This window comes from Myxine glutinosa, chromosome 6 (assembly GCF_964187855.1).
Source record: "Myxine glutinosa chromosome 6, kmMyxGlut1.1, whole genome shotgun sequence".
In the NCBI taxonomy this organism is placed as follows: domain Eukaryota; kingdom Metazoa; phylum Chordata; class Myxini; order Myxiniformes; family Myxinidae; genus Myxine; species Myxine glutinosa.
In genome coordinates, this window is record NC_136266.1 from 168,813,387 (window position 1) to 168,885,475 (window position 72,089).

Here is a 72,089-nt window from a genome sequence, read left to right on the forward strand (position 1 = left end):
TTGAAAAACCACTTTTCGCACTTGTGTTAGTTTTGAAAAACCACTTTTCGCACTTGTGTTGGTGCAGGAAACCACTTTTGCACTTGTATTAGTGTGGAAAATACACTTTTCGCACTTGTGTTAGTGTTGAAAAACCACTTTTCGCACTTGTGTTAGTGTTGAAAAACCACTTTTCGCACTTGTGTTGGTGCAGGAAACCACTTTTGCACTTGTATTAGTGTGGAAAAACCACTTTTCACACTTGTGTTAGTGTTGAAAAACCACTTTTCGCACTTGTGTTAGTGTTGAAAAACCACTTTTCGCACTTGTGTTAGTGTTGAAAAACCACTTTTCGCACTTGTGATAGTGTTGAAAAACCACTTTTCGCACTTGTGTTGGTACAGGAAACCACTTTTGCACTTGTATTAGTGTGGAAAAACCACTTTTCGCACTTGTGTTAGTGTTGACAAACCACTTTTCGCACTTGTGTTAGTGTTGAAAAACCACTTTTCGCACTTGTGTTAGTGTTGAAAAACCACTTTTCGCACTTGTGTTAGTGTTGAAAAACCACTTTTCTCACTTGTGTTGGTGCAGGAAACCACTTTTGCACTTGTATTAGTGTGGAAAAATCACTTTTCGCACTTGTGTTAGTGTTGAAAAACCACTTTTCGCACTTGTGTTAGTGTTGAAAAACCACTTTTTGCACTTGTGTTAGTGTTGAAAAACCACTTTTGGCACTTGTGTTTGTGCAGGAAACCACTTTTGCACTTGTATTAGTGTGGAAAAACCACTATTTGCACTTGTGATAGTGTTGAAAAACCACTTTCCGCACTTGTGTTAGTGTTGAAGAACCACTTTTCGCACTTGTTGGTGCAGGAAACCACTTTTGCACTTGTATTAGTGTGGAAAAACCACTATTTGCACTTGTGATAGTGTTGAAAAACCACTTTCCGCACTTGTGTTAGTGTTGAAGAACCACTTTTCGCACTTGTTGGTGCAGGAAACCACTTTTGCACTTGTATTATTGTGGCAAAACCACTTTTCGCACTTGTGATAGTGTTGAAAAACCACTTTTCGCATTTGTGTTAGTGTTGAAAAACCACTTTTCGCACTTGTGTTAGTGTTGAAAAACCACATTGCGCAGTTGTGTTGGTGCAGGAAACCACTTTTGCACTTGTATTAGTGTGGAAAATACACTTTTCGCACTTGTGTTAGTGTTGAAAAACCACTTTTCACACTTGTGCTAGTGTTGAAAAACCACTTTCCGCACTTGTGTTAGTGTTGAAAAACCACTTTTTGCACTTGTGTTGGTGCAGGAAACCACTTTTGCACTTGTATTAGTGTGGAAAAAACCCTTTTTGCACTTGTGATAGTGTTGAAAAACAACTTTTAGCACTTGTGTTAGTGTTGAAAAACAACTTTTCACACTTGTGCTAGTGTTGAAAAACCACTTTTCGCACTTGTGTTAGTGTTGAAAAACCACTTTTCGCACTTGTGTTGGTGCAGGAAACCACTTTTGCACTTGTATTAGTGTGGAAAAAACACTTTTTGCACTTGTGATAGTGTTGAAAAACCACTTTAGCACTTGTGTTAGTGTCGAAAAACACTTTTCGCACTTGTGTTGGTGCAGGAAACCACTTTTGCACTTGTATTAGTGTGGAAAAAACACTTTTTGCACTTGTGATAGTGTTGAAAAACCACTTTTCGCACTTGTGTTAGTGTTGAAAAACCACTTTTCACACTTGTGCTAGTGTTGAAAAACCACTTTTCGCACTTCTGTTAGTGTTGAAAAACCACTTTTCGCACTTGTGTTGGTGCAGGAAAACACTTTTGCACTTGTATTGGTGTGGAAAAACCACTTTTTCCACTTGTGTTAGTGTGGAAAAACCACTTTTCGCACTTGTGTTAGTGTTGAAAAACCACTTTTTGCACTTGTGTTGGTGCAGGAAACCACTTTTGCACTTGTATTAGTGTGGAAAAAACACTTTTTGCACTTGTGATAGTGTTGAAAAACCACTTTTCGCACTTGTGTTAGTGTTGAAAAACCACTTTTTGCACTTGTGTTAGTGTTGAAAAACCACTTTTTGCACTGTGTTCGTGCAGGAAACCACTTTTTGCACTTGTGTTAGTGTTGAAAAACCACTTTTCGCACTTGTGTTAGTGTTGAAAAACCACTTTTCGCACTTGTGTTGGTGCAGGAAACCACTTTTGCACTTGTATTAGTGTGGAAAAAACACTATTTGCACTTGTGATAGTGTTGAAAAACCACTTTTCGCACTTGTGTTAGTGTTGAAAAACCACTTTTCGCACTTGCGTTAGTGTTGAAAAACCACTTTTCGCACTTGTGTTAGTGTTGAAAAACCACTTTTCGCACTTGTGTTAGTGTTGAAAAACCACTTTTCGCACTTGTGTTGGTGCAGGAAACCACTTTTGCACTTGTATTAGTGTGGAAAATACACTTTTCGCACTTGTGATAGTGTTGAAAAACCACTTTTCGCACTTGTGTTAGTGTTGAAAAACCACTTTTCGCACTTGTGTTGGTGCAGGAAACCACTTTTGCACTTGTATTAGTGTGGAAAAACCACTTTTCGCACTTGTGTTAGTGTTGAAAAACCACTTTTCGCACTTGTGTTAGTGTTGAAAAACCACTTTTCGCACATGTGTTAGTGTTGAAAAACCACTTTTCGCACTTGTGATAGTGTTGAAAAACCACTTTTCGCACTTGTGTTGGTGCAGGAAACCACTTTTGCACTTGTATGAGTGTGGAAAAACCACTTTTCGCACTTGTGTTAGTGTTGACAAACCACTTTTCGCACTTGTGTTAGTGTTGAAAAACCACTTTTCGCACCTGTGTTAGTGTTGAAAAACCACTTTTCGCACTTGTGTTGGTGCAGGAAACCACTTTTGCACTTGTGTTAGTGTTGAAAAACCACTTTTCGCACTTGTGTTAGTGTTGAAAAAACACTTTTCGCACTTGTGTTAGTGTTGAAAAACCACTTTTCGCACTTGTGTTAGTGTTGAAAAACCACTTTTCGCACTTGTGTTAGTGTTGAAAAAACACTTTTCGCACTTGTGTTAGTGTTGAAAAACCACTTTTGCACTTGTGTTAGTGTTGAAAAACCACTTTGCGCACTTGTGTTAGTGTTGAAAAAACACTTTTCGCACTTGTGTTAGTGTTGAAAAACCACTTTTCGCACTTGTGTTAGTGTTGAAAAACCACTTTTCGCACTTGTGTTAGTGTTGAAAAACCACTTTTCGCACTTGTGTTAGTGTTGAAAAACCACTTTTCGCACTTGTGTTAGTGTTGAAAAACCACTTTTCGCATTTGTGTTGGTGCAGGAAACCACTTTTGCACTTGTATTAGTGTGGAAAATACACTTTTCGCACTTGTGTTAGTGTTGAAAAACCACTTTTCGCACTTGTGTTAGTGTTGAAAAACCACTTTTCACACTTGTGTTGGTGCAGGAAACCACTTTTGCACTTGTATTAGTGTGGAAAAATCACTTTTCGCACTTGTGTTAGTGTTGAAAAACCACTTTTCGCACTTGTGTTAGTGTTGAAAAACCACTTTTGCACTTGTATTAGTGTGGAAAAAACACTTTTGGCTCTTGTGTTAGTGTTGAAAAACCACTTTTCGCACTTGTGTTAGTGTTGAAAAACCACTTTTCGCACTTGTGTTAGTGTTGAAAAACCACTTTTCGCACTTGTATTAGTGTGGAAAAAACACTTTTCGCACTTGTGTTTGTGCAGGAAACCACTTTTGCACTTGTATTAGTGTGGAAAAAACACTTTTTGCTCTTGTGTTAGTGTTGAAAAACCACTTTTCGCACTTGTGTTAGTGTTGAAAAACCACTTTTCGCACTTGTATTAGTGTGGAAAAAACACTTTTTGCACTTGTGATAGTGTTGAAAAACCACTTTTCGCACTTGTGTTGGTGCAGGAAACCACTTTTGCACTTGTGTTGGTGTGGAAAAACCACTTTTCGCACTTGTGTTAGTGTTGAAAAACCACTTTTCGCACTTGTGTTGGTGCAGGAAACCACTTTTGCACTTGTGATAGTGTTGAAAAACCACTTTTCACACTTGTGTTAGTGTTGAAAAACCACTTTTCGCACTTGTGTTGGTGCAGGAAACCACTTTTGCACTTGTATTAGTGTGGAAAAAACACTTTTCGCACTTGTGTTAGTGTTGAAAAACCACTTTTCGCACTTGTGTTAGTGTTGAAAAACCACTTTTCGCACTTGTGTTGGTGCAGGAAACCACTTTTGCACTTGTATTAGTGTGGAAAAAACACTATTTGCACTTGTGATAGTGTTGAAAAACCAGTTTTCGCACTTGTGTTAGTGTTGAAAAAACACTTTTCGCACTTGTATTAGTGTTGAAAAACCACTTTTCGCACTTGTGTTAGTGTTGAAAAACCACTTTTCGCACTTGTGTTAGTGTTGAAAAACCACTTTTCGCATTTGTGTTGGTGCAGGAAACCACTTTGCACTTGTATTAGTGTGGAAAAAACACTTTTGCACTTGTATAAGTGTGGAAAAACCACTTTTCGCACTTGTGTTAGTGTTGAAAAACCACTTTTAGCACTTGTGTTAGTGTTGAAAAACCACTTTTCGCACTTGTGTTGGTGCAGGAAACCACTTATGCACTTGTGTTGGTGCAGGAAACCACTTTTGCACTTGTATTAGTGTGGAAAAAACACTTTTTGCACTTGTGATAGTGTTGAAAATCCACTTTTCGCACTTGTGTTAGTGTTGAAAAACCACTTTTCGCACTTGTGTTGGTGCAGGAAACCACTTTTGCACTTGTATAAGTGTGGAAAAACCACTTTTCGCACTTGTTAGTGTTGAAAAACCACTTTTCGCACTTGTGTTGGTGCAGGAAACCACTTTTGCACTTGTATTTGTGTGGAAAAACAACTTTTCGCACTTGTGTTAGTGTTGAAAAACCACTTTTCGCACTTGTGTTGGTGCAGGAAACCACTTTTGCACTTGTATTAGTGTGGAAAAAACACTATTTGCACGTGTGATAGTGTTGAAAAACCACTTTTCGCACTTGTGTTAGTGTTGAAAAACCACTTTTCGCACTTGTGTTAGTGTTGAAAAACCACTTTTCGCACTTGTATTAGTGTGGAAAAAACACTTTTTGCACTTGTGATAGTGCTGAAAAACCACTTTTGGCACTTGTGTTGGTGCAGGAAACCACTTTTGCACTTGTATTAGTGTGGAAAAACCACTTTTCGCACTTGTATTAGTGTGGAAAAAACACTTTTCGCACTTGTGTTGTTGTTGAAAAACCACTTTTCTCACTTGTGTTAGTGTTGAAAAACCACTTTTCGCATTTGTGTTGTGCAGGAAAGCACTTTTGCATTTGTATTAGTGTGGAAAAAACACTTTTTGTCCATGTGATAGTGTTGAAAAACCACTTTTCGCACTTGTTAGTGTTGAAAAACCACTTTTCGCACTTGTGTTGGTGCAGGAAAGCACTTTTCGCACTTGTGTTGGTGCAGGAAACCACTTTTGCACTTGTATTAGTGTGCAAAAAACACTTTTGCACTTGTGTTGGTGCAGGAAACCACTTTTCGCACTTGTGTTAGTGTTGAAAAACCACTTTTCGCACTTGTGTTAGTGTTGAAAAACCACTTTTCGCACTTGTGTTAGTGTTGAAAAACCACTTTTGGCACTTGTGTTTGTGCAGGAAACCACTTTTGCACTTGTATTAGTGTGGAAAAAACACTTTTTGCACTTGTGATAGTGTTGAAAAACCACTTTTCGCACTTGTGTTAGTGTTGAAAAACCACTTTTCGCACTTGTGTTGGTGCAGGAAACCACTTTTGCACTTGTATTAGTGTGGAAAAACCACTATTTGCACTTGTGATAGTGTTGAAAAACCACTTTCCGCACTTGTGTTAGTGTTGAAGAACCACTTTTCGCACTTGTTGGTGCAGGAAACCACTTTTGCACTTGTATTATTGTGGCAAAACCACTTTTCGCACTTGTGATAGTGTTGAAAAACCACTTTTCGCATTTGTGTTAGTGTTGAAAAACCACTTTTCGCACTTGTGTTAGTGTTGAAAAACCACATTGCGCAGTTGTGTTGGTGCAGGAAACCACTTTTGCACTTGTATTAGTGTGGAAAAACCACTTTTCGCACTCGTGTTAGTGTTGAAAAACCACTTTTCACACTTGTGCTAGTGTTGAAAAACCACTTTCCGCACTTGTGTTAGTGTTGAAAAACCACTTTTGGCACTTGTGTTGGTGCAGGAAACCACTTTTGCACTTGTATTAGTGTGGAAAAAACCCTTTTTGCACTTGTGATAGTGTTGAAAAACAACTTTTCGCACTTGTGTTAGTGTTGAAAAACAACTTTTCACACTTTTGCTAGTGTTGAAAAACTACTTTTCGCACTTGTGTTAGTGTTGAAAAACCACTTTTCGCACTTGTGTTGGTGCAGGAAACCACTTTTGCACTTGTATTAGTGTGGAAAAAACACTTTTTGCACTTGTGATAGTGTTGAAAAACCACTTTTAGCACTTGTGTTAGTGTCGAAAAACCACTTTTCGCACTTGTGTTGGTGCAGGAAACCACTTTTGCACTTGTATTAGTGTGGAAAAAAACACTTTTTGCACTTGTGATAGTGTTGAAAAACCACTTTTCGCACTTGTGTTAGTGTTGAAAAACCACTTTTCACACTTGTGCTAGTGTTGAAAAACCACTTTTCGCACTTGTGTTAGTGTTGAAAAACCATTTTTCGCACTTGTGTTGGTGCAGGAAAACACTTTTGCACTTGTATTAGTGTGGAAAAACCACTTTTTGCACTTGTGTTAGTGTGGAAAAACCACTTTTCGCACTTGTGTTAGTGTTGAAAAACCACTTTTTGCACTTGTGTTGGTGCAGGAAACCACTTTTGCACTTGTATTAGTGTGGAAAAAACACTTTTTGCACTTGTGATAGTGTTGAAAAACCACTTTTCGCACTTGTGTTAGTGTTGAAAAACCACTTTTTGCACTTGTGTTAGTGTTGAAAAACCACTTTTTGCACTGTGTTGGTGGAGGAAACCACTTTTTGCACTTGTGTTAGTGTTGAAAAACCACTTTTCGCACTTGTGTTAGTGTTGAAAAACCACTTTTCGCACTTGTGTTGGTGCAGGAAACCACTTTTGCACTTGTATTAGTGTGGAAAAAACACTATTTGCACTTGTGATAGTGTTGAAAAACCACTTTTCGCACTTGTGTTAGTGTTGAAAAACCACTTTTCGCACTTGTGTTAGTGTTGAAAAACCACTTTTCGCACTTGTATTAGTGTTGAAAAACCACTTTTCGCACTTGTGTTAGTGTTGAAAAACCACTTTTCGCACTTGCGTTAGTGTTGAAAAACCACTTTTCGCACTTGTGTTAGTGTTGAAAAACCACTTTTCGCACTTGTGTTAGTGTTGAAAAACCACTTTTCGCACTTGTGTTGGTGCAGGAAACCACTTTTGCACTTGTATTAGTGTGGAAAATACAATTTTCGCACTTGTGTTAGTGTTGAAAACCACTTTTCGCACTTGTGTTGGTGCAGGAAACCACTTTTGCACTTGTATTAGTGTGGAAAAATCACTTTTCGCACTTGTGTTAGTGTTGAAAAACCACATTTCGCACTTGTGTTAGTGTTGAAAAACCACTTTTCGCACTTGTGTTAGTGTTGAAAAACCACTTTTTGCACTTGTATTAGTGTTGAAAAACCACTTTTCGCACTTGTGTTAGTGTTGAAAAACCACTTTTCGCACTTGTGTTGGTGCAGGAAACCACTTTTGCACTTGTATTAGTGTGGAAAATACACTTTTCGCACTTGTGATAGTGTTGAAAAACCACTTTTCGCACTTGTGTTAGTGTTGAAAAACCACTTTTCGCACTTGTGTTGGTGCAGGAAACCACTTTTGCACTTGTATTAGTGTGGAAAAACCACTTTTCGCACTTGTGTTAGTGTTGACAAACCACTTTTCGCACTTGTGTTAGTGTTGAAAAACCACTTTTCGCACTTGTGTTAGTGTTGAAAAACCACTTTTCGCACCTATGTTAGTGTTGAAAAACCACTTTTCGCACTTGTGTTGGTGCAGGAAACCACTTTTGCACTTGTGTTAGTGTTGAAAAACCACTTTTCGCACTTGTGTTAGTGTTGAAAAAACACTTTTCGCACTTGTGTTAGTGTTGAAAAACCACTTTTCGCACTTGTGTTAGTGTTGAAAAACCACTTTTCGCACTTGTGTTAGTGTTGAAAAACCACTTTTCGCACTTGTGTTAGTGTTGAAAAACCACTTTTCGCATTTGTGTTGGTGCAGGAAACCACTTTTGCACTTGTATTAGTGTGGAAAATACACTTTTCGCACTTGTGTTAGTGTTGAAAAACCACTTTTCGCACTTGTGTTAGTGTTGAAAAACCACTTTTCGCACTTGTGTTGGTGCAGGAAACCACTTTTGCACTTGTATTAGTGTGGAAAAATCACTTTTCGCACTTGTGTTAGTGTTGAAAAACCACTTTTCGCACTTGTGTTAGTGTTGAAAAACCACTTTTGCACTTGTATTAGTGTGGAAAAAACACTTTTCGCTCTTGTGTTAGTGTTGAAAAACCACTTTTCGCACTTGTGTTAGTGTTGAAAAACCACTTTTCGCACTTGTGTTAGTGTTGAAAAACCACTTTTCGCACTTGTATTAGTGTGGAAAAAACACTTTTCGCACTTGTGTTTGTGCAGGAAACCACTTTTGCACTTGTATTAGTGTGGAAAAAACACTTTTTGCTCTTGTGATAGTGTTGAAAAACCACTTTTCTCACTTGTGTTAGTGTTGAAAAACCACTTTTCGCACTTGTGTTAGTGTTGAAAAACCACTTTTCGCACTTGTGTTAGTGTTGAAAAACAACTTTTCGCACTTGTGTTAGTGTTGAAAAACCACTTTTCGCACTTGTGTTAGTGTTGAAAAACCACTTTTCGCACTTGTGTTAGTGTTGAAAAACCACTTTTCGCACTTGTGTTGGTGCAGGAAACCACTTTTGCACTTGTATTAGTGTGGAAAATACACTTTTCGCACTTGTGATAGTGTTGAAAAACCACTTTTCGCACTTGTGTTAGTGTTGAAAAACCACTTTTCACACTTGTGCTAGTGTTGAAAAACCACTTTTCGCACTTGTGTTAGTGTTGAAAAACCACTTTTCGCACTTGTGTTGGTGCAGGAAAACACTTTTGCACTTGTATTAGTGTGGAAAAACCACTTTTTGCACTTGTGTTAGTGTGGAAAAACCACTTTTCGCACTTGTGTTAGTGTTGAAAAACCACTTTTTGCACTTGTGTTGGTGCAGGAAACCACTTTTGCACTTGTATTAGTGTGGAAAAAACACTTTTTGCACTTGTGATAGTGTTGAAAAACCACTTTTCGCACTTGTGTTAGTGTTGAAAAACCACTTTTTGCACTTGTGTTAGTGTTGAAAAACCACTTTTTGCACTGTGTTGGTGCAGGAAACCACTTTTTGCACTTGTGTTAGTGTTGAAAAACCACTTTTCGCACTTGTGTTAGTGTTGAAAAACCACTTTTCGCACTTGTGTTGGTGCAGGAAACCACTTTTGCACTTGTATTAGTGTGGAAAAAACACTATTTGCACTTGTGATAGTGTTGAAAAACCACTTTTCGCACTTGTGTTAGTGTTGAAAAACCACTTTTCGCACTTGTGTTAGTGTTGAAAAACCACTTTTCGCACTTGTATTAGTGTTGAAAAACCACTTTTCGCACTTGTGTTAGTGTTGAAAAACCACTTTTCGCACTTGCGTTAGTGTTGAAAAACCACTTTTCGCACTTGTGTTAGTGTTGAAAAACCACTTTTCGCACTTGTGTTAGTGCTGAAAAACCACTTTTCGCACTTGTGTTGGTGCAGGAAACCACTTTTGCACTTGTATTAGTGTGGAAAATACACTTTTCGCACTTGTGTTAGTGTTGAAAACCACTTTTCGCACTTGTGTTGGTGCAGGAAACCACTTTTGCACTTGTATTAGTGTGGAAAAAATCACTTTTCGCACTTGTGTTAGTGTTGAAAAAACCACATTTCGCACTTGTGTTAGTGTTGAAAAAACCACTTTTCGCACTTGTGTTAGTGTTGAAAAACCACTTTTTGCACTTGTATTAGTGTTGAAAAACCACTTTTCGCACTTGTGTTAGTGTTGAAAAACCACTTTTCGCACTTGTGTTGGTGCAGGAAACCACTTTTGCACTTGTATTAGTGTGGAAAATACACTTTTCGCACTTGTGATAGTGTTGAAAAACCACTTTTCGCACTAGTGTTAGTGTTGAAAAACCACTTTTCGCACTTGTGTTGGTGCAGGAAACCACTTTTGCACTTGTATTAGTGTGGAAAAAACCACTTTTCGCACTTGTGTTTAGTGTTGAAAAACCACTTTTCGCACTTGTGATAGTGTTGAAAAAACCACTTTTCGCACTTGTGTTGGTGCAGGAAACCACTTTTGCACTTGTATTAGTGTGGAAAAAACCACTTTTCGCACTTGTGTTAGTGTTGACAAACCACTTTTCGCACTTGTGTTAGTGTTGAAAAACCACTTTTCGCACTTGTGTTAGTGTTGAAAAACCACTTTTCGCACCTGTGTTAGTGTTGAAAAAACCACTTTTCGCACTCGTGTTGGTGCAGGAAACCACTTTTGCACTTGTGTTAGTGTTGAAAAACCACTTTTCGCACTTGTGTTAGTGTTGAAAAAACACTTTTCGCACTTGTGTTAGTGTTGAAAAACCACTTTTCGCACTTGTGTTAGTGTTGAAAAACCACTTTTCGCACTTGTGTTAGTGTTGAAAAACCACTTTTCGCACTTGTGTTAGTGTTGAAAAACCACTTTTCGCATTTGTGTTGGTGCAGGAAACCACTTTTGCACTTGTATTAGTGTGGAAAATACACTTTTCGCACTTGTGTTAGTGTTGAAAAACCACTTTTCGCACTTGTGTTAGTGTTGAAAAACCACTTTTCGCACTTGTGTTGGTGCAGGAAACCACTTTTGCACTTGTATTAGTGTGGAAAAATCACTTTTCGCACTTGTGTTAGTGTTGAAAAAACCACTTTTCGCACTTGTGTTAGTGTTGAAAAAACCACTTTTGCACTTGTATTAGTGTGGAAAAAACACTTTTCGCTCTTGTGTTAGTGTTGAAAAAACCACTTTTCGCACTTGTGTTAGTGTTGAAAAACCACTTTTCGCACTTGTGTTAGTGTTGAAAAACCACTTTTCGCACTTGTATTAGTGTGGAAAAAAACACTTTTCGCACTTGTGTTTGTGCAGGAAACCACTTTTGCACTTGTATTAGTGTGGAAAAAACACTTTTTGCTCTTGTGATAGTGTTGAAAAACCACTTTTCGCACTTGTGTTAGTGTTGAAAAACCACTTTTCGCACTTGTGTTAGTGTTGAAAAACCACTTTTCGCACTTGTGTTAGTGTTGAAAAACAACTTTTCGCACTTGTGTTAGTGTTGAAAAACCACTTTTCGCACTTGTGTTAGTGTTGAAAAACCACTTTTCGCACTTGTGTTAGTGTTGAAAAACCACTTTTCGCACTTGTGTTGGTGCAGGAAACCACTTTTGCACTTGTATTAGTGTGGAAAATACACTTTTCGCACTTGTGTTAGTGTTGAAAAACCACTTTTCGCACTTGTGTTGGTGCAGGAAACCACTTTTGCACTTGTATTAGTGTGGAAAAATCACTTTTCGCACTTGTGTTAGTGTTGAAAAACCACTTTTCGCACTTGTGTTAGTGTTGAAAAACCACTTTTCGCACTTGTGTTAGTGTTGAAAAACCACTTTTTGCACTTGTATTAGTGTTGAAAAACCACTTTTCGCACTTGTGTTAGTGTTGAAAAACCAATTTTCGCACTTGTGTTGGTGCAGGAAACCACTTTTGCACTTGTATTAGTGTGGAAAATACACTTTTCGCACTTGTGTTAGTGTTGAAAAACCACTTTTCGCACTTGTGTTAGTGTTGAAAAACCACTTTTCGCACTTGTGTTGGTGCAGGAAACCACTTTTGCACTTGTATTAGTGTGGAAAAACCACTTTTCGCACTTGTGTTAGTGTTGAAAAACCACTTTTCACACTTGTGCTAGTGTTGAAAAACCACTTTCCGCACTTGTGTTAGTGTTGAAAAACCACTTTTCGCACTTGTGTTGGTGCAGGAAACCACTTTTGCACTTGTATTAGTGTGGAAAATACACTTTTCGCACTTGTGTTAGTGTTGAAAAACCACTTTTCGCACTTGTGTTAGTGTTGAAAAACCACTTTTCGCACTTGTGTTGGTGCAGGAAACCACTTTTGCACTTGTATTAGTGTGGTAAAACCACTTTTCGCACTTGTGTTAGTGTTGAAAAACCACTTTTTGCACTTGTATTAGTGTTGAAAAACCACTTTTCGCACTTGTGTTAGTGTTGAAAAACCACTTTTCGCACTTGTGTTGGTGCAGGAAACCACTTTTGCACTTGTATTAGTGTGGAAAATACACTTTTCGCACTTGTGTTAGTGTTGAAAAACCACTTTTCGCACTTGTGTTAGTGTTGAAAAACCACTTTTCACACTTGTGCTAGTGTTGAAAAACCACTTTTCGCACTTGTGTTGGTGCAGGAAACCACTTTTGCACTTGTATTAGTGTGGAAAAACCACTTTTCGCACTTGTGTTAGTGTTGAAAAACCACTTTTCACACTTGTGCTAGTGTTGAAAAACCACTTTCCGCACTTGTGTTAGTGTTGAAAAACCACTTTTCGCACTTGTCTTGGTGCAGGAAACCACTTTTGCACTTGTATTAGTGTGGAAAAAACCCTTTTTGCACTTGTGATAGTGTTGAAAAACAACTTTTCGCACTTGTGTTAGTGTTGAAAAAACACTTTTCACACTTGTGCTAGTGTTGAAAAACCACTTTTCGCACTTGTGTTAGTGTTGAAAAACCACTTTTCGCACTTGTGTTGGTGCAGGAAACCACTTTTGCACTTGTATTAGTGTGGAAAAAACACTTTTTGCACTTGTGATAGTGTTGAAAAACCACTTTTAGCACTTGTGTTAGTGTTGAAAAACCACTTTTCGCACTTGTGTTGGTGCAGGAAACCACTTTTGCACTTGTATTAGTGTGGAAAAAACACTTTTTGCACTTGTGATAGTGTTGAAAAACCACTGTTCGCACTTGTGTTAGTGTTGAAAAACCACTTTTCACACTTGTGCTAGTGTTGAAAAACCACTTTTCGCACTTGTGTAGTGTTGAAAAACCACTTTTCGCACTTGTGTTGGTGCAGGAAAACACTTTTGCACTTGTATTAGTGTGGAAAAACCACTTTTCGCACTTGTGTTAGTGTTGAAAAACCACTTTTCGCACTTGTGTTAGTGTTGAAAAACCACTTTTCGCACTTGTGTTAGTGTTGAAAAACCACGTTTTCGCACTTGTGTTGGTGCAGGAAACCACTTTTGCACTTGTATTAGTGTGGAAAAACCATTTTTTGCACTTGTGTTAGTGTGGAAAAACCACTTTTCGCACTTGTGTTAGTGTTGAAAAACCACTTTTTGCACCTGTGTTGGTGCAGGAAACCACTTTTGCACTTGTATTAGTGTGGAAAAAACACTTTTTGCACTTGTGATAGTGTTGAAAAACCACTTTTCGCACTTGTGTTAGTGTTGAAAAACCACTTTTCGCACTTGTATTAGTGTGGAAAAAACACTTTTCGCACTTGTGTTTGTGCAGGAAACCACTTTTGCACTTGTATTAGTGTGGAAAAAACACTTTTTGCTCTTGTGATAGTATTGAAAAACCACTTTTCGCACTTGTGTTAGTGTTGAAAAACCACTTTTCGCACTTGTGTTAGTGTTGAAAAACCACTTTTCGCACTTGTGTTAGTGTTGAAAAACAACTTTTCGCACTTGTGTTAGTGTTGAAAAACCACTTTTCGCACTTGTGTTAGTGTTGAAAAACCACTTTTCGCACTTGTGTTAGTGTTGAAAAACCACTTTTCGCACTTGTGTTGGTGCAGGAAACCACTTTTGCACTTGTATTAGTGTGGAAAATACACTTTTCGCACTTGTGTTAGTGTTGAAAAACCACTTTTCGCACTTGTGTTGGTGCAGGAAACCACTTTTGCACTTGTATTAGTGTGGAAAAATCACTTTTCGCACTTGTGTTAGTGTTGAAAAACCACTTTTCGCACTTGTGTTAGTGTTGAAAAACCACTTTTCGCACTTGTGTTAGTGTTGAAAAACCACTTTTTGCACTTGTATTAGTGTTGAAAAACCACTTTTCGCACTTGTGTTAGTGTTGAAAAACCAATTTTCGCACTTGTGTTGGTGCAGGAAACCACTTTTGCACTTGTATTAGTGTGGAAAATACACTTTTCGCACTTGTGTTAGTGTTGAAAAACCACTTTTCGCACTTGTGTTAGTGTTGAAAAACCACTTTTCGCACTTGTGTTGGTGCAGGAAACCACTTTTGCACTTGTATTAGTGTGGAAAAACCACTTTTCGCACTTGTGTTAGTGTTGAAAAACCACTTTTCACACTTGTGCTAGTGTTGAAAAACCACTTTCCGCACTTGTGTTAGTGTTGAAAAACCACTTTTCGCACTTGTGTTGGTGCAGGAAACCACTTTTGCACTTGTATTAGTGTGGAAAATACACTTTTCGCACTTGTGTTAGTGTTGAAAAACCACTTTTCGCACTTGTGTTAGTGTTGAAAAACCACTTTTCGCACTTGTGTTGGTGCAGGAAACCACTTTTGCACTTGTATTAGTGTGGTAAAACCACTTTTCGCACTTGTGTTAGTGTTGAAAAACCACTTTTTGCACTTGTATTAGTGTTGAAAAACCACTTTTCGCACTTGTGTTAGTGTTGAAAAACCACTTTTCGCACTTGTGTTGGTGCAGGAAACCACTTTTGCACTTGTATTAGTGTGGAAAATACACTTTTCGCACTTGTGTTAGTGTTGAAAAACCACTTTTCGCACTTGTGTTAGTGTTGAAAAACCACTTTTCACACTTGTGCTAGTGTTGAAAAACCACTTTTCGCACTTGTGTTGGTGCAGGAAACCACTTTTGCACTTGTATTAGTGTGGAAAAACCACTTTTCGCACTTGTGTTAGTGTTGAAAAACCACTTTTCACACTTGTGCTAGTGTTGAAAAACCACTTTCCGCACTTGTGTTAGTGTTGAAAAACCACTTTTCGCACTTGTCTTGGTGCAGGAAACCACTTTTGCACTTGTATTAGTGTGGAAAAAACCCTTTTTGCACTTGTGATAGTGTTGAAAAACAACTTTTCGCACTTGTGTTAGTGTTGAAAAAACACTTTTCACACTTGTGCTAGTGTTGAAAAACCACTTTTCGCACTTGTGTTAGTGTTGAAAAACCACTTTTCGCACTTGTGTTGGTGCAGGAAACCACTTTTGCACTTGTATTAGTGTGGAAAAAACACTTTTTGCACTTGTGATAGTGTTGAAAAACCACTTTTAGCACTTGTGTTAGTGTTGAAAAACCACTTTTCGCACTTGTGTTGGTGCAGGAAACCACTTTTGCACTTGTATTAGTGTGGAAAAAACACTTTTTGCACTTGTGATAGTGTTGAAAAACCACTGTTCGCACTTGTGTTAGTGTTGAAAAACCACTTTTCACACTTGTGCTAGTGTTGAAAAACCACTTTTCGCACTTGTGTAGTGTTGAAAAACCACTTTTCGTACTTGTGTTGGTGCAGGAAAACACTTTTGCACTTGTATTAGTGTGGAAAAACCACTTTTCGCACTTGTGTTAGTGTTGAAAAACCACTTTTCGCACTTGTGTTAGTGTTGAAAAACCGCTTTTCGCACTTGTGTTAGTGTTGAAAAACCACGTTTTCGCACTTGTGTTGGTGCAGGAAACCACTTTTGCACTTGTATTAGTGTGGAAAAACCATTTTTTGCACTTGTGTTAGTGTGGAAAAACCACTTTTCGCACTTGTGTTAGTGTTGAAAAACCACTTTTTGCACTTGTGTTGGTGCAGGAAACCACTTTTGCACTTGTATTAGTGTGGAAAAAACACTTTTTGCACTTGTGATAGTGTTGAAAAACCACTTTTCGCACTTGTGTTAGTGTTGAAAAACCACTTTTTGCACTTGTGTTAGTGTTGAAAAACCACTTTTTCCACTTGTGTTGGTGCAGGAAACCACTTTTTGCACTTGTGTTAGTGTTGAAAAACCACTTTTCGCACTTGTGTTAGTGTTGAAAAACCACTTTTCGCACTTGTGTTGGTGCAGGAAACCACTTTTGCACTTGTATTAGTGTGGAAAAAACACTATTTGCACTTGTGATAGTGTTGAAAAACCACTTTTCGCACTTGTGTTAGTGTTGAAAAACCACTTTTCGCACTTGTGTTAGTGTTGAAAAACCACTTTTCGCACTTGTGTTAGTGTTGAAAAACCACTTTTCGCACTTGTGTTAGTGTTGAAAAACCACTTTTCGCACTTGTGTTGGTGCAGGAAACCACTTTTGCACTTGTATTAGTGTGGAAAATACACTTTTCGCACTTGTGTTAGTGTTGAAAACCACTTTTCGCACTTGTGTTGGTGCAGGAAACCACTTTTGCACTTGTATTAGTGTGGAAAAATCACTTTTCGCACTTGTGTTAGTGTTGAAAAACCACTTTTCGCACTTGTGTTAGTGTTGAAAAACCACTTTTCGCACTTGTGTTAGTGTTGAAAAACCACTTTTTGCACTTGTATTAGTGTTGAAAAACCACTTTTCGCACTTGTGTTAGTTTTGAAAAACCACTTTTCGCACTTGTGTTGGTGCAGGAAACCACTTTTGCACTTGTATTAGTGTGGAAAATACACTTTTCGCACTTGTGTTAGTGTTGAAAAACCACTTTTCGCACTTGTGTTAGTGTTGAAAAACCACTTTTCGCACTTGTGTTGGTGCAGGAAACCACTTTTGCACTTGTATTAGTGTGGAAAAACCACTTTTCGCACTTGTGTTAGTGTTGAAAAACCACTTTTCGCACTTGTGTTAGTGTTGAAAAACCACTTTTCGCACTTGTGTTAGTGTTGAAAAACCACTTTTCGCACTTGTGATAGTGTTGAAAAACCACTTTTCGCACTTGTGTTGGTACAGGAAACCACTTTTGCACTTGTATTAGTGTGGAAAAACCACTTTTCGCACTTGTGTTAGTGTTGACAAACCACTTTTCGCACTTGTGTTAGTGTTGAAAAACCACTTTTCGCACTTGTGTTAGTGTTGAAAAACCACTTTTCGCACTTGTGTTAGTGTTGAAAAACCACTTTTCTCACTTGTGTTGGTGCAGGAAACCACTTTTGCACTTGTATTAGTGTGGAAAAATCACTTTTCGCACTTGTGTTAGTGTTGAAAAACCACTTTTCGCACTTGTGTTAGTGTTGAAAAACCACTTTTTGCACTTGTGTTAGTGTTGAAAAACCACTTTTGGCACTTGTGTTTGTGCAGGAAACCACTTTTGCACTTGTATTAGTGTGGAAAAACCACTATTTGCACTTGTGATAGTGTTGAAAAACCACTTTCCGCACTTGTGTTAGTGTTGAAGAACCACTTTTCACACTTGTTGGTGCAGGAAACCACTTTTGCACTTGTATTAGTGTGGAAAAACCACTATTTGCACTTGTGATAGTGTTGAAAAACCACTTTCCGCACTTGTGTTAGTGTTGAAGAACCACTTTTCGCACTTGTTGGTGCAGGAAACCACTTTTGCACTTGTATTATTGTGGCAAAACCACTTTTCGCACTTGTGATAGTGTTGAAAAACCACTTTTCGCATTTGTGTTAGTGTTGAAAAACCACTTTTCGCACTTGTGTTAGTGTTGAAAAACCACATTGCGCAGTTGTGTTGGTGCAGGAAACCACTTTTGCACTTGTATTAGTGTGGAAAATACACTTTTCGCACTTGTGTTAGTGTTGAAAAACCACTTTTCACACTTGTGCTAGTGTTGAAAAACCACTTTCCGCACTTGTGTTAGTGTTGAAAAACCACTTTTTGCACTTGTGTTGGTGCAGGAAACCACTTTTGCACTTGTATTAGTGTGGAAAAAACCCTTTTTGCACTTGTGATAGTGTTGAAAAACAACTTTTAGCACTTGTGTTAGTGTTGAAAAACAACTTTTCACACTTGTGCTAGTGTTGAAAAACCACTTTTCGCACTTGTGTTAGTGTTGAAAAACCACTTTTCGCACTTGTGTTGGTGCAGGAAACCACTTTTGCACTTGTATTAGTGTGGAAAAAACACTTTTTGCACTTGTGATAGTGTTGAAAAACCACTTTTAGCACTTGTGTTAGTGTCGAAAAACCACTTTTCGCACTTGTGTTGGTGCAGGAAACCACTTTTGCACTTGTATTAGTGTGGAAAAAACACTTTTTGCACTTGTGATAGTGTTGAAAAACCACTTTTCGCACTTGTGTTAGTGTTGAAAAACCACTTTTCACACTTGTGCTAGTGTTGAAAAACCACTTTTCGCACTTCTGTTAGTGTTGAAAAACCACTTTTCGCACTTGTGTTGGTGCAGGAAAACACTTTTGCACTTGTATTAGTGTGGAAAAACCACTTTTTCCACTTGTGTTAGTGTGGAAAAACCACTTTTCGCACTTGTGTTAGTGTTGAAAAACCACTTTTTGCACTTGTGTTGGTGCAGGAAACCACTTTTGCACTTGTATTAGTGTGGAAAAAACACTTTTTGCACTTGTGATAGTGTTGAAAAACCACTTTTCGCACTTGTGTTAGTGTTGAAAAACCACTTTTTGCACTTGTGTTAGTGTTGAAAAACCACTTTTTGCACTGTGTTCGTGCAGGAAACCACTTTTTGCACTTGTGTTAGTGTTGAAAAACCACTTTTCGCACTTGTGTTAGTGTTGAAAAACCACTTTTCGCACTTGTGTTGGTGCAGGAAACCACTTTTGCACTTGTATTAGTGTGGAAAAAACACTATTTGCACTTGTGATAGTGTTGAAAAACCACTTTTCGCACTTGTGTTAGTGTTGAAAAACCACTTTTCGCACTTGCGTTAGTGTTGAAAAACCACTTTTCGCACTTGTGTTAGTGTTGAAAAACCACTTTTCGCACTTGTGTTAGTGTTGAAAAACCACTTTTCGCACTTGTGTTGGTGCAGGAAACCACTTTTGCACTTGTATTAGTGTGGAAAATACACTTTTCGCACTTGTGATAGTGTTGAAAACCCACTTTTCGCACTTGTGTTAGTGTTGAAAAACCACTTTTCGCACTTGTGTTGGTGCAGGAAACCACTTTTGCACTTGTATTAGTGTGGAAAAACCACTTTTCGCACTTGTGTTAGTGTTGAAAAACCACTTTTCGCACTTGTGTTAGTGTTGAAAAACCACTTTTCGCACATGTGTTAGTGTTGAAAAACCACTTTTCGCACTTGTGATAGTGTTGAAAAACCACTTTTCGCACTTGTGTTGGTGCAGGAAACCACTTTTGCACTTGTATGAGTGTGGAAAAACCACTTTTCGCACTTGTGTTAGTGTTGACAAACCACTTTTCGCACTTGTGTTAGTGTTGAAAAACCACTTTTCGCACCTGTGTTAGTGTTGAAAAACCACTTTTCGCACTTGTGTTGGTGCAGGAAACCACTTTTGCACTTGTGTTAGTGTTGAAAAACCACTTTTCGCACTTGTGTTAGTGTTGAAAAAACACTTTTCGCACTTGTGTTAGTGTTGAAAAACCACTTTTCGCACTTGTGTTAGTGTTGAAAAACCACTTTTCGCACTTGTGTTAGTGTTGAAAAACCACTTTTGCACTTGTGTTAGTGTTGAAAAACCACTTTGCGCACTTGTGTTAGTGTTGAAAAAACACTTTTCGCACTTGTGTTAGTGTTGAAAAACCACTTTTCGCACTTGTGTTAGTGTTGAAAAACCACTTTTCGCACTTGTGTTAGTGTTGAAAAACCACTTTTCGCACTTGTGTTAGTGTTGAAAAACCACTTTTCGCATTTGTGTTGGTGCAGGAAACCACTTTTGCACTTGTATTAGTGTGGAAAATACACTTTTCGCACTTGTATTAGTGTGGAAAAACCACTTTTCGCACTTGTGTTAGTGTTGAAAAACCACTTTTCGCACTTGTGTTAGTGTTGAAAAACCACTTTTCGCACTTGTGTTAGTGTTGAAAAACCACTTTTCGCACTTGTGATAGTGTTGAAAAACCACTTTTCGCACTTGTGTTGGTACAGGAAACCACTTTTGCACTTGTATTAGTGTGGAAAAACCACTTTTCGCACTTGTGTTAGTGTTGACAAACCACTTTTCGCACTTGTGTTAGTGTTGAAAAACCACTTTTCGCACTTGTGTTAGTGTTGAAAAACCACTTTTCGCACTTGTGTTAGTGTTGAAAAACCACTTTTCTCACTTGTGTTGGTGCAGGAAACCACTTTTGCACTTGTATTAGTGTGGAAAAATCACTTTTCGCACTTGTGTTAGTGTTGAAAAACCACTTTTCGCACTTGTGTTAGTGTTGAAAAACCACTTTTTGCACTTGTGTTAGTGTTGAAAAACCACTTTTGGCACTTGTGTTTGTGCAGGAAACCACTTTTGCACTTGTATTAGTGTGGAAAAACCACTATTTGCACTTGTGATAGTGTTGAAAAACCACTTTCCGCACTTGTGTTAGTGTTGAAGAACCACTTTTCGCACTTGTTGGTGCAGGAAACCACTTTTGCACTTGTATTAGTGTGGAAAAACCACTATTTGCACTTGTGATAGTGTTGAAAAACCACTTTCCGCACTTGTGTTAGTGTTGAAGAACCACTTTTCGCACTTGTTGGTGCAGGAAACCACTTTTGCACTTGTATTATTGTGGCAAAACCACTTTTCGCACTTGTGATAGTGTTGAAAAACCACTTTTCGCATTTGTGTTAGTGTTGAAAAACCACTTTTCGCACTTGTGTTAGTGTTGAAAAACCACATTGCGCAGTTGTGTTGGTGCAGGAAACCACTTTTGCACTTGTATTAGTGTGGAAAATACACTTTTCGCACTTGTGTTAGTGTTGAAAAACCACTTTTCACACTTGTGCTAGTGTTGAAAAACCACTTTCCGCACTTGTGTTAGTGTTGAAAAACCACTTTTTGCACTTGTGTTGGTGCAGGAAACCACTTTTGCACTTGTATTAGTGTGGAAAAAACCCTTTTTGCACTTGTGATAGTGTTGAAAAACAACTTTTAGCACTTGTGTTAGTGTTGAAAAACAACTTTTCACACTTGTGCTAGTGTTGAAAAACCACTTTTCGCACTTGTGTTAGTGTTGAAAAACCACTTTTCGCACTTGTGTTGGTGCAGGAAACCACTTTTGCACTTGTATTAGTGTGGAAAAAACACTTTTTGCACTTGTGATAGTGTTGAAAAACCACTTTTAGCACTTGTGTTAGTGTCGAAAAACCACTTTTCGCACTTGTGTTGGTGCAGGAAACCACTTTTGCACTTGTATTAGTGTGGAAAAAACACTTTTTGCACTTGTGATAGTGTTGAAAAACCACTTTTCGCACTTGTGTTAGTGTTGAAAAACCACTTTTCACACTTGTGCTAGTGTTGAAAAACCACTTTTCGCACTTCTGTTAGTGTTGAAAAACCACTTTTCGCACTTGTGTTGGTGCAGGAAAACACTTTTGCACTTGTATTAGTGTGGAAAAACCACTTTTTCCACTTGTGTTAGTGTGGAAAAACCACTTTTCGCACTTGTGTTAGTGTTGAAAAACCACTTTTTGCACTTGTGTTGGTGCAGGAAACCACTTTTGCACTTGTATTAGTGTGGAAAAAACACTTTTTGCACTTGTGATAGTGTTGAAAAACCACTTTTCGCACTTGTGTTAGTGTTGAAAAACCACTTTTTGCACTTGTGTTAGTGTTGAAAAACCACTTTTTGCACTGTGTTCGTGCAGGAAACCACTTTTTGCACTTGTGTTAGTGTTGAAAAACCACTTTTCGCACTTGTGTTAGTGTTGAAAAACCACTTTTCGCACTTGTGTTGGTGCAGGAAACCACTTTTGCACTTGTATTAGTGTGGAAAAAACACTATTTGCACTTGTGATAGTGTTGAAAAACCACTTTTCGCACTTGTGTTAGTGTTGAAAAACCACTTTTCGCACTTGCGTTAGTGTTGAAAAACCACTTTTCGCACTTGTGTTAGTGTTGAAAAACCACTTTTCGCACTTGTGTTAGTGTTGAAAAACCACTTTTCGCACTTGTGTTGGTGCAGGAAACCACTTTTGCACTTGTATTAGTGTGGAAAATACACTTTTCGCACTTGTGATAGTGTTGAAAACCCACTTTTCGCACTTGTGTTAGTGTTGAAAAACCACTTTTCGCACTTGTGTTGGTGCAGGAAACCACTTTTGCACTTGTATTAGTGTGGAAAAACCACTTTTCGCACTTGTGTTAGTGTTGAAAAACCACTTTTCGCACTTGTGTTAGTGTTGAAAAACCACTTTTCGCACATGTGTTAGTGTTGAAAAACCACTTTTCGCACTTGTGATAGTGTTGAAAAACCACTTTTCGCACTTGTGTTGGTGCAGGAAACCACTTTTGCACTTGTATGAGTGTGGAAAAACCACTTTTCGCACTTGTGTTAGTGTTGACAAACCACTTTTCGCACTTGTGTTAGTGTTGAAAAACCACTTTTCGCACCTGTGTTAGTGTTGAAAAACCACTTTTCGCACTTGTGTTGGTGCAGGAAACCACTTTTGCACTTGTGTTAGTGTTGAAAAACCACTTTTCGCACTTGTGTTAGTGTTGAAAAAACACTTTTCGCACTTGTGTTAGTGTTGAAAAACCACTTTTCGCACTTGTGTTAGTGTTGAAAAACCACTTTTCGCACTTGTGTTAGTGTTGAAAAACCACTTTTGCACTTGTGTTAGTGTTGAAAAACCACTTTGCGCACTTGTGTTAGTGTTGAAAAAACACTTTTCGCACTTGTGTTAGTGTTGAAAAACCACTTTTCGCACTTGTGTTAGTGTTGAAAAACCACTTTTCGCACTTGTGTTAGTGTTGAAAAACCACTTTTCGCACTTGTGTTAGTGTTGAAAAACCACTTTTCGCATTTGTGTTGGTGCAGGAAACCACTTTTGCACTTGTATTAGTGTGGAAAATACACTTTTCGCACTTGTGTTAGTGTTGAAAAACCACTTTTCGCACTTGTGTTAGTGTTGAAAAACCACTTTTCACACTTGTGTTGGTGCAGGAAACCACTTTTGCACTTGTATTAGTGTGGAAAAATCACTTTTCGCACTTGTGTTAGTGTTGAAAAACCACTTTTCGCACTTGTGTTAGTGTTGAAAAACCACTTTTGCACTTGTATTAGTGTGGAAAAAACACTTTTGGCTCTTGTGTTAGTGTTGAAAAACCACTTTTCGCACTTGTGTTAGTGTTGAAAAACCACTTTTCGCACTTGTGTTAGTGTTGAAAAACCACTTTTCGCACTTGTATTAGTGTGGAAAAAACACTTTTCGCACTTGTGTTTGTGCAGGAAACCACTTTTGCACTTGTATTAGTGTGGAAAAAACACTTTTTGCTCTTGTGTTAGTGTTGAAAAACCACTTTTCGCACTTGTGTTAGTGTTGAAAAACCACTTTTCGCACTTGTATTAGTGTTGAAAAACCACTTTTCGCACTTGTGTTAGTGTTGAAAAACCACTTTTTGCACTTGCGTTAGTGTTGAAAAACCACTTTTCGCACTTGTGTTAGTGTTGAAAAACCACTTTTCGCACTTGTGTTAGTGCTGAAAAACCACTTTTCGCACTTGTGTTGGTGCAGGAAACCACTTTTGCACTTGTATTAGTGTGGAAAATACACTTTTCGCACTTGTGTTAGTGTTGAAAACCACTTTTCGCACTTGTGTTGGTGCAGGAAACCACTTTTGCACTTGTATTAGTGTGGAAAAATCACTTTTCGCACTTGTGTTAGTGTTGAAAAACCACATTTCGCACTTGTGTTAGTGTTGAAAAACCACTTTTCGCACTTGTGTTAGTGTTGAAAAACCACTTTTTGCACTTGTATTAGTGTTGAAAAACCACTTTTCGCACTTGTGTTAGTGTTGAAAAACCACTTTTCGCACTTGTGTTGGTGCAGGAAACCACTTTTGCACTTGTATTAGTGTGGAAAATACACTTTTCGCACTTGTGATAGTGTTGAAAAACCACTTTTCGCACTTGTGTTAGTGTTGAAAAACCACTTTTCGCACTTGTGTTGGTGCAGGAAACCACTTTTGCACTTGTATTAGTGTGGAAAAACCACTTTTCGCACTTGTGTTAGTGTTGAAAAACCACTTTTCGCACTTGTGATAGTGTTGAAAAACCACTTTTCGCACTTGTGTTGGTGCAGGAAACCACTTTTGCACTTGTATTAGTGTGGAAAAACCACTTTTCGCACTTGTGTTAGTGTTGACAAACCACTTTTCGCACTTGTGTTAGTGTTGAAAAACCACTTTTCGCACTTGTGTTAGTGTTGAAAAACCACTTTTCGCACCTGTGTTAGTGTTGAAAAACCACTTTTCGCACTCGTGTTGGTGCAGGAAACCACTTTTGCACTTGTGTTAGTGTTGAAAAACCACTTTTCGCACTTGTGTTAGTGTTGAAAAAACACTTTTCGCACTTGTGTTAGTGTTGAAAAACCACTTTTCGCACTTGTGTTAGTGTTGAAAAACCACTTTTCGCACTTGTGTTAGTGTTGAAAAACCACTTTTCGCACTTGTGTTAGTGTTGAAAAACCACTTTTCGCATTTGTGTTGGTGCAGGAAACCACTTTTGCACTTGTATTAGTGTGGAAAATACACTTTTCGCACTTGTGTTAGTGTTGAAAAACCACTTTTCGCACTCGTGTTAGTGTTGAAAAACCACTTTTCGCACTTGTGTTGGTGCAGGAAACCACTTTTGCACTTGTATAAGTGTGGAAAAATCACTTTTCGCACTTGTGTTAGTGTTGAAAAACCACTTTTCGCACTTGTGTTAGTGTTGAAAAACCACTTTTGCACTTGTATTAGTGTGGAAAAAACACTTTTCGCTCTTGTGTTAGTGTTGAAAAACCACTTTTCGCACTTGTGTTAGTGTTGAAAAACCACTTTTCGCACTTGTGTTAGTGTTGAAAAACCACTTTTCGCACTTGTATTAGTGTGGAAAAAACACTTTTCGCACTTGTGTTTGTGCAGGAAACCACTTTTGCACTTGTATTAGTGTGGAAAAAACACTTTTTGCTCTTGTGATAGTGTTGAAAAACCACTTTTCGCACTTGTGTTAGTGTTGAAAAACCACTTTTCGCACTTGTGTTAGTGTTGAAAAACCACTTTTCGCACTTGTGTTAGTGTTGAAAAACAACTTTTCGCACTTGTGTTAGTGTTGAAAAACCACTTTTCGCACTTGTGTTAGTGTTGAAAAACCACTTTTCGCACTTGTGTTAGTGTTGAAAAACCACTTTTCGCACTTGTGTTGGTGCAGGAAACCACTTTTGCACTTGTATTAGTGTGGAAAATACACTTTTCGCACTTGTGTTAGTGTTGAAAAACCACTTTTCGCACTTGTGTTGGTGCAGGAAACCACTTTTGCACTTGTATTAGTGTGGAAAAATCACTTTTCGCACTTGTGTTAGTGTTGAAAAACCACTTTTCGCACTTGTGTTAGTGTTGAAAAACCACTTTTCGCACTTGTGTTAGTGTTGAAAAACCACTTTTCGCACTTGTGTTAGTGTTGAAAAACCACTTTTCGCACTTGTGTTAGTGTTGAAAAACCACTTTTCGCACTTGTGATAGTGTTGAAAAACCACTTTTCGCACTTGTGTTGGTACAGGAAACCACTTTTGCACTTGTATTAGTGTGGAAAAACCACTTTTCGCACTTGTGTTAGTGTTGACAAACCACTTTTCGCACTTGTGTTAGTGTTGAAAAACCACTTTTCGCACTTGTGTTAGTGTTGAAAAACCACTTTTCGCACTTGTGTTAGTGTTGAAAAACCACTTTTCTCACTTGTGTTGGTGCAGGAAACCACTTTTGCACTTGTATTAGTGTGGAAAAATCACTTTTCGCACTTGTGTTAGTGTTGAAAAACCACTTTTCGCACTTGTGTTAGTGTTGAAAAACCACTTTTTGCACTTGTGTTAGTGTTGAAAAACCACTTTTGGCACTTGTGTTTGTGCAGGAAACCACTTTTGCACTTGTATTAGTGTGGAAAAACCACTATTTGCACTTGTGATAGTGTTGAAAAACCACTTTCCGCACTTGTGTTAGTGTTGAAGAACCACTTTTCGCACTTGTTGGTGCAGGAAACCACTTTTGCACTTGTATTAGTGTGGAAAAACCACTATTTGCACTTGTGATAGTGTTGAAAAACCACTTTCCGCACTTGTGTTAGTGTTGAAGAACCACTTTTCGCACTTGTTGGTGCAGGAAACCACTTTTGCACTTGTATTATTGTGGCAAAACCACTTTTCGCACTTGTGATAGTGTTGAAAAACCACTTTTCGCATTTGTGTTAGTGTTGAAAAACCACTTTTCGCACTTGTGTTAGTGTTGAAAAACCACATTGCGCAGTTGTGTTGGTGCAGGAAACCACTTTTGCACTTGTATTAGTGTGGAAAATACACTTTTCGCACTTGTGTTAGTGTTGAAAAACCACTTTTCACACTTGTGCTAGTGTTGAAAAACCACTTTCCGCACTTGTGTTAGTGTTGAAAAACCACTTTTTGCACTTGTGTTGGTGCAGGAAACCACTTTTGCACTTGTATTAGTGTGGAAAAAACCCTTTTTGCACTTGTGATAGTGTTGAAAAACAACTTTTAGCACTTGTGTTAGTGTTGAAAAACAACTTTTCACACTTGTGCTAGTGTTGAAAAACCACTTTTCGCACTTGTGTTAGTGTTGAAAAACCACTTTTCGCACTTGTGTTGGTGCAGGAAACCACTTTTGCACTTGTATTAGTGTGGAAAAAACACTTTTTGCACTTGTGATAGTGTTGAAAAACCACTTTTAGCACTTGTGTTAGTGTCGAAAAACCACTTTTCGCACTTGTGTTGGTGCAGGAAACCACTTTTGCACTTGTATTAGTGTGGAAAAAACACTTTTTGCACTTGTGATAGTGTTGAAAAACCACTTTTCGCACTTGTGTTAGTGTTGAAAAACCACTTTTCACACTTGTGCTAGTGTTGAAAAACCACTTTTCGCACTTCTGTTAGTGTTGAAAAACCACTTTTCGCACTTGTGTTGGTGCAGGAAAACACTTTTGCACTTGTATTAGTGTGGAAAAACCACTTTTTCCACTTGTGTTAGTGTGGAAAAACCACTTTTCGCACTTGTGTTAGTGTTGAAAAACCACTTTTTGCACTTGTGTTGGTGCAGGAAACCACTTTTGCACTTGTATTAGTGTGGAAAAAACACTTTTTGCACTTGTGATAGTGTTGAAAAACCACTTTTCGCACTTGTGTTAGTGTTGAAAAACCACTTTTTGCACTTGTGTTAGTGTTGAAAAACCACTTTTTGCACTGTGTTCGTGCAGGAAACCACTTTTTGCACTTGTGTTAGTGTTGAAAAACCACTTTTCGCACTTGTGTTAGTGTTGAAAAACCACTTTTCGCACTTGTGTTGGTGCAGGAAACCACTTTTGCACTTGTATTAGTGTGGAAAAAACACTATTTGCACTTGTGATAGTGTTGAAAAACCACTTTTCGCACTTGTGTTAGTGTTGAAAAACCACTTTTCGCACTTGCGTTAGTGTTGAAAAACCACTTTTCGCACTTGTGTTAGTGTTGAAAAACCACTTTTCGCACTTGTGTTAGTGTTGAAAAACCACTTTTCGCACTTGTGTTGGTGCAGGAAACCACTTTTGCACTTGTATTAGTGTGGAAAATACACTTTTCGCACTTGTGATAGTGTTGAAAACCCACTTTTCGCACTTGTGTTAGTGTTGAAAAACCACTTTTCGCACTTGTGTTGGTGCAGGAAACCACTTTTGCACTTGTATTAGTGTGGAAAAACCACTTTTCGCACTTGTGTTAGTGTTGAAAAACCACTTTTCGCACTTGTGTTAGTGTTGAAAAACCACTTTTCGCACATGTGTTAGTGTTGAAAAACCACTTTTCGCACTTGTGATAGTGTTGAAAAACCACTTTTCGCACTTGTGTTGGTGCAGGAAACCACTTTTGCACTTGTATGAGTGTGGAAAAACCACTTTTCGCACTTGTGTTAGTGTTGACAAACCACTTTTCGCACTTGTGTTAGTGTTGAAAAACCACTTTTCGCACCTGTGTTAGTGTTGAAAAACCACTTTTCGCACTTGTGTTGGTGCAGGAAACCACTTTTGCACTTGTGTTAGTGTTGAAAAACCACTTTTCGCACTTGTGTTAGTGTTGAAAAAACACTTTTCGCACTTGTGTTAGTGTTGAAAAACCACTTTTCGCACTTGTGTTAGTGTTGAAAAACCACTTTTCGCACTTGTGTTAGTGTTGAAAAACCACTTTTGCACTTGTGTTAGTGTTGAAAAACCACTTTGCGCACTTGTGTTAGTGTTGAAAAAACACTTTTCGCACTTGTGTTAGTGTTGAAAAACCACTTTTCGCACTTGTGTTAGTGTTGAAAAACCACTTTTCGCACTTGTGTTAGTGTTGAAAAACCACTTTTCGCACTTGTGTTAGTGTTGAAAAACCACTTTTCGCATTTGTGTTGGTGCAGGAAACCACTTTTGCACTTGTATTAGTGTGGAAAATACACTTTTCGCACTTGTGTTAGTGTTGAAAAACCACTTTTCGCACTTGTGTTAGTGTTGAAAAACCACTTTTCACACTTGTGTTGGTGCAGGAAACCACTTTTGCACTTGTATTAGTGTGGAAAAATCACTTTTCGCACTTGTGTTAGTGTTGAAAAACCACTTTTCGCACTTGTGTTAGTGTTGAAAAACCACTTTTGCACTTGTATTAGTGTGGAAAAAACACTTTTGGCTCTTGTGTTAGTGTTGAAAAACCACTTTTCGCACTTGTGTTAGTGTTGAAAAACCACTTTTCGCACTTGTGTTAGTGTTGAAAAACCACTTTTCGCACTTGTATTAGTGTGGAAAAAACACTTTTCGCACTTGTGTTTGTGCAGGAAACCACTTTTGCACTTGTATTAGTGTGGAAAAAACACTTTTTGCTCTTGTGTTAGTGTTGAAAAACCACTTTTCGCACTTGTGTTAGTGTTGAAAAACCACTTTTCGCACTTGTATTAGTGTTGAAAAACCACTTTTCGCACTTGTGTTAGTGTTGAAAAACCACTTTTTGCACTTGCGTTAGTGTTGAAAAACCACTTTTCGCACTTGTGTTAGTGTTGAAAAACCACTTTTCGCACTTGTGTTAGTGCTGAAAAACCACTTTTCGCACTTGTGTTGGTGCAGGAAACCACTTTTGCACTTGTATTAGTGTGGAAAATACACTTTTCGCACTTGTGTTAGTGTTGAAAACCACTTTTCGCACTTGTGTTGGTGCAGGAAACCACTTTTGCACTTGTATTAGTGTGGAAAAATCACTTTTCGCACTTGTGTTAGTGTTGAAAAACCACATTTCGCACTTGTGTTAGTGTTGAAAAACCACTTTTCGCACTTGTGTTAGTGTTGAAAAACCACTTTTTGCACTTGTATTAGTGTTGAAAAACCACTTTTCGCACTTGTGTTAGTGTTGAAAAACCACTTTTCGCACTTGTGTTGGTGCAGGAAACCACTTTTGCACTTGTATTAGTGTGGAAAATACACTTTTCGCACTTGTGATAGTGTTGAAAAACCACTTTTCGCACTTGTGTTAGTGTTGAAAAACCACTTTTCGCACTTGTGTTGGTGCAGGAAACCACTTTTGCACTTGTATTAGTGTGGAAAAACCACTTTTCGCACTTGTGTTAGTGTTGAAAAACCACTTTTCGCACTTGTGATAGTGTTGAAAAACCACTTTTCGCACTTGTGTTGGTGCAGGAAACCACTTTTGCACTTGTATTAGTGTGGAAAAACCACTTTTCGCACTTGTGTTAGTGTTGACAAACCACTTTTCGCACTTGTGTTAGTGTTGAAAAACCACTTTTCGCACTTGTGTTAGTGTTGAAAAACCACTTTTCGCACCTGTGTTAGTGTTGAAAAACCACTTTTCGCACTCGTGTTGGTGCAGGAAACCACTTTTGCACTTGTGTTAGTGTTGAAAAACCACTTTTCGCACTTGTGTTAGTGTTGAAAAAACACTTTTCGCACTTGTGTTAGTGTTGAAAAACCACTTTTCGCACTTGTGTTAGTGTTGAAAAACCACTTTTCGCACTTGTGTTAGTGTTGAAAAACCACTTTTCGCACTTGTGTTAGTGTTGAAAAACCACTTTTCGCATTTGTGTTGGTGCAGGAAACCACTTTTGCACTTGTATTAGTGTGGAAAATACACTTTTCGCACTTGTGTTAGTGTTGAAAAACCACTTTTCGCACTCGTGTTAGTGTTGAAAAACCACTTTTCGCACTTGTGTTGGTGCAGGAAACCACTTTTGCACTTGTATAAGTGTGGAAAAATCACTTTTCGCACTTGTGTTAGTGTTGAAAAACCACTTTTCGCACTTGTGTTAGTGTTGAAAAACCACTTTTGCACTTGTATTAGTGTGGAAAAAACACTTTTCGCTCTTGTGTTAGTGTTGAAAAACCACTTTTCGCACTTGTGTTAGTGTTGAAAAACCACTTTTCGCACTTGTGTTAGTGTTGAAAAACCACTTTTCGCACTTGTATTAGTGTGGAAAAAACACTTTTCGCACTTGTGTTTGTGCAGGAAACCACTTTTGCACTTGTATTAGTGTGGAAAAAACACTTTTTGCTCTTGTGATAGTGTTGAAAAACCACTTTTCGCACTTGTGTTAGTGTTGAAAAACCACTTTTCGCACTTGTGTTAGTGTTGAAAAACCACTTTTCGCACTTGTGTTAGTGTTGAAAAACAACTTTTCGCACTTGTGTTAGTGTTGAAAAACCACTTTTCGCACTTGTGTTAGTGTTGAAAAACCACTTTTCGCACTTGTGTTAGTGTTGAAAAACCACTTTTCGCACTTGTGTTGGTGCAGGAAACCACTTTTGCACTTGTATTAGTGTGGAAAATACACTTTTCGCACTTGTGTTAGTGTTGAAAAACCACTTTTCGCACTTGTGTTGGTGCAGGAAACCACTTTTGCACTTGTATTAGTGTGGAAAAATCACTTTTCGCACTTGTGTTAGTGTTGAAAAACCACTTTTCGCACTTGTGTTAGTGTTGAAAAACCACTTTTCGCACTTGTGTTAGTGTTGAAAAACCACTTTTTGCACTTGTATTAGTGTTGAAAAACCACTTTTCGCACTTGTGTTAGTGTTGAAAAACCAATTTTCGCACTTGTGTTGGTGCAGGAAACCACTTTTGCACTTGTATTAGTGTGGAAAATACACTTTTCGCACTTGTGTTAGTGTTGAAAAACCACTTTTCGCACTTGTGTTAGTGTTGAAAAACCACTTTTCGCACTTGTGTTGGTGCAGGAAACCACTTTTGCACTTGTATTAGTGTGGAAAAACCACTTTTCGCACTTGTGTTAGTGTTGAAAAACCACTTTTCACACTTGTGCTAGTGTTGAAAAACCACTTTCCGCACTTGTGTTAGTGTTGAAAAACCACTTTTCGCACTTGTGTTGGTGCAGGAAACCACTTTTGCACTTGTATTAGTGTGGAAAATACACTTTTCGCACTTGTGTTAGTGTTGAAAAACCACTTTTCGCACTTGTGTTAGTGTTGAAAAACCACTTTTCGCACTTGTGTTGGTGCAGGAAACCACTTTTGCACTTGTATTAGTGTGGTAAAACCACTTTTCGCACTTGTGTTAGTGTTGAAAAACCACTTTTTGCACTTGTATTAGTGTTGAAAAACCACTTTTCGCACTTGTGTTAGTGTTGAAAAACCACTTTTCGCACTTGTGTTGGTGCAGGAAACCACTTTTGCACTTGTATTAGTGTGGAAAATACACTTTTCGCACTTGTGTTAGTGTTGAAAAACCACTTTTCGCACTTGTGTTAGTGTTGAAAAACCACTTTTCACACTTGTGCTAGTGTTGAAAAACCACTTTTCACACTTGTGTTGGTGCAGGAAACCACTTTTGCACTTGTATTAGTGTGGAAAAACCACTTTTCGCACTTGTGTTAGTGTTGAAAAACCACTTTTCACACTTGTGCTAGTGTTGAAAAACCACTTTCCGCACTTGTGTTAGTGTTGAAAAACCACTTTTCGCACTTGTCTTGGTGCAGGAAACCACTTTTGCACTTGTATTAGTGTGGAAAAAACCCTTTTTGCACTTGTGATAGTGTTGAAAAACAACTTTTCGCACTTGTGTTAGTGTTGAAAAAACACTTTTCACACTTGTGCTAGTGTTGAAAAACCACTTTTCGCACTTGTGTTAGTGTTGAAAAACCACTTTTCGCACTTGTGTTGGTGCAGGAAACCACTTTTGCACTTGTATTAGTGTGGAAAAAACACTTTTTGCACTTGTGATAGTGTTGAAAAACCACTTTTAGCACTTGTGTTAGTGTTGAAAAACCACTTTTCGCACTTGTGTTGGTGCAGGAAACCACTTTTGCACTTGTATTAGTGTGGAAAAAACACTTTTTGCACTTGTGATAGTGTTGAAAAACCACTGTTCGCACTTGTGTTAGTGTTGAAAAACCACTTTTCACACTTGTGCTAGTGTTGAAAAACCACTTTTCGCACTTGTGTAGTGTTGAAAAACCACTTTTCGCACTTGTGTTGGTGCAGGAAAACACTTTTGCACTTGTATTAGTGTGGAAAAACCACTTTTCGCACTTGTGTTAGTGTTGAAAAACCACTTTTCGCACTTGTGTTAGTGTTGAAAAACCACTTTTCGCACTTGTGTTAGTGTTGAAAAACCACGTTTTCGCACTTGTGTTGGTGCAGGAAACCACTTTTGCACTTGTATTAGTGTGGAAAAACCATTTTTTGCACTTGTGTTAGTGTGGAAAAACCACTTTTCGCACTAGTGTTAGTGTTGAAAAACCACTTTTTGCACTTGTGTTGGTGCAGGAAACCACTTTTGCACTTGTATTAGTGTGGAAAAAACACTTTTTGCACTTGTGATAGTGTTGAAAAACCACTTTTCGCACTTGTGTTAGTGTTGAAAAACCACTTTTCGCACTTGTATTAGTGTGGAAAAAACACTTTTCGCACTTGTGTTTGTGCAGGAAACCACTTTTGCACTTGTATTAGTGTGGAAAAAACACTTTTTGCTCTTGTGATAGTATTGAAAAACCACTTTTCGCACTTGTGTTGGTGCAGGAAACCACTTTTGCACTTGTATTAGTGTGGTAAAACCACTTTTCGCACTTGTGTTAGTGTTGAAAAACCACTTTTTGCACTTGTATTAGTGTTGAAAAACCACTTTTCGCACTTGTGTTAGTGTTGAAAAACCACTTTTCGCACTTGTGTTGGTGCAGGAAACCACTTTTGCACTTGTATTAGTGTGGAAAATACACTTTTCGCACTTGTGTTAGTGTTGAAAAACCACTTTTCGCACTTGTGTTAGTGTTGAAAAACCACTTTTCACACTTGTGCTAGTGTTGAAAAACCACTTTTCGCACTTGTGTTGGTGCAGGAAACCACTTTTGCACTTGTATTAGTGTGGAAAAACCACTTTTCGCACTTGTGTTAGTGTTGAAAAACCACTTTTCACACTTGTGCTAGTGTTGAAAAACCACTTTCCGCACTTGTGTTAGTGTTGAAAAACCACTTTTCGCACTTGTCTTGGTGCAGGAAACCACTTTTGCACTTGTATTAGTGTGGAAAAAACCCTTTTTGCACTTGTGATAGTGTTGAAAAACAACTTTTCGCACTTGTGTTAGTGTTGAAAAAACACTTTTCACACTTGTGCTAGTGTTGAAAAACCACTTTTCGCACTTGTGTTAGTGTTGAAAAACCACTTTTCGCACTTGTGTTGGTGCAGGAAACCACTTTTGCACTTGTATTAGTGTGGAAAAAACACTTTTTGCACTTGTGATAGTGTTGAAAAACCACTTTTAGCACTTGTGTTAGTGTTGAAAAACCACTTTTCGCACTTGTGTTGGTGCAGGAAACCACTTTTGCACTTGTATTAGTGTGGAAAAAACACTTTTTGCACTTGTGATAGTGTTGAAAAACCACTGTTCGCACTTGTGTTAGTGTTGAAAAACCACTTTTCACACTTGTGCTAGTGTTGAAAAACCACTTTTCGCACTTGTGTAGTGTTGAAAAACCACTTTTCGCACTTGTGTTGGTGCAGGAAAACACTTTTGCACTTGTATTAGTGTGGAAAAACCACTTTTCGCACTTGTGTTAGTGTTGAAAAACCACTTTTCGCACTTGTGTTAGTGTTGAAAAACCACTTTTCGCACTTGTGTTAGTGTTGAAAAACCACGTTTTCGCACTTGTGTTGGTGCAGGAAACCACTTTTGCACTTGTATTAGTGTGGAAAAACCATTTTTTGCACTTGTGTTAGTGTGGAAAAACCACTTTTCGCACTTGTGTTAGTGTTGAAAAACCACTTTTTGCACTTGTGTTGGTGCAGGAAACCACTTTTGCACTTGTGATAGTGTTGAAAAACCACTTTTCGCACTTGTGTTAGTGTTGAAAAACCACTTTTTGCACTTGTGTTAGTGTTGAAAAACCACTTTTTCCACTTGTGTTGGTGCAGGAAACCACTTTTTGCACTTGTGTTAGTGTTGAAAAACCACTTTTCGCACTTGTGTTAGTGTTGAAAAACCACTTTTCGCACTTGTGTTGGTGCAGGAAACCACTTTTGCACTTGTATTAGTGTGGAAAAAACACTATTTGCACTTGTGATAGTGTTGAAAAACCACTTTTCGCACTTGTGTTAGTGTTGAAAAACCACTTTTCGCACTTGTGTTAGTGTTGAAAAACCACTTTTCGCACTTGTGTTAGTGTTGAAAAACCACTTTTCGCACTTGTGTTAGTGTTGAAAAACCACTTTTCGCACTTGTGTTGGTGCAGGAAACCACTTTTGCACTTGTATTAGTGTGGAAAATACACTTTTCGCACTTGTGTTAGTGTTGAAAACCACTTTTCGCACTTGTGTTGGTGCAGGAAACCACTTTTGCACTTGTATTAGTGTGGAAAAATCACTTTTCGCACTTGTGTTAGTGTTGAAAAACCACTTTTCGCACTTGTGTTAGTGTTGAAAAACCACTTTTCGCACTTGTGTTAGTGTTGAAAAACCACTTTTTGCACTTGTATTAGTGTTGAAAAACCACTTTTCGCACTTGTGTTAGTTTTGAAAAACCACTTTTCGCACTTGTGTTGGTGCAGGAAACCACTTTTGCACTTGTATTAGTGTGGAAAATACACTTTTCGCACTTGTGTTAGTGTTGAAAAACCACTTTTCGCACTTGTGTTAGTGTTGAAAAACCACTTTTCGCACTTGTGTTGGTGCAGGAAACCACTTTTGCACTTGTATTAGTGTGGAAAAACCACTTTTCGCACTTGTGTTAGTGTTGAAAAACCACTTTTCGCACTTGTGTTAGTGTTGAAAAACCACTTTTCGCACTTGTGTTAGTGTTGAAAAACCACTTTTCGCACTTGTGATAGTGTTGAAAAACCACTTTTCGCACTTGTGTTGGTACAGGAAACCACTTTTGCACTTGTATTAGTGTGGAAAAACCACTTTTCGCACTTGTGTTAGTGTTGACAAACCACTTTTCGCACTTGTGTTAGTGTTGAAAAACCACTTTTCGCACTTGTGTTAGTGTTGAAAAACCACTTTTCGCACTTGTGTTAGTGTTGAAAAACCACTTTTCTCACTTGTGTTGGTGCAGGAAACCACTTTTGCACTTGTATTAGTGTGGAAAAATCACTTTTCGCACTTGTGTTAGTGTTGAAAAACCACTTTTCGCACTTGTGTTAGTGTTGAAAAACCACTTTTTGCACTTGTGTTAGTGTTGAAAAACCACTTTTGGCACTTGTGTTTGTGCAGGAAACCACTTTTGCACTTGTATTAGTGTGGAAAAACCACTATTTGCACTTGTGATAGTGTTGAAAAACCACTTTCCGCACTTGTGTTAGTGTTGAAGAACCACTTTTCGCACTTGTTGGTGCAGGAAACCACTTTTGCACTTGTATTAGTGTGGAAAAACCACTATTTGCACTTGTGATAGTGTTGAAAAACCACTTTCCGCACTTGTGTTAGTGTTGAAGAACCACTTTTCGCACTTGTTGGTGCAGGAAACCACTTTTGCACTTGTATTATTGTGGCAAAACCACTTTTCGCACTTGTGATAGTGTTGAAAAACCACTTTTCGCATTTGTGTTAGTGTTGAAAAACCACTTTTCGCACTTGTGTTAGTGTTGAAAAACCACATTGCGCAGTTGTGTTGGTGCAGGAAACCACTTTTGCACTTGTATTAGTGTGGAAAATACACTTTTCGCACTTGTGTTAGTGTTGAAAAACCACTTTTCACACTTGTGCTAGTGTTGAAAAACCACTTTCCGCACTTGTGTTAGTGTTGAAAAACCACTTTTTGCACTTGTGTTGGTGCAGGAAACCACTTTTGCACTTGTATTAGTGTGGAAAAAACCCTTTTTGCACTTGTGATAGTGTTGAAAAACAACTTTTAGCACTTGTGTTAGTGTTGAAAAACAACTTTTCACACTTGTGCTAGTGTTGAAAAACCACTTTTCGCACTTGTGTTAGTGTTGAAAAACCACTTTTCGCACTTGTGTTGGTGCAGGAAACCACTTTTGCACTTGTATTAGTGTGGAAAAAACACTTTTTGCACTTGTGATAGTGTTGAAAAACCACTTTTAGCACTTGTGTTAGTGTCGAAAAACCACTTTTCGCACTTGTGTTGGTGCAGGAAACCACTTTTGCACTTGTATTAGTGTGGAAAAAACACTTTTTGCACTTGTGATAGTGTTGAAAAACCACTTTTCGCACTTGTGTTAGTGTTGAAAAACCACTTTTCACACTTGTGCTAGTGTTGAAAAACCACTTTTCGCACTTCTGTTAGTGTTGAAAAACCACTTTTCGCACTTGTGTTGGTGCAGGAAAACACTTTTGCACTTGTATTAGTGTGGAAAAACCACTTTTTCCACTTGTGTTAGTGTGGAAAAACCACTTTTCGCACTTGTGTTAGTGTTGAAAAACCACTTTTTGCACTTGTGTTGGTGCAGGAAACCACTTTTGCACTTGTATTAGTGTGGAAAAAACACTTTTTGCACTTGTGATAGTGTTGAAAAACCACTTTTCGCACTTGTGTTAGTGTTGAAAAACCACTTTTTGCACTTGTGTTAGTGTTGAAAAACCACTTTTTGCACTGTGTTCGTGCAGGAAACCACTTTTTGCACTTGTGTTAGTGTTGAAAAACCACTTTTCGCACTTGTGTTAGTGTTGAAAAACCACTTTTCGCACTTGTGTTGGTGCAGGAAACCACTTTTGCACTTGTATTAGTGTGGAAAAAACACTATTTGCACTTGTGATAGTGTTGAAAAACCACTTTTCGCACTTGTGTTAGTGTTGAAAAACCACTTTTCGCACTTGCGTTAGTGTTGAAAAACCACTTTTCGCACTTGTGTTAGTGTTGAAAAACCACTTTTCGCACTTGTGTTAGTGTTGAAAAACCACTTTTCGCACTTGTGTTGGTGCAGGAAACCACTTTTGCACTTGTATTAGTGTGGAAAATACACTTTTCGCACTTGTGATAGTGTTGAAAAACCACTTTTCGCACTTGTGTTAGTGTTGAAAAACCACTTTTCGCACTTGTGTTGGTGCAGGAAACCACTTTTGCACTTGTATTAGTGTGGAAAAACCACTTTTCGCACTTGTGTTAGTGTTGAAAAACCACTTTTCGCACTTGTGTTAGTGTTGAAAAACCACTTTTCGCACTTGTGTTAGTGTTGAAAAACCACTTTTCGCACTTGTGTTGGTGCAGGAAACCACTTTTGCACTTGTATTAGTGTGGAAAAAACACTTTTTGCACTTGTGATAGTGTTGAAAAACCACTTTTAGCACTTGTGTTAGTGTCGAAAAACCACTTTTCGCACTTGTGTTGGTGCAGGAAACCACTTTTGCACTTGTATTAGTGTGGAAAAAACACTTTTTGCACTTGTGATAGTGTTGAAAAACCACTTTTCGCACTTGTGTTAGTGTTGAAAAACCACTTTTCACACTTGTGCTAGTGTTGAAAAACCACTTTTCGCACTTCTGTTAGTGTTGAAAAACCACTTTTCGCACTTGTGTTGGTGCAGGAAAACACTTTTGCACTTGTATTAGTGTGGAAAAACCACTTTTTCCACTTGTGTTAGTGTGGAAAAACCACTTTTCGCACTTGTGTTAGTGTTGAAAAACCACTTTTTGCACTTGTGTTGGTGCAGGAAACCACTTTTGCACTTGTATTAGTGTGGAAAAAACACTTTTTGCACTTGTGATAGTGTTGAAAAACCACTTTTCGCACTTGTGTTAGTGTTGAAAAACCACTTTTTGCACTTGTGTTAGTGTTGAAAAACCACTTTTTGCACTGTGTTCGTGCAGGAAACCACTTTTTGCACTTGTGTTAGTGTTGAAAAACCACTTTTCGCACTTGTGTTAGTGTTGAAAAACCACTTTTCGCACTTGTGTTGGTGCAGGAAACCACTTTTGCACTTGTATTAGTGTGGAAAAAACACTATTTGCACTTGTGATAGTGTTGAAAAACCACTTTTCGCACTTGTGTTAGTGTTGAAAAACCACTTTTCGCACTTGCGTTAGTGTTGAAAAACCACTTTTCGCACTTGTGTTAGTGTTGAAAAACCACTTTTCGCACTTGTGTTAGTGTTGAAAAACCACTTTTCGCACTTGTGTTGGTGCAGGAAACCACTTTTGCACTTGTATTAGTGTGGAAAATACACTTTTCGCACTTGTGATAGTGTTGAAAAACCACTTTTCGCACTTGTGTTAGTGTTGAAAAACCACTTTTCGCACTTGTGTTGGTGCAGGAAACCACTTTTGCACTTGTATTAGTGTGGAAAAACCACTTTTCGCACTTGTGTTAGTGTTGAAAAACCACTTTTCGCACTTGTGTTAGTGTTGAAAAACCACTTTTCGCACATGTGTTAGTGTTGAAAAACCACTTTTCGCACTTGTGATAGTGTTGAAAAACCACTTTTCGCACTTGTGTTGGTGCAGGAAACCACTTTTGCACTTGTATGAGTGTGGAAAAACCACTTTTCGCACTTGTGTTAGTGTTGACAAACCACTTTTCGCACTTGTGTTAGTGTTGAAAAACCACTTTTCGCACCTGTGTTAGTGTTGAAAAACCACTTTTCGCACTTGTGTTGGTGCAGGAAACCACTTTTGCACTTGTGTTAGTGTTGAAAAACCACTTTTCGCACTTGTGTTAGTGTTGAAAAAACACTTTTCGCACTTGTGTTAGTGTTGAAAAACCACTTTTCGCACTTGTGTTAGTGTTGAAAAACCACTTTTCGCACTTGTGTTAGTGTTGAAAAACCACTTTTGCACTTGTGTTAGTGTTGAAAAACCACTTTGCGCACTTGTGTTAGTGTTGAAAAAACACTTTTCGCACTTGTGTTAGTGTTGAAAAACCACTTTTCGCACTTGTGTTAGTGTTGAAAAACCACTTTTCGCACTTGTGTTAGTGTTGAAAAACCACTTTTCGCACTTGTGTTAGTGTTGAAAAACCACTTTTCGCATTTGTGTTGGTGCAGGAAACCACTTTTGCACTTGTATTAGTGTGGAAAATACACTTTTCGCACTTGTGTTAGTGTTGAAAAACCACTTTTCGCACATGTGTTAGTGTTGAAAAACCACTTTTCACACTTGTGTTGGTGCAGGAAACCACTTTTGCACTTGTATTAGTGTGGAAAAATCACTTTTCGCACTTGTGTTAGTGTTGAAAAACCACTTTTCGCACTTGTGTTAGTGTTGAAAAACCACTTTTGCACTTGTATTAGTGTGGAAAAAACACTTTTGGCTCTTGTGTTAGTGTTGAAAAACCACTTTTCGCACTTGTGTTAGTGTTGAAAAACCACTTTTCGCACTTGTGTTAGTGTTGAAAAACCACTTTTCGCACTTGTATTAGTGTGGAAAAAACACTTTTCGCACTTGTGTTTGTGCAGGAAACCACTTTTGCACTTGTATTAGTGTGGAAAAAACACTTTTTGCTCTTGTGTTAGTGTTGAAAAACCACTTTTCGCACTTGTGTTAGTGTTGAAAAACCACTTTTCGCACTTGTATTAGTGTTGAAAAACCACTTTTCGCACTTGTGTTAGTGTTGAAAAACCACTTTTTGCACTTGCGTTAGTGTTGAAAAACCACTTTTCGCACTTGTGTTAGTGTTGAAAAACCACTTTTCGCACTTGTGTTAGTGCTGAAAAACCACTTTTCGCACTTGTGTTGGTGCAGGAAACCACTTTTGCACTTGTATTAGTGTGGAAAATACACTTTTCGCACTTGTGTTAGTGTTGAAAACCACTTTTCGCACTTGTGTTGGTGCAGGAAACCACTTTTGCACTTGTATTAGTGTGGAAAAATCACTTTTCGCACTTGTGTTAGTGTTGAAAAACCACATTTCGCACTTGTGTTAGTGTTGAAAAACCACTTTTCGCACTTGTGTTAGTGTTGAAAAACCACTTTTTGCACTTGTATTAGTGTTGAAAAACCACTTTTCGCACTTGTGTTAGTGTTGAAAAACCACTTTTCGCACTTGTGTTGGTGCAGGAAACCACTTTTGCACTTGTATTAGTGTGGAAAATACACTTTTCGCACTTGTGATAGTGTTGAAAAACCACTTTTCGCACTTGTGTTAGTGTTGAAAAACCACTTTTCGCACTTGTGTTGGTGCAGGAAACCACTTTTGCACTTGTATTAGTGTGGAAAAACCACTTTTCGCACTTGTGTTAGTGTTGAAAAACCACTTTTCGCACTTGTGATAGTGTTGAAAAACCACTTTTCGCACTTGTGTTGGTGCAGGAAACCACTTTTGCACTTGTATTAGTGTGGAAAAACCACTTTTCGCACTTGTGTTAGTGTTGACAAACCACTTTTCGCACTTGTGTTAGTGTTGAAAAACCACTTTTCGCACTTGTGTTAGTGTTGAAAAACCACTTTTCGCACCTGTGTTAGTGTTGAAAAACCACTTTTCGCACTCGTGTTGGTGCAGGAAACCACTTTTGCACTTGTGTTAGTGTTGAAAAACCACTTTTCGCACTTGTGTTAGTGTTGAAAAAACACTTTTCGCACTTGTGTTAGTGTTGAAAAACCACTTTTCGCACTTGTGTTAGTGTTGAAAAACCACTTTTCGCACTTGTGTTAGTGTTGAAAAACCACTTTTCGCACTTGTGTTAGTGTTGAAAAACCACTTTTCGCATTTGTGTTGGTGCAGGAAACCACTTTTGCACTTGTATTAGTGTGGAAAATACACTTTTCGCACTTGTGTTAGTGTTGAAAAACCACTTTTCGCACTCGTGTTAGTGTTGAAAAACCACTTTTCGCACTTGTGTTGGTGCAGGAAACCACTTTTGCACTTGTATTAGTGTGGAAAAATCACTTTTCGCACTTGTGTTAGTGTTGAAAAACCACTTTTCGCACTTGTGTTAGTGTTGAAAAACCACTTTTGCACTTGTATTAGTGTGGAAAAAACACTTTTCGCTCTTGTGTTAGTGTTGAAAAACCACTTTTCGCACTTGTGTTAGTGTTGAAAAACCACTTTTCGCACTTGTGTTAGTGTTGAAAAACCACTTTTCGCACTTGTATTAGTGTGGAAAAAACACTTTTCGCACTTGTGTTTGTGCAGGAAACCACTTTTGCACTTGTATTAGTGTGGAAAAAACACTTTTTGCTCTTGTGATAGTGTTGAAAAACCACTTTTCGCACTTGTGTTAGTGTTGAAAAACCACTTTTCGCACTTGTGTTAGTGTTGAAAAACCACTTTTCGCACTTGTGTTAGTGTTGAAAAACAACTTTTCGCACTTGTGTTAGTGTTGAAAAACCACTTTTCGCACTTGTGTTAGTGTTGAAAAACCACTTTTCGCACTTGTGTTAGTGTTGAAAAACCACTTTTTGCACTTGTGTTGGTGCAGGAAACCACTTTTGCACTTGTATTAGTGTGGAAAATACACTTTTCGCACTTGTGTTAGTGTTGAAAAACCACTTTTCGCACTTGTGTTGGTGCAGGAAACCACTTTTGCACTTGTATTAGTGTGGAAAAATCACTTTTCGCACTTGTGTTAGTGTTGAAAAACCACTTTTCGCACTTGTGTTAGTGTTGAAAAACCACTTTTCGCACTTGTGTTAGTGTTGAAAAACCACTTTTTGCACTTGTATTAGTGTTGAAAAACCACTTTTCGCACTTGTGTTAGTGTTGAAAAACCAATTTTCGCACTTGTGTTGGTGCAGGAAACCACTTTTGCACTTGTATTAGTGTGGAAAATACACTTTTCGCACTTGTGTTAGTGTTGAAAAACCACTTTTCGCACTTGTGTTAGTGTTGAAAAACCACTTTTCGCACTTGTGTTGGTGCAGGAAACCACTTTTGCACTTGTATTAGTGTGGAAAAACCACTTTTCGCACTTGTGTTAGTGTTGAAAAACCACTTTTCACACTTGTGCTAGTGTTGAAAAACCACTTTCCGCACTTGTGTTAGTGTTGAAAAACCACTTTTCGCACTTGTGTTGGTGCAGGAAACCACTTTTGCACTTGTATTAGTGTGGAAAATACACTTTTCGCACTTGTGTTAGTGTTGAAAAACCACTTTTCGCACTTGTGTTAGTGTTGAAAAACCACTTTTCGCACTTGTGTTGGTGCAGGAAACCACTTTTGCACTTGTATTAGTGTGGTAAAACCACTTTTCGCACTTGTGTTAGTGTTGAAAAACCACTTTTTGCACTTGTATTAGTGTTGAAAAACCACTTTTCGCACTTGTGTTAGTGTTGAAAAACCACTTTTCGCACTTGTGTTGGTGCAGGAAACCACTTTTGCACTTGTATTAGTGTGGAAAATACACTTTTCGCACTTGTGTTAGTGTTGAAAAACCACTTTTCGCACTTGTGTTAGTGTTGAAAAACCACTTTTCACACTTGTGCTAGTGTTGAAAAACCACTTTTCACACTTGTGTTGGTGCAGGAAACCACTTTTGCACTTGTATTAGTGTGGAAAAACCACTTTTCGCACTTGTGTTAGTGTTGAAAAACCACTTTTCACACTTGTGCTAGTGTTGAAAAACCACTTTCCGCACTTGTGTTAGTGTTGAAAAACCACTTTTCGCACTTGTCTTGGTGCAGGAAACCACTTTTGCACTTGTATTAGTGTGGAAAAAACCCTTTTTGCACTTGTGATAGTGTTGAAAAACAACTTTTCGCACTTGTGTTAGTGTTGAAAAAACACTTTTCACACTTGTGCTAGTGTTGAAAAACCACTTTTCGCACTTGTGTTAGTGTTGAAAAACCACTTTTCGCACTTGTGTTGGTGCAGGAAACCACTTTTGCACTTGTATTAGTGTGGAAAAAACACTTTTTGCACTTGTGATAGTGTTGAAAAACCACTTTTAGCACTTGTGTTAGTGTTGAAAAACCACTTTTCGCACTTGTGTTGGTGCAGGAAACCACTTTTGCACTTGTATTCGTGTGGAAAAAACACTTTTTGCACTTGTGATAGTGTTGAAAAACCACTGTTCGCACTTGTGTTAGTGTTGAAAAACCACTTTTCACACTTGTGCTAGTGTTGAAAAACCACTTTTCGCACTTGTGTAGTGTTGAAAAACCACTTTTCGCACTTGTGTTGGTGCAGGAAAACACTTTTGCACTTGTATTAGTGTGGAAAAACCACTTTTCGCACTTGTGTTAGTGTTGAAAAACCACTTTTCGCACTTGTGTTAGTGTTGAAAAACCACTTTTCGCACTTGTGTTAGTGTTGAAAAACCACGTTTTCGCACTTGTGTTGGTGCAGGAAACCACTTTTGCACTTGTATTAGTGTGGAAAAACCATTTTTTGCACTTGTGTTAGTGTGGAAAAACCACTTTTCGCACTAGTGTTAGTGTTGAAAAACCACTTTTTGCACTTGTGTTGGTGCAGGAAACCACTTTTGCACTTGTATTAGTGTGGAAAAAACACTTTTTGCACTTGTGATAGTGTTGAAAAACCACTTTTCGCACTTGTGTTAGTGTTGAAAAACCACTTTTCGCACTTGTATTAGTGTGGAAAAAACACTTTTCGCACTTGTGTTTGTGCAGGAAACCACTTTTGCACTTGTATTAGTGTGGAAAAAACACTTTTTGCTCTTGTGATAGTATTGAAAAACCACTTTTCGCACTTGTGTTGGTGCAGGAAACCACTTTTGCACTTGTATTAGTGTGGTAAAACCACTTTTCGCACTTGTGTTAGTGTTGAAAAACCACTTTTTGCACTTGTATTAGTGTTGAAAAACCACTTTTCGCACTTGTGTTAGTGTTGAAAAACCACTTTTCGCACTTGTGTTGGTGCAGGAAACCACTTTTGCACTTGTATTAGTGTGGAAAATACACTTTTCGCACTTGTGTTAGTGTTGAAAAACCACTTTTCGCACTTGTGTTAGTGTTGAAAAACCACTTTTCACACTTGTGCTAGTGTTGAAAAACCACTTTTCGCACTTGTGTTGGTGCAGGAAACCACTTTTGCACTTGTATTAGTGTGGAAAAACCACTTTTCGCACTTGTGTTAGTGTTGAAAAACCACTTTTCACACTTGTGCTAGTGTTGAAAAACCACTTTCCGCACTTGTGTTAGTGTTGAAAAACCACTTTTCGCACTTGTCTTGGTGCAGGAAACCACTTTTGCACTTGTATTAGTGTGGAAAAAACCCTTTTTGCACTTGTGATAGTGTTGAAAAACAACTTTTCGCACTTGTGTTAGTGTTGAAAAAACACTTTTCACACTTGTGCTAGTGTTGAAAAACCACTTTTCGCACTTGTGTTAGTGTTGAAAAACCACTTTTCGCACTTGTGTTGGTGCAGGAAACCACTTTTGCACTTGTATTAGTGTGGAAAAAACACTTTTTGCACTTGTGATAGTGTTGAAAAACCACTTTTAGCACTTGTGTTAGTGTTGAAAAACCACTTTTCGCACTTGTGTTGGTGCAGGAAACCACTTTTGCACTTGTATTAGTGTGGAAAAAACACTTTTTGCACTTGTGATAGTGTTGAAAAACCACTGTTCGCACTTGTGTTAGTGTTGAAAAACCACTTTTCACACTTGTGCTAGTGTTGAAAAACCACTTTTCGCACTTGTGTAGTGTTGAAAAACCACTTTTCGCACTTGTGTTGGTGCAGGAAAACACTTTTGCACTTGTATTAGTGTGGAAAAACCACTTTTCGCACTTGTGTTAGTGTTGAAAAACCACTTTTCGCACTTGTGTTAGTGTTGAAAAACCACTTTTCGCACTTGTGTTAGTGTTGAAAAACCACGTTTTCGCACTTGTGTTGGTGCAGGAAACCACTTTTGCACTTGTATTAGTGTGGAAAAACCATTTTTTGCACTTGTGTTAGTGTGGAAAAACCACTTTTCGCACTTGTGTTAGTGTTGAAAAACCACTTTTTGCACTTGTGTTGGTGCAGGAAACCACTTTTGCACTTGTATTAGTGTGGAAAAAACACTTTTTGCACTTGTGATAGTGTTGAAAAACCACTTTTCGCACTTGTGTTAGTGTTGAAAAACCACTTTTTGCACTTGTGTTAGTGTTGAAAAACCACTTTTTCCACTTGTGTTGGTGCAGGAAACCACTTTTTGCACTTGTGTTAGTGTTGAAAAACCACTTTTCGCACTTGTGTTAGTGTTGAAAAACCACTTTTCGCACTTGTGTTGGTGCAGGAAACCACTTTTGCACTTGTATTAGTGTGGAAAAAACACTATTTGCACTTGTGATAGTGTTGAAAAACCACTTTTCGCACTTGTGTTAGTGTTGAAAAACCACTTTTCGCACTTGTGTTAGTGTTGAAAAACCACTTTTCGCACTTGTGTTAGTGTTGAAAAACCACTTTTCGCACTTGTGTTAGTGTTGAAAAACCACTTTTCGCACTTGTGTTGGTGCAGGAAACCACTTTTGCACTTGTATTAGTGTGGAAAATACACTTTTCGCACTTGTGTTAGTGTTGAAAACCACTTTTCGCACTTGTGTTGGTGCAGGAAACCACTTTTGCACTTGTATTAGTGTGGAAAAATCACTTTTCGCACTTGTGTTAGTGTTGAAAAACCACTTTTCGCACTTGTGTTAGTGTTGAAAAACCACTTTTCGCACTTGTGTTAGTGTTGAAAAACCACTTTTTGCACTTGTATTAGTGTTGAAAAACCACTTTTCGCACTTGTGTTAGTTTTGAAAAACCACTTTTCGCACTTGTGTTGGTGCAGGAAACCACTTTTGCACTTGTATTAGTGTGGAAAATACACTTTTCGCACTTGTGTTAGTGTTGAAAAACCACTTTTCGCACTTGTGTTAGTGTTGAAAAACCACTTTTCGCACTTGTGTTGGTGCAGGAAACCACTTTTGCACTTGTATTAGTGTGGAAAAACCACTTTTCGCACTTGTGTTAGTGTTGAAAAACCACTTTTCGCACTTGTGTTAGTGTTGAAAAACCACTTTTCGCACTTGTGTTAGTGTTGAAAAACCACTTTTCGCACTTGTGATAGTGTTGAAAAACCACTTTTCGCACTTGTGTTGGTACAGGAAACCACTTTTGCACTTGTATTAGTGTGGAAAAACCACTTTTCGCACTTGTGTTAGTGTTGACAAACCACTTTTCGCACTTGTGTTAGTGTTGAAAAACCACTTTTCGCACTTGTGTTAGTGTTGAAAAACCACTTTTCGCACTTGTGTTAGTGTTGAAAAACCACTTTTCTCACTTGTGTTGGTGCAGGAAACCACTTTTGCACTTGTATTAGTGTGGAAAATCACTTTTCGCACTTGTGTTAGTGTTGAAAAACCACTTTTCGCACTTGTGTTAGTGTTGAAAAACCACTTTTTGCACTTGTGTTAGTGTTGAAAAACCACTTTTGGCACTTGTGTTTGTGCAGGAAACCACTTTTGCACTTGTATTAGTGTGGAAAAACCACTATTTGCACTTGTGATAGTGTTGAAAAACCACTTTCCGCACTTGTGTTAGTGTTGAAGAACCACTTTTCGCACTTGTTGGTGCAGGAAACCACTTTTGCACTTGTATTAGTGTGGAAAAACCACTATTTGCACTTGTGATAGTGTTGAAAAACCACTTTCCGCACTTGTGTTAGTGTTGAAGAACCACTTTTCGCACTTGTTGGTGCAGGAAACCACTTTTGCACTTGTATTATTGTGGCAAAACCACTTTTCGCACTTGTGATAGTGTTGAAAAACCACTTTTCGCATTTGTGTTAGTGTTGAAAAACCACTTTTCGCACTTGTGTTAGTGTTGAAAAACCACATTGCGCAGTTGTGTTGGTGCAGGAAACCACTTTTGCACTTGTATTAGTGTGGAAAATACACTTTTCGCACTTGTGTTAGTGTTGAAAAACCACTTTTCACACTTGTGCTAGTGTTGAAAAACCACTTTCCGCACTTGTGTTAGTGTTGAAAAACCACTTTTTGCACTTGTGTTGGTGCAGGAAACCACTTTTGCACTTGTATTAGTGTGGAAAAAACCCTTTTTGCACTTGTGATAGTGTTGAAAAACAACTTTTAGCACTTGTGTTAGTGTTGAAAAACAACTTTTCACACTTGTGCTAGTGTTGAAAAACCACTTTTCGCACTTGTGTTAGTGTTGAAAAACCACTTTTCGCACTTGTGTTGGTGCAGGAAACCACTTTTGCACTTGTATTAGTGTGGAAAAAACACTTTTTGCACTTGTGATAGTGTTGAAAAACCACTTTTAGCACTTGTGTTAGTGTCGAAAAACCACTTTTCGCACTTGTGTTGGTGCAGGAAACCACTTTTGCACTTGTATTAGTGTGGAAAAAACACTTTTTGCACTTGTGATAGTGTTGAAAAACCACTTTTCGCACTTGTGTTAGTGTTGAAAAACCACTTTTCACACTTGTGCTAGTGTTGAAAAACCACTTTTCGCACTTCTGTTAGTGTTGAAAAACCACTTTTCGCACTTGTGTTGGTGCAGGAAAACACTTTTGCACTTGTATTAGTGTGGAAAAACCACTTTTTCCACTTGTGTTAGTGTGGAAAAACCACTTTTCGCACTTGTGTTAGTGTTGAAAAACCACTTTTTGCACTTGTGTTGGTGCAGGAAACCACTTTTGCACTTGTATTAGTGTGGAAAAAACACTTTTTGCACTTGTGATAGTGTTGAAAAACCACTTTTCGCACTTGTGTTAGTGTTGAAAAACCACTTTTTGCACTTGTGTTAGTGTTGAAAAACCACTTTTTGCACTGTGTTCGTGCAGGAAACCACTTTTTGCACTTGTGTTAGTGTTGAAAAACCACTTTTCGCACTTGTGTTAGTGTTGAAAAACCACTTTTCGCACTTGTGTTGGTGCAGGAAACCACTTTTGCACTTGTATTAGTGTGGAAAAAACACTATTTGCACTTGTGATAGTGTTGAAAAACCACTTTTCGCACTTGTGTTAGTGTTGAAAAACCACTTTTCGCACTTGCGTTAGTGTTGAAAAACCACTTTTCGCACTTGTGTTAGTGTTGAAAAACCACTTTTCGCACTTGTGTTAGTGTTGAAAAACCACTTTTCGCACTTGTGTTGGTGCAGGAAACCACTTTTGCACTTGTATTAGTGTGGAAAATACACTTTTCGCACTTGTGATAGTGTTGAAAAACCACTTTTCGCACTTGTGTTAGTGTTGAAAAACCACTTTTCGCACTTGTGTTGGTGCAGGAAACCACTTTTGCACTTGTATTAGTGTGGAAAAACCACTTTTCGCACTTGTGTTAGTGTTGAAAAACCACTTTTCGCACTTGTGTTAGTGTTGAAAAACCACTTTTCGCACATGTGTTAGTGTTGAAAAACCACTTTTCGCACTTGTGATAGTGTTGAAAAACCACTTTTCGCACTTGTGTTGGTGCAGGAAACCACTTTTGCACTTGTATGAGTGTGGAAAAACCACTTTTCGCACTTGTGTTAGTGTTGACAAACCACTTTTCGCACTTGTGTTAGTGTTGAAAAACCACTTTTCGCACCTGTGTTAGTGTTGAAAAACCACTTTTCGCACTTGTGTTGGTGCAGGAAACCACTTTTGCACTTGTGTTAGTGTTGAAAAACCACTTTTCGCACTTGTGTTAGTGTTGAAAAAACACTTTTCGCACTTGTGTTAGTGTTGAAAAACCACTTTTCGCACTTGTGTTAGTGTTGAAAAACCACTTTTCGCACTTGTGTTAGTGTTGAAAAAACACTTTTCGCACTTGTGTTAGTGTTGAAAAACCACTTTTGCACTTGTGTTAGTGTTGAAAAACCACTTTGCGCACTTGTGTTAGTGTTGAAAAAACACTTTTCGCACTTGTGTTAGTGTTGAAAAACCACTTTTCGCACTTGTGTTAGTGTTGAAAAACCACTTTTCGCACTTGTGTTAGTGTTGAAAAACCACTTTTCGCACTTGTGTTAGTGTTGAAAAACCACTTTTCGCACTTGTGTTAGTGTTGAAAAACCACTTTTCGCATTTGTGTTGGTGCAGGAAACCACTTTTGCACTTGTATTAGTGTGGAAAATACACTTTTCGCACTTGTGTTAGTGTTGAAAAACCACTTTTCGCACTTGTGTTAGTGTTGAAAAACCACTTTTCACACTTGTGTTGGTGCAGGAAACCACTTTTGCACTTGTATTAGTGTGGAAAAATCACTTTTCGCACTTGTGTTAGTGTTGAAAAACCACTTTTCGCACTTGTGTTAGTGTTGAAAAACCACTTTTGCACTTGTATTAGTGTGGAAAAAACACTTTTGGCTCTTGTGTTAGTGTTGAAAAACCACTTTTCGCACTTGTGTTAGTGTTGAAAAACCACTTTTCGCACTTGTGTTAGTGTTGAAAAACCACTTTTCGCACTTGTATTAGTGTGGAAAAAACACTTTTCGCACATGTGTTTGTGCAGGAAACCACTTTTGCACTTGTATTAGTGTGGAAAAAACACTTTTTGCTCTTGTGTTAGTGTTGAAAAACCACTTTTCGCACTTGTGTTAGTGTTGAAAAACCACTTTTCGCACTTGTATTAGTGTTGAAAAACCACTTTTCGCACTTGTGTTAGTGTTGAAAAACCACTTTTTGCACTTGCGTTAGTGTTGAAAAACCACTTTTCGCACTTGTGTTAGTGTTGAAAAACCACTTTTCGCACTTGTGTTAGTGCTGAAAAACCACTTTTCGCACTTGTGTTGGTGCAGGAAACCACTTTTGCACTTGTATTAGTGTGGAAAATACACTTTTCGCACTTGTGTTAGTGTTGAAAACCACTTTTCGCACTTGTGTTGGTGCAGGAAACCACTTTTGCACTTGTATTAGTGTGGAAAAATCACTTTTCGCACTTGTGTTAGTGTTGAAAAACCACATTTCGCACTTGTGTTAGTGTTGAAAAACCACTTTTCGCACTTGTGTTAGTGTTGAAAAACCACTTTTTGCACTTGTATTAGTGTTGAAAAACCACTTTTCGCACTTGTGTTAGTGTTGAAAAACCACTTTTCGCACTTGTGTTGGTGCAGGAAACCACTTTTGCACTTGTATTAGTGTGGAAAATACACTTTTCGCACTTGTGATAGTGTTGAAAAACCACTTTTCGCACTTGTGTTAGTGTTGAAAAACCACTTTTCGCACTTGTGTTGGTGCAGGAAACCACTTTTGCACTTGTATTAGTGTGGAAAAACCACTTTTCGCACTTGTGTTAGTGTTGAAAAACCACTTTTCGCACTTGTGATAGTGTTGAAAAACCACTTTTCGCACTTGTGTTGGTGCAGGAAACCACTTTTGCACTTGTATTAGTGTGGAAAAACCACTTTTCGCACTTGTGTTAGTGTTGACAAACCACTTTTCGCACTTGTGTTAGTGTTGAAAAACCACTTTTCGCACTTGTGTTAGTGTTTGAAAAACCACTTTTCGCACCTGTGTTAGTGTTGAAAAACCACTTTTCGCACTCGTGTTGGTGCAGGAAACCACTTTGCACTTGTGTTAGTGTTGAAAAACCACTTTTCGCACTTGTGTTAGTGTTGAAAAAACACTTTTCGCACTTGTGTTAGTGTTGAAAAACCACTTTTCGCACTTGTGTTAGTGTTGAAAAACCACTTTTCGCACTTGTGTTAGTGTTGAAAAACCACTTTTCGCACTTGTGTTAGTGTTGAAAAACCACTTTTCGCATTTGTGTTGGTGCAGGAAACCACTTTTGCACTTGTATTAGTGTGGAAAATACACTTTTCGCACTTGTGTTAGTGTTGAAAAACCACTTTTCGCACTCGTGTTAGTGTTGAAAAACCACTTTTCGCACTTGTGTTGGTGCAGGAAACCACTTTTGCACTTGTATTAGTGTGGAAAAATCACTTTTCGCACTTGTGTTAGTGTTGAAAAACCACTTTTCGCACTTGTGTTAGTGTTGAAAAACCACTTTTGCACTTGTATTAGTGTGGAAAAAACACTTTTCGCTCTTGTGTTAGTGTTGAAAAACCACTTTTCGCACTTGTGTTAGTGTTGAAAAACCACTTTTCGCACTTGTGTTAGTGTTGAAAAACCACTTTTCGCACTTGTATTAGTGTGGAAAAACACTTTTCGCACTTGTGTTTGTGCAGGAAACCACTTTTGCACTTGTATTAGTGTGAAAAAACACTTTTTGCTCTTGTGATAGTGTTGAAAAACCACTTTTCGCACTTGTGTTAGTGTTGAAAAACCACTTTTCGCACTTGTGTTAGTGTTGAAAAACCACTTTTCGCACTTGTGTTAGTGTTGAAAAACAACTTTTCGCACTTGTGTTAGTGTTGAAAAACCACTTTTCGCACTTGTGTTAGTGTTGAAAAACCACTTTTCGCACTTGTGTTAGTGTTGAAAAACCACTTTTCGCACTTGTGTTGGTGCAGGAAACCACTTTTGCACTTGTATTAGTGTGGAAAATACACTTTTCGCACTTGTGTTAGTGTTGAAAAACCACTTTTCGCACTTGTGTTGGTGCAGGAAACCACTTTTGCACTTGTATTAGTGTGGAAAAATCACTTTTCGCACTTGTGTTAGTGTTGAAAAACCACTTTTCGCACTTGTGTTAGTGTTGAAAAACCACTTTTCGCACTTGTGTTAGTGTTGAAAAACCACTTTTTGCACTTGTATTAGTGTTGAAAAACCACTTTTCGCACTTGTGTTAGTGTTGAAAAACCAATTTTCGCACTTGTGTTGGTGCAGGAAACCACTTTTGCACTTGTATTAGTGTGGAAAATACACTTTTCGCACTTGTGTTAGTGTTGAAAAACCACTTTTCGCACTTGTGTTAGTGTTGAAAAACCACTTTTCGCACTTGTGTTGGTGCAGGAAACCACTTTTGCACTTGTATTAGTGTGGAAAAACCACTTTTCGCACTTGTGTTAGTGTTGAAAAACCACTTTTCACACTTGTGCTAGTGTTGAAAAACCACTTTCCGCACTTGTGTTAGTGTTGAAAAACCACTTTTCGCACTTGTGTTGGTGCAGGAAACCACTTTTGCACTTGTATTAGTGTGGAAAATACACTTTTCGCACTTTTGTTAGTGTTGAAAAACCACTTTTCGCACTTGTGTTAGTGTTGAAAAACCACTTTTCGCACTTGTGTTGGTGCAGGAAACCACTTTTGCACTTGTATTAGTGTGGAAAATACACTTTTCGCACTTTTGTTAGTGTTGAAAAACCACTTTTCGCACTTGTGTTAGTGTTGAAAAACCACTTTTCGCACTTGTGTTGGTGCAGGAAACCACTTTTGCACTTGTATTAGTGTGGAAAATACACTTTTCGCACTTGTGTTAGTGTTGAAAAACCACTTTTCGCACTTGTGTTGGTGCAGGAAACCACTTTTGCACTTGTATTAGTGTGGAAAAATCACTTTTCGCACTTGTGTTAGTGTTGAAAAACCACTTTTCGCACTTGTGTTAGTGTTGAAAAACCACTTTTCGCACTTGTGTTAGTGTTGAAAAACCACTTTTTGCACTTGTATTAGTGTTGAAAAACCACTTTTCGCACTTGTGTTAGTGTTGAAAAACCAATTTTCGCACTTGTGTTGGTGCAGGAAACCACTTTTGCACTTGTATTAGTGTGGAAAATACACTTTTCGCACTTGTGTTAGTGTTGAAAAACCACTTTTCGCACTTGTGTTAGTGTTGAAAAACCACTTTTCGCACTTGTGTTGGTGCAGGAAACCACTTTTGCACTTGTATTAGTGTGGAAAAACCACTTTTCGCACTTGTGTTAGTGTTGAAAAACCACTTTTCACACTTGTGCTAGTGTTGAAAAACCACTTTCCGCACTTGTGTTAGTGTTGAAAAACCACTTTTCGCACTTGTGTTGGTGCAGGAAACCACTTTTGCACTTGTATTAGTGTGGAAAATACACTTTTCGCACTTTTGTTAGTGTTGAAAAACCACTTTTCGCACTTGTGTTAGTGTTGAAAAACCACTTTTCGCACTTGTGTTGGTGCAGGAAACCACTTTTGCACTTGTATTAGTGTGGTAAAACCACTTTTCGCACTTGTGTTAGTGTTGAAAAACCACTTTTTGCACTTGTATTAGTGTTGAAAAACCACTTTTCGCACTTGTGTTAGTGTTGAAAAACCACTTTTCACACTTGTGCTAGTGTTGAAAAACCACTTTCCGCACTTGTGTTAGTGTTGAAAAACCACTTTTCGCACTTGTGTTGGTGCAGGAAACCACTTTTGCACTTGTATTAGTGTGGAAAATACACTTTTCGCACTTGTGTTAGTGTTGAAAAACCACTTTTCGCACTTGTGTTAGTGTTGAAAAACCACTTTTCGCACTTGTGTTGGTGCAGGAAACCACTTTTGCACTTGTATTAGTGTGGTAAAACCACTTTTCGCACTTGTGTTAGTGTTGAAAAACCACTTTTTGCACTTGTATTAGTGTTGAAAAACCACTTTTCGCACTTGTGTTAGTGTTGAAAAACCACTTTTCGCACTTGTGTTGGTGCAGGAAACCACTTTTGCACTTGTATTAGTGTGGAAAATACACTTTTCGCACTTGTGTTAGTGTTGAAAAACCACTTTTCGCACTTGTGTTAGTGTTGAAAAACCACTTTTCACACTTGTGCTAGTGTTGAAAAACCACTTTTCGCACTTGTGTTGGTGCAGGAAACCACTTTTGCACTTGTATTAGTGTGGAAAAACCACTTTTCGCACTTGTGTTAGTGTTGAAAAACCACTTTTCACACTTGTGCTAGTGTTGAAAAACCACTTTCCGCACTTGTGTTAGTGTTGAAAAACCACTTTTCGCACTTGTCTTGGTGCAGGAAACCACTTTTGCACTTGTATTAGTGTGGAAAAAACCCTTTTTGCACTTGTGATAGTGTTGAAAAACAACTTTTCGCACTTGTGTTAGTGTTGAAAAAACACTTTTCACACTTGTGCTAGTGTTGAAAAACCACTTTTCGCACTTGTGTTAGTGTTGAAAAACCACTTTTCGCACTTGTGTTGGTGCAGGAAACCACTTTTGCACTTGTATTAGTGTGGAAAAAACACTTTTTGCACTTGTGATAGTGTTGAAAAACCACTTTTAGCACTTGTGTTAGTGTTGAAAAACCACTTTTCGCACTTGTGTTGGTGCAGGAAACCACTTTTGCACTTGTATTAGTGTGGAAAAAACACTTTTTGCACTTGTGATAGTGTTGAAAAACCACTGTTCGCACTTGTGTTAGTGTTGAAAAACCACTTTTCACACTTGTGCTAGTGTTGAAAAACCACTTTTCGCACTTGTGTAGTGTTGAAAAACCACTTTTCGCACTTGTGTTGGTGCAGGAAAACACTTTTGCACTTGTATTAGTGTGGAAAAACCACTTTTCGCACTTGTGTTAGTGTTGAAAAACCACTTTTCGCACTTGTGTTAGTGTTGAAAAACCACTTTTCGCACTTGTGTTAGTGTTGAAAAACCACGTTTTCGCACTTGTGTTGGTGCAGGAAACCACTTTTGCACTTGTATTAGTGTGGAAAAACCATTTTTTGCACTTGTGTTAGTGTGGAAAAACCACTTTTCGCACTTGTGTTAGTGTTGAAAAACCACTTTTTGCACTTGTGTTGGTGCAGGAAACCACTTTTGCACTTGTATTAGTGTGGAAAAAACACTTTTTGCACTTGTGATAGTGTTGAAAAACCACTTTTCGCACTTGTGTTAGTGTTGAAAAACCACTTTTTGCACTTGTGTTAGTGTTGAAAAACCACTTTTTCCACTTGTGTTGGTGCAGGAAACCACTTTTTGCACTTGTGTTAGTGTTGAAAAACCACTTTTCGCACTTGTGTTAGTGTTGAAAAACCACTTTTCGCACTTGTGTTGGTGCAGGAAACCACTTTTGCACTTGTATTAGTGTGGAAAAAACACTATTTGCACTTGTGATAGTGTTGAAAAACCACTTTTCGCACTTGTGTTAGTGTTGAAAAACCACTTTTCGCACTTGTGTTAGTGTTGAAAAACCACTTTTTGCACTTGTGTTAGTGTTGAAAAACCACTTTTCGCACTTGTGTTAGTGTTGAAAAACCACTTTTCGCACTTGTGTTGGTGCAGGAAACCACTTTTGCACTTGTATTAGTGTGGAAAATACACTTTTCGCACTTGTGTTAGTGTTGAAAACCACTTTTCGCACTTGTGTTGGTGCAGGAAACCACTTTTGCACTTGTATTAGTGTGGAAAAATCACTTTTCGCACTTGTGTTAGTGTTGAAAAACCACTTTTCGCACTTGTGTTAGTGTTGAAAAACCACTTTTTGCACTTGTATTAGTGTTGAAAAACCACTTTTCGCACTTGTGTTAGTTTTGAAAAACCACTTTTCGCACTTGTGTTGGTGCAGGAAACCACTTTTGCACTTGTATTAGTGTGGAAAATACACTTTTCGCACTTGTGTTAGTGTTGAAAAACCACTTTTCGCACTTGTGTTAGTGTTGAAAAACCACTTTTCGCACTTGTGTTGGTGCAGGAAACCACTTTTGCACTTGTATTAGTGTGGAAAAACCACTTTTCGCACTTGTGTTAGTGTTGAAAAACCACTTTTCGCACTTGTGTTAGTGTTGAAAAACCACTTTTCGCACTTGTGTTAGTGTTGAAAAACCACTTTTCGCACTTGTGATAGTGTTGAAAAACCACTTTTCGCACTTGTGTTGGTACAGGAAACCACTTTTGCACTTGTATTAGTGTGGATAAACCACTTTTCGCACTTGTGTTAGTGTTGACAAACCACTTTTCGCACTTGTGTTAGTGTTGAAAAACCACTTTTCGCACTTGTGTTAGTGTTGAAAAACCACTTTTCGCACTTGTGTTAGTGTTGAAAAACCACTTTTCTCACTTGTGTTGGTGCAGGAAACCACTTTTGCACTTGTATTAGTGTGGAAAAATCACTTTTCGCACTTGTGTTAGTGTTGAAAAACCACTTTTCGCACTTGTGTTAGTGTTGAAAAACCACTTTTTGCACTTGTGTTAGTGTTGAAAAACCACTTTTGGCACTTGTGTTTGTGCAGGAAACCACTTTTGCACTTGTATTAGTGTGGAAAAACCACTATTTGCACTTGTGATAGTGTTGAAAAACCACTTTCCGCACTTGTGTTAGTGTTGAAGAACCACTTTTCGCACTTGTTGGTGCAGGAAACCACTTTTGCACTTGTATTAGTGTGGAAAAACCACTATTTGCACTTGTGATAGTGTTGAAAAACCACTTTCCGCACTTGTGTTAGTGTTGAAGAACCACTTTTCGCACTTGTTGGTGCAGGAAACCACTTTTGCACTTGTATTATTGTGGCAAAACCACTTTTCGCACTTGTGATAGTGTTGAAAAACCACTTTTCGCATTTGTGTTAGTGTTGAAAAACCACTTTTCGCACTTGTGTTAGTGTTGAAAAACCACATTGCGCAGTTGTGTTGGTGCAGGAAACCACTTTTGCACTTGTATTAGTGTGGAAAATACACTTTTCGCACTTGTGTTAGTGTTGAAAAACCACTTTTCACACTTGTGCTAGTGTTGAAAAACCACTTTCCGCACTTGTGTTAGTGTTGAAAAACCACTTTTTGCACTTGTGTTGGTGCAGGAAACCACTTTTGCACTTGTATTAGTGTGGAAAAAACCCTTTTTGCACTTGTGATAGTGTTGAAAAACAACTTTTAGCACTTGTGTTAGTGTTGAAAAACAACTTTTCACACTTGTGCTAGTGTTGAAAAACCACTTTTCGCACTTGTGTTAGTGTTGAAAAACCACTTTTCGCACTTGTGTTGGTGCAGGAAACCACTTTTGCACTTGTATTAGTGTGGAAAAAACACTTTTTGCACTTGTGATAGTGTTGAAAAACCACTTTTAGCACTTGTGTTAGTGTCGAAAAACCACTTTTCGCACTTGTGTTGGTGCAGGAAACCACTTTTGCACTTGTATTAGTGTGGAAAAAACACTTTTTGCACTTGTGATAGTGTTGAAAAACCACTTTTCGCACTTGTGTTAGTGTTGAAAAACCACTTTTCACACTTGTGCTAGTGTTGAAAAACCACTTTTCGCACTTGTGTTAGTGTTGAAAAACCACTTTTCGCACTTGTGTTGGTGCAGGAAAACACTTTTGCACTTGTATTAGTGTGGAAAAACCACTTTTTCCACTTGTGTTAGTGTGGAAAAACCACTTTTCGCACTTGTGTTAGTGTTGAAAAACCACTTTTTGCACTTGTGTTGGTGCAGGAAACCACTTTTGCACTTGTATTAGTGTGGAAAAAACACTTTTTGCACTTGTGATAGTGTTGAAAAACCACTTTTCGCACTTGTGTTAGTGTTGAAAAACCACTTTTTGCACTTGTGTTAGTGTTGAAAAACCACTTTTTGCACTGTGTTCGTGCAGGAAACCACTTTTTGCACTTGTGTTAGTGTTGAAAAACCACTTTTCGCACTTGTGTTAGTGTTGAAAAACCACTTTTTGCACTTGTGTTGGTGCAGGAAACCACTTTTGCACTTGTATTAGTGTGGAAAAAACACTATTTGCACTTGTGATAGTGTTGAAAAACCACTTTTCGCACTTGTGTTAGTGTTGAAAAACCACTTTTCGCACTTGCGTTAGTGTTGAAAAACCACTTTTCGCACTTGTGTTAGTGTTGAAAAACCACTTTTCGCACTTGTGTTAGTGTTGAAAAACCACTTTTCGCACTTGTGTTGGTGCAGGAAACCACTTTTGCACTTGTATTAGTGTGGAAAATACACTTTTCGCACTTGTGATAGTGTTGAAAAACCACTTTTCGCACTTGTGTTAGTGTTGAAAAACCACTTTTCGCACTTGTGTTGGTGCAGGAAACCACTTTTGCACTTGTATTAGTGTGGAAAAACCACTTTTCGCACTTGTGTTAGTGTTGAAAAACCACTTTTCGCACTTGTGTTAGTGTTGAAAAACCACTTTTCGCACATGTGTTAGTGTTGAAAAACCACTTTTCGCACTTGTGATAGTGTTGAAAAACCACTTTTCGCACTTGTGTTAGTGTTGAAAAAACACTTTTCGCACCTGTGTTAGTGTTGAAAAACCACTTTTCGCACTTGTGTTGGTGCAGGAAACCACTTTTGCACTTGTGTTAGTGTTGAAAAACCACTTTTCGCACTTGTGTTAGTGTTGAAAAACCACTTTTCGCACCTGTGTTAGTGTTGAAAAACCACTTTTCGCACTTGTGTTGGTGCAGGAAACCACTTTTGCACTTGTGTTAGTGTTGAAAAACCACTTTTCGCACTTGTGTTAGTGTTGAAAAAACACTTTTCGCACTTGTGTTAGTGTTGAAAAACCACTTTTCGCACTTGTGTTAGTGTTGAAAAACCACTTTTCGCACTTGTGTTAGTGTTGAAAAAACACTTTTCGCACTTGTGTTAGTGTTGAAAAACCACTTTTGCACTTGTGTTAGTGTTGAAAAACCACTTTGCGCACTTGTGTTAGTGTTGAAAAAACACTTTTCGCACTTGTGTTAGTGTTGAAAAACCACTTTTCGCACTTGTGTTAGTGTTGAAAAACCACTTTTCGCACTTGTGTTAGTGTTGAAAAACCACTTTTCGCACTTGTGTTAGTGTTGAAAAACCACTTTTCGCATTTGTGTTGGTGCAGGAAACCACTTTTGCACTTGTATTAGTGTGGAAAATACACTTTTCGCACTTGTGTTAGTGTTGAAAAACCACTTTTCGCACTTGTGTTAGTGTTGAAAAACCACTTTTCACACTTGTGTTGGTGCAGGAAACCACTTTTGCACTTGTATTAGTGTGGAAAAATCACTTTTCGCACTTGTGTTAGTGTTGAAAAACCACTTTTCGCACTTGTGTTAGTGTTGAAAAACCACTTTTTGCACTTGTATTAGTGTTGAAAAACCACTTTTCGCACTTGTGTTAGTGTTGAAAAACCAATTTTCGCACTTGTGTTGGTGCAGCAAACCACTTTTGCACTTGTATTAGTGTGGAAAATATACTTTTCGCACTTGTGTTAGTGTTGAAAAACCACTTTTCGCACTTGTGTTAGTGTTGAAAAACCACTTTTCGCACTTGTGTTGGTGCAGGAAACCACTTTTGCACTTGTATTAGTGTGGAAAAACCACTTTTCGCACTTGTGTTAGTGTTGAAAAACCACTTTTCACACTTGTGCTGGTGTTGAAAAACCACTTTTCGCACTTGTGTTGGTGCAGGAAACCACTTTTGCACTTGTATTAGTGTGGAAAAACCACTTTTCGCACTTGTGTTAGTGTTGAAAAACCACTTTTCGCACTTGTGTTAGTGTTGAAAAACCACTTTTCGCACTTGTGCTGGTGTTGAAAAACCACTTTTCGCACTTGTGTTGGTGCAGGAAACCACTTTTGCACTTGTATTAGTGTGGAAAAACCACTTTTCGCACTTGTGTTAGTGTTGAAAAACCACTTTTTGCACTTGTATTAGTGTTGAAAAACCACTTTTCGCACTTGTGTTAGTGTTGAAAAACCACTTTTCGCACTTGTGTTGGTGCAGGAAACCACTTTTGCACTTGTATTAGTGTGGAAAATACACTTTTCGCACTTGTGTTAGTGTTGAAAAACCACTTTTCGCACTTGTGTTAGTGTTGAAAAACCACTTTTCGCACTTGTGTTGGTGCAGGAAACCACTTTTGCACTTGTATTAGTGTGGAAAAACCACTTTTCGCACTTGTGTTGGTGTTGAAAAACCACTTTTCACACTTGTGCTAGTGTTGAAAAACCACTTTCCGCACTTGTGTTAGTGTTGAAAAACCACTTTTCGCACTTGTCTTGGTGCAGGAAACCACTTTTGCACTTGTATTAGTGTGGAAAAAACCCTTTTTGCACTTGTGATAGTGTTGAAAAACCACTTTCCGCACTTGTGTTAGTGTTGAAGAACCACTTTTCGCACTTGTTGGTGCAGGAAACCACTTTTGCACTTGTATTAGTGTGGAAAAACCACTATTTGCACTTGTGATAGTGTTGAAAAACCACTTTCCGCACTTGTGTTAGTGTTGAAGAACCACTTTTCGCACTTGTTGGTGCAGGAAACCACTTTTGCACTTGTATTATTGTGGCAAAACCACTTTTCGCACTTGTGATAGTGTTGAAAAACCACTTTTCGCATTTGTGTTAGTGTTGAAAAACCACTTTTTGCACTTGTGTTAGTGTTGAAAAACCACATTGCGCAGTTGTGTTGGTGCAGGAAACCACTTTTGCACTTGTATTAGTGTGGAAAATACACTTTTCGCACTTGTGTTAGTGTTGAAAAACCACTTTTCACACTTGTGCTAGTGTTGAAAAACCACTTTCCGCACTTGTGTTAGTGTTGAAAAACCACTTTTTGCACTTGTGTTGGTGCAGGAAACCACTTTTGCACTTGTATTAGTGTGGAAAAAACCCTTTTTGCACTTGTGATAGTGTTGAAAAACAACTTTTAGCACTTGTGTTAGTGTTGAAAAACAACTTTTCACACTTGTGCTAGTGTTGAAAAACCACTTTTCGCACTTGTGTTAGTGTTGAAAAACCACTTTTCGCACTTGTGTTGGTGCAGGAAACCACTTTTGCACTTGTATTAGTGTGGAAAAAACACTTTTTGCACTTGTGATAGTGTTGAAAAACCACTTTTAGCACTTGTGTTAGTGTCGAAAAACCACTTTTCGCACTTGTGTTGGTGCAGGAAACCACTTTTGCACTTGTATTAGTGTGGAAAAAACACTTTTTGCACTTGTGATAGTGTTGAAAAACCACTTTTCGCACTTGTGTTAGTGTTGAAAAACCACTTTTCACACTTGTGCTAGTGTTGAAAAACCACTTTTCGCACTTGTGTTAGTGTTGAAAAACCACTTTTCGCACTTGTGTTGGTGCAGGAAAACACTTTTGCACTTGTATTAGTGTGGAAAAACCACTTTTTCCACTTGTGTTAGTGTGGAAAAACCACTTTTCGCACTTGTGTTAGTGTTGAAAAACCACTTTTTGCACTTGTGTTGGTGCAGGAAACCACTTTTGCACTTGTATTAGTGTGGAAAAAACACTTTTTGCACTTGTGATAGTGTTGAAAAACCACTTTTCGCACTTGTGTTAGTGTTGAAAAACCACTTTTTGCACTTGTGTTAGTGTTGAAAAACCACTTTTTGCACTGTGTTCGTGCAGGAAACCACTTTTTGCACTTGTGTTAGTGTTGAAAAACCACTTTTCGCACTTGTGTTAGTGTTGAAAAACCACTTTTTGCACTTGTGTTGGTGCAGGAAACCACTTTTGCACTTGTATTAGTGTGGAAAAAACACTATTTGCACTTGTGATAGTGTTGAAAAACCACTTTTCGCACTTGTGTTAGTGTTGAAAAACCACTTTTCGCACTTGCGTTAGTGTTGAAAAACCACTTTTCGCACTTGTGTTAGTGTTGAAAAACCACTTTTCGCACTTGTGTTAGTGTTGAAAAACCACTTTTCGCACTTGTGTTGGTGCAGGAAACCACTTTTGCACTTGTATTAGTGTGGAAAATACACTTTTCGCACTTGTGATAGTGTTGAAAAACCACTTTTCGCACTTGTGTTAGTGTTGATAAACCACTTTTCGCACTTGTGTTGGTGCAGGAAACCACTTTTGCACTTGTATTAGTGTGGAAAAACCACTTTTCGCACTTGTGTTAGTGTTGAAAAACCACTTTTCGCACTTGTGTTAGTGTTGAAAAACCACTTTTCGCACATGTGTTAGTGTTGAAAAACCACTTTTCGCACTTGTGTTAGTGTTGAAAAAACACTTTTCGCACTTGTGTTAGTGTTGAAAAACCACTTTTGCACTTGTGTTAGTGTTGAAAAAACACTTTTCGCACTTGTGTTAGTGTTGAAAAACCACTTTTCGCACTTGTGTTAGTGTTGAAAAACCACTTTTCGCACTTGTGTTAGTGTTGAAAAAACACTTTTCGCACTTGTGTTAGTGTTGAAAAACCACTTTTGCACTTGTGTTAGTGTTGAAAAACCACTTTGCGCACTTGTGTTAGTGTTGAAAAAACACTTTTCGCACTTGTGTTAGTGTTGAAAAACCACTTTTCGCACTTGTGTTAGTGTTGAAAAACCACTTTTCGCACTTGTGTTAGTGTTGAAAAACCACTTTTCGCACTTGTGTTAGTGTTGAAAAACCACTTTTCGCATTTGTGTTGGTGCAGGAAACCACTTTTGCACTTGTATTAGTGTGGAAAATACACTTTTCGCACTTGTGTTAGTGTTGAAAAACCACTTTTCGCACTTGTGTTAGTGTTGAAAAACCACTTTTCACACTTGTGTTGGTGCAGGAAACCACTTTTGCACTTGTATTAGTGTGGAAAAATCACTTTTCGCACTTGTGTTAGTGTTGAAAAACCACTTTTCGCACTTGTGTTAGTGTTGAAAAACCACTTTTTGCACTTGTATTAGTGTTGAAAAACCACTTTTCGCACTTGTGTTAGTGTTGAAAAACCAATTTTCGCACTTGTGTTGGTGCAGCAAACCACTTTTGCACTTGTATTAGTGTGGAAAATATACTTTTCGCACTTGTGTTAGTGTTGAAAAACCACTTTTCGCACTTGTGTTAGTGTTGAAAAACCACTTTTCGCACTTGTGTTGGTGCAGGAAACCACTTTTGCACTTGTATTAGTGTGGAAAAACCACTTTTCGCACTTGTGTTAGTGTTGAAAAACCACTTTTCACACTTGTGCTGGTGTTGAAAAACCACTTTCCGCACTTGTGTTAGTGTTGAAAAACCACTTTTCGCACTTGTGTTGGTGCAGGAAACCACTTTTGCACTTGTATTAGTGTGGAAAATACACTTTTCGCACTTGTGTTAGTGTTGAAAAACCACTTTTCGCACTTGTGTTAGTGTTGAAAAACCACTTTTCGCACTTGTGTTGGTGCAGGAAACCACTTTTGCACTTGTATTAGTGTGGAAAAACCACTTTTCGCACTTGTGTTAGTGTTGAAAAACCACTTTTTGCACTTGTATTAGTGTTGAAAAACCACTTTTCGCACTTGTGTTAGTGTTGAAAAACCACTTTTCGCACTTGTGTTGGTGCAGGAAACCACTTTTGCACTTGTATTAGTGTGGAAAATACACTTTTCGCACTTGTGTTAGTGTTGAAAAACCACTTTTCGCACTTGTGTTAGTGTTGAAAAACCACTTTTCGCACTTGTGTTGGTGCAGGAAACCACTTTTGCACTTGTATTAGTGTGGAAAAACCACTTTTCGCACTTGTGTTGGTGTTGAAAAACCACTTTTCACACTTGTGCTAGTGTTGAAAAACCACTTTCCGCACTTGTGTTAGTGTTGAAAAACCACTTTTCGCACTTGTCTTGGTGCAGGAAACCACTTTTGCACTTGTATTAGTGTGGAAAAAACCCTTTTTGCACTTGTGGTAGTGTTGAAAAACAACTTTTCGCACTTGTGTTAGTGTTGAAAAACCACTTTTCACACTTGTGCTAGTGTTGAAAAACCACTTTTCGCACTTGTGTTAGTGTTGAAAAACCACTTTTCGCACTTGTGTTGGTGCAGGAAACCACTTTTGCACTTGTATTAGTGTGGAAAAAACACTTTTTGCACTTGTGATAGTGTTGAAAAACCACTTTTAGCACTTGTGTTAGTGTTGAAAAACCACTTTTCGCACTTGTGTTGGTGCAGGAAACCACTTTTGCACTTGTATTAGTGTGGAAAAAACACTTTTTGCACTTGTGATAGTGTTGAAAAACCACTTTTTGCACTTGTGTTAGTGTTGAAAAACCACTTTTCACACTTGTGCTAGTGTTGAAAAACCACTTTTCGCACTTGTGTTAGTGTTGAAAAACCACTTTTCGCACTTGTGTTGGTGCAGGAAAACACTTTTGCACTTGTATTAGTGTGGAAAAACCACTTTTCGCACTTGTGTTAGTGTTGAAAAACCACTTTTCGCACTTGTGTTAGTGTTGAAAAACCACTTTTCGCACTTGTGTTAGTGTTGAAAAACCACGTTTTCGCACTTGTGTTGGTGCAGGAAACCACTTTTGCACTTGTATTAGTGTGGAAAAACCATTTTTTGCACTTGTGTTAGTGTGGAAAAACCACTTTTCGCACTTGTGTTAGTGTTGAAAAACCACTTTTTGCACTTGTGTTGGTGCAGGAAACCACTTTTGCACTTGTATTAGTGTGGAAAAAACACTTTTTGCACTTGTGATAGTGTTGAAAAACCACTTTTCGCACTTGTGTTAGTGTTGAAAAACCACTTTTTGCACTTGCGTTAGTGTTGAAAAACCACTTTTTCCACTTGTGTTGGTGCAGGAAACCACTTTTTGCACTTGTGTTAGTGTTGAAAAACCACTGTTCGCACTTGTGTTAGTGTTGAAAAACCACTTTTCGCACTTGTGTTGGTGCAGGAAACCACTTTTGCACTTGTATTAGTGTGGAAAAAACACTATTTGCACTTGTGATAGTGTTGAAAAACCACTTTTCGCACTTGTGTTAGTGTTGAAAAACCACTTTTCACACTTGTGTTAGTGTTGAAAAACCACTTTTCGCACTTGTGTTAGTGTTGAAAAACCACTTTTCGCACTTGTGTTAGTGTTGAAAAACCACTTTTCGCACTTGTGTTGGTGCAGGAAACCACTTTTGCACTTGTATTAGTGTGGAAAATACACTTTTCGCACTTGTGTTAGTGTTGAAAACCACTTTTCGCACTTGTGTTGGTGCAGGAAACCACTTTTGCACTTGTATTAGTGTGGAAAAATCACTTTTCGCACTTGTGTTAGTGTTGAAAAACCACTTTTCGCACTTGTGTTAGTGTTGAAAAACCACTTTTCGCACTTGTGTTAGTGTTGAAAAACCACTTTTTGCACTTGTATTAGTGTTGAAAAACCACTTTTCGCACTTGTGTTAGTTTTGAAAAACCACTTTTCGCACTTGTGTTGGTGCAGGAAACCACTTTTGCACTTGTATTAGTGTGGAAAATACACTTTTCGCACTTGTGTTAGTGTTGAAAAACCACTTTTCGCACTTGTGTTAGTGTTGAAAAACCACTTTTTGCACTTGTATTAGTGTTGAAAAACCACTTTTCGCACTTGTGTTAGTGTTGAAAAACCAATTTTCGCACTTGTGTTGGTGCAGGAAACCACTTTTGCACTTGTATTAGTGTGGAAAATATACTTTTCGCACTTGTGTTAGTGTTGAAAAACCACTTTTCGCACTTGTGTTAGTGTTGAAAAACCACTTTTCGCACTTGTGTTGGTGCAGGAAACCACTTTTGCACTTGTATTAGTGTGGAAAAACCACTTTTCGCACTTGTGTTAGTGTTGAAAAACCACTTTTCACACTTGTGCTAGTGTTGAAAAACCACTTTCCGCACTTGTGTTAGTGTTGAAAAACCACTTTTCGCACTTGTGTTGGTGCAGGAAACCACTTTTGCACTTGTATTAGTGTGGAAAATACACTTTTCGCACTTGTGTTAGTGTTGAAAAACCACTTTTCGCACTTGTGTTAGTGTTGAAAAACCACTTTTCGCACTTGTGTTGGTGCAGGAAACCACTTTTGCACTTGTATTAGTGTGGAAAAACCACTTTTCGCACTTGTGTTAGTGTTGAAAAACCACTTTTTGCACTTGTATTAGTGTGGAAAAACCACTTTTCGCACTTGTGTTAGTGTTGACAAACCACTTTTCGCACTTGTGTTAGTGTTGAAAAACCACTTTTTGCACTTGTGTTAGTGTTGAAAAACCACTTTTCGCACTTGTGTTAGTGTTGAAAAACCACTTTTCGCACTTGTGTTGGTGCAGGAAACCACTTTTGCACTTGTATTAGTGTGGAAAAATCACTTTTCGCACTTGTGTTAGTGTTGAAAAACCACTTTTCGCACTTGTGTTAGTGTTGAAAAACCACTTTTCGCACTTGTGTTAGTGTTGAAAAACCACTTTTGGCACTTGTGTTTGTGCAGGAAACCACTTTTACACTTGTATTAGTGTGGAAAAAACACTTTTTGCACTTGTGATAGTGTTGAAAAACCACTTTTCGCACTTGTGTTAGTGTTGAAAAACCACTTTTCGCACTTGTGTTGGTGCAGGAAACCACTTTTGCACTTGTATTAGTGTGGAAAAACCACTATTTGCACTTGTGATAGTGTTGAAAAACCACTTTCCGCACTTGTGTTAGTGTTGAAGAACCACTTTTCGCACTTGTTGGTGCAGGAAACCACTTTTGCACTTGTATTATTGTGGCAAAACCACTTTTCGCACTTGTGATAGTGTTGAAAAACCACTTTTTGCATTTGTGTTAGTGTTGAAAAACCACTTTTCGCACTTGTGTTAGTGTTGAAAAACCACATTGCGCAGTTGTGTTGGTGCAGGAAACCACTTTTGCACTTGTATTAGTGTGGAAAAACCACTTTTCGCACTTGTGTTAGTGTTGAAAAACCACTTTTCACACTTGTGCTAGTGTTGAAAAACCACTTTCCGCACTTGTGTTAGTGTTGAAAAACCACTTTTTGCACTTGTGTTGGTGCAGGAAACCACTTTTGCACTTGTATTAGTGTGGAAAAAACCCTTTTTGCACTTGTGATAGTGTTGAAAAACAACTTTTAGCACTTGTGTTAGTGTTGAAAAACAACTTTTCACACTTGTGCTAGTGTTGAAAAACCACTTTTCGCACTTGTGTTAGTGTTGAAAAACCACTTTTCGCACTTGTGTTGGTGCAGGAAACCACTTTTGCACTTGTATTAGTGTGGAAAAAACACTTTTCACACTTGTGCTAGTGTTGAAAAACCACTTTTCGCACTTGTGTTAGTGTTGAAAAACCACTTTTCGCACTTGTGTTGGTGCAGGAAAACACTTTTGCACTTGTATTAGTGTGGAAAAACCACTTTTTGCACTTGTGTTAGTGTGGAAAAACCACTTTTCGCACTTGTGTTAGTGTTGAAAAACCACTTTTTGCACTTGTGTTGGTGCAGGAAACCACTTTTGCACTTGTATTAGTGAGGAAAAAACACTTTTTGCACTTGTGATAGTGTTGAAAAACCACTTTTCGCACTTGTGTTAGTGTTGAAAAACCACTTTTTGCACTTGTGTTAGTGTTGAAAAACCACTTTTTGCACTGTGTTGGTGCAGGAAACCACTTTTTGCACTTGTGTTAGTGCTGAAAAACCACTTTTCGCACTTGTGTTAGTGTTGAAAAGCCACTTTTCGCACTTGTGTTGGTGCAGGAAACCACTTTTGCACTTGTATTAGTGAGGAAAAAACACTTTTTGCACTTGTGATAGTGTTGAAAAACCACTTTTCGCACTTGTGTTAGTGTTGAAAAACCACTTTTTGCACTTGTGATAGTGTTGAAAAACCACTTTTCGCACCTGTGTTAATGTTGAAAAACCACTTTTCGCACTTGCGTTAGTGTTGAAAAACCACTTTTCGCACTTGTGTTAGTGTTGAAAAACCACTTTTCGCACTTGTGTTAGTGTTGAAAAACCACTTTTCGCACTTGTGTTGGTGCAGGAAACCACTTTTGCACTTGTATTAGTGTGGAAAATACACTTTTCGCACTTGTGTTAGTGTTGAAAACCACTTTTCGCACTTGTGTTGGTGCAGGAAACCACTTTTGCACTTGTATTAGTGTGGAAAAATCACTTTTCGCACTTGTGTTAGTGTTGAAAAACCACATTTCGCACTTGTGTTAGTGTTGAAAAACCACTTTTCGCACTTGTGTTAGTGTTGAAAAACCACTTTTTGCACTTGTATTAGTGTTGAAAAACCACTTTTCGCACTGGTGTTAGTGTTGAAAAACCACTTTTCGCACTTGTGTTGGTGCAGGAAACCACTTTTGCACTTGTATTAGTGTGGAAAATACACTTTTCGCACTTGTGATAGTGTTGAAAAACCACTTTTCGCACTTGTGTTAGTGTTGAAAAACCACTTTTCGCACTTGTGTTGGTGCAGGAAACCACTTTTCCACTTGTATTAGTGTGGAAAAACCACTTTTCGCACTTGTGTTAGTGTTGAAAAACCACTTTTCGCACTTGTGTTAGTGTTGAAAAACCACTTTTCGCACTTGTGTTAGTGTTGAAAAACCACTTTTCGCACTTGTGATAGTGTTGAAAAACCACTTTTCGCACTTGTGTTGGTGCAGGAAACCACTTTTGCACTTGTATTAGTGTGGAAAAACCACTTTTCGCACTTGTGTTAGTGTTGACAAACCACTTTTCGCACTTGTGTTAGTGTTGAAAAACCACTTTTCGCACTTGTGTTAGTCTTGAAAAACCACTTTTCGCACCTGTGTTAGTGTTGAAAAACCACTTTTCGCACTTGTGTTGGTGCAGGAAACCACTTTTGCACTTGTGTTAGTGTTGAAAAACCACTTTTCGCACTTGTGTTAGTGTTGAAAAAACACTTTTCGCACTTGTTTTAGTGTTGAAAAACCACTTTTCGCACTTGTGTTAGTGTTGAAAAACCACTTTTCGCACTTGTGTTAGTGTTGAAAAACCACTTTTCGCACTTGTGTTAGTGTTGAAAAACCACTTTTCGCATTTGTGTTGGTGCAGGAAACCACTTTTGCACTTGTATTAGTGTGGAAAATACACTTTTCGCACTTGTGTTAGTGTTGAAAAACCACTTTTCGCACTTGTGTTAGTGTTGAAAAACCACTTTTTGCACTTGTGTTGGTGCAGGAAACCACTTTTGCACTTGTATTAGTGTGGAAAAATCACTTTTCGCACTTGTGTTAGTGTTGAAAAACCACTTTTCGCACTTGTGTTAGTGTTGAAAAACCACTTTTGCACTTGTATTAGTGTGGAAAAAACACTTTTCGCTCTTGTGTTAGTGTTGAAAAACCACTTTTCGCACTTGTGTTAGTGTTGAAAAACCACTTTTCGCACTTGTGTTAGTGTTGAAAAACCACTTTTCGCACTTGTATTAGTGTGGAAAAAACACTTTTCGCACTTGTGTTTGTGCAGGAAACCACTTTTGCACTTGTATTAGTGTGGAAAAAACACTTTTTGCTCTTGTGATAGTGTTGAAAAACCACTTTTCGCACTTGTGTTAGTGTTGAAAAACCACTTTTCGCACTTGTGTTAGTGTTGAAAAACCACTTTTCGCACTTGTGTTAGTGTTGAAAAACAACTTTTCGCACTTGTGTTAGTGTTGAAAAACCACTTTTCGCACTTGTGTTAGTGTTGAAAAACCACTTTTCGCACTTGTGTTAGTGTTGAAAAACCACTTTTCGCACTTGTGTTGGTGCAGGAAACCACTTTTGCACTTGTATTAGTGTGGAAAATACACTTTTCGCACTTGTGTTAGTGTTGAAAAACCACTTTTCGCACTTGTGTTGGTGCAGGAAACCACTTTTGCACTTGTATTAGTGTGGAAAAATCACTTTTCGCACTTGTGTTAGTGTTGAAAAACCACTTTTCGCACTTGTGTTAGTGTTGAAAAACCACTTTTCGCACTTGTGTTAGTGTTGAAAAACCACTTTTTGCACTTGTATTAGTGTTGAAAAACCACTTTTCGCACTTGTGTTAGTGTTGAAAAACCAATTTTCGCACTTGTGTTGGTGCAGGAAACCACTTTTGCACTTGTATTAGTGTGGAAAATATACTTTTCACACTTGTGTTAGTGTTGAAAAACCACTTTTCGCACTTGTGTTAGTGTTGAAAAACCACTTTTCGCACTTGTGTTGGTGCAGGAAACCACTTTTGCACTTGTATTAGTGTGGAAAAACCACTTTTCGCACTTGTGTTAGTGTTGAAAAACCACTTTTCACACTTGTGCTAGTGTTGAAAAACCACTTTCCGCACTTGTGTTAGTGTTGAAAAACCACTTTTCGCACTTGTGTTGGTGCAGGAAACCACTTTTGCACTTGTATTAGTGTGGAAAATACACTTTTCGCACTTGTGTTAGTGTTGAAAAACCACTTTTCGCACTTGTGTTAGTGTTGAAAAACCACTTTTCGCACTTGTGTTGGTGCAGGAAACCACTTTTGCACTTGTATTAGTGTGGAAAAACCAATTTTCGCACTTGTGTTAGTGTTGAAAAACCACTTTTTGCACTTGTATTAGTGTTGAAAAACCACTTTTCGCACTTGTGTTAGTGTTGAAAAACCACTTTTCGCACTTGTGTTGGTGCAGGAAACCACTTTTGCACTTGTATTAGTGTGGAAAATACACTTTTCGCACTTGTGTTAGTGTTGAAAAACCACTTTTCGCACTTGTGTTAGTGTTGAAAAACCACTTTTCGCACTTGTGTTGGTGCAGGAAACCACTTTTGCACTTGTATTAGTGTGGAAAAACCACTTTTCGCACTTGTGTTAGTGTTGAAAAACCACTTTTCACACTTGTGCTAGTGTTGAAAAACCACTTTCCGCACTTGTGTTAGTGTTGAAAAACCACTTTTCGCACTTGTCTTGGTGCAGGAAACCACTTTTGCACTTGTATTAGTGTGGAAAAAACCCTTTTTGCACTTGTGATAGTGTTGAAAAACAACTTTTCGCACTTGTGTTAGTGTTGAAAAACCACTTTTCACACTTGTGCTAGTGTTGAAAAACCACTTTTCGCACTTGTGTTAGTGTTGAAAAACCACTTTTCGCACTTGTGTTGGTGCAGGAAACCACTTTTGCACTTGTATTAGTGTGGAAAAAACACTTTTTGCACTTGTGATAGTGTTGAAAAACCACTTTTAGCACTTGTGTTAGTGTTGAAAAACCACTTTTCGCACTTGTGTTGGTGCAGGAAACCACTTTTGCACTTGTATTAGTGTGGAAAAAACACTTTTTGCACTTGTGATAGTGTTGAAAAACCACTTTTCGCACTTGTGTTAGTGTTGAAAAACCACTTTTCACACTTGTGCTAGTGTTGAAAAACCACTTTTCGCACTTGTGTTAGTGTTGAAAAACCACTTTTCGCACTTGTGTTGGTGCAGGAAAACACTTTTGCACTTGTATTAGTGTGGAAAAACCACTTTTCGCACTTGTGTTAGTGTTGAAAAACCACTTTTCGCACTTGTGTTAGTGTTGAAAAACCACGTTTTCGCACTTGTGTTGGTGCAGGAAACCACTTTTGCACTTGTATTAGTGTGGAAAAACCATTTTTTGCACTTGTGTTAGTGTGGAAAAACCACTTTTCGCACTTGTGTTAGTGTTGAAAAACCACTTTTTGCACTTGTGTTGGTGCAGGAAACCACTTTTGCACTTGTATTAGTGTGGAAAAAACACTTTTTGCACTTGTGATAGTGTTGAAAAACGACTTTTCGCACTTGTGTTAGTGTTGAAAAACCACTTTTTGCACTTGTGTTAGTGTTGAAAAACCACTTTTTCCACTTGTGCTGGTGCAGGAAACCACTTTTTGCACTTGTGTTAGTGTTGAAAAACCACTTTTCGCACTTGTGTTAGTGTTGAAAAACCACTTTTCGCACTTGTGTTGGTGCAGGAAACCACTTTTGCACTTGTATTAGTGTGGAAAAAACACTATTTGCACTTGTGATAGTGTTGAAAAACCACTTTTCGCACTTGTGTTAGTGTTGAAAAACCACTTTTCACACTTGTGTTAGTGTTGAAAAACCACTTTTCGCACTTG